The 70,236-nt window shown below is 36.2% G+C and overlaps 8 protein-coding genes and 3 pseudogenes across 10 annotated transcripts in view; 6 read left to right on the top strand and 5 right to left on the bottom strand.

Moving 5' to 3' along the window:
• The window catches only part of LOC149380743 (Tetratricopeptide repeat (TPR)-like superfamily protein), a 2,200-nt gene extending 559 nt beyond the window's left edge, over positions 1-1,641 (top strand). The window contains exon 1 of the mRNA XM_089600985.1: positions 1-1,641. This exon is cut by the window's left edge and continues 559 nt beyond it. Within this exon, the coding sequence (XP_089457111.1) occupies positions 1-1,461 (1,461 nt within the window). The 3' untranslated portion in view covers positions 1,462-1,641.
• Positions 1,642-12,690: 11,049 nt separating this feature from the next.
• Positions 12,691-13,232, bottom strand: LOC149380744 (syntaxin-112 pseudogene; annotated as a pseudogene).
• Positions 13,233-16,913: 3,681 nt separating this feature from the next.
• LOC149380745 (uncharacterized) lies at positions 16,914-20,770 on the top strand. Of its 2 annotated transcripts, XM_089601123.1 has the most exons (3): positions 16,914-17,125; positions 17,296-20,027; positions 20,133-20,770. In XM_089601123.1, the coding sequence occupies exons 2-3, from the start codon at positions 17,300-17,302 to the stop codon at positions 20,558-20,560; spliced, it is 3,156 nt and encodes a 1,051-aa protein (XP_089457249.1). In that variant the 5' UTR covers positions 16,914-17,125; positions 17,296-17,299; the 3' UTR covers positions 20,561-20,770. The 2 variants fall into 2 exon arrangements, with proteins under 2 accessions (XP_089457249.1, XP_089457250.1); XM_089601124.1 differs by lacking the exon at positions 16,914-17,125 and having other exon boundaries at positions 17,277-20,027.
• An 819-nt stretch (positions 20,771-21,589) lies between these two features.
• LOC149380746 (uncharacterized) lies at positions 21,590-25,321 on the top strand. Its single transcript, XM_089601125.1, has 3 exons — positions 21,590-23,931; positions 24,007-24,340; positions 24,608-25,321. The coding sequence occupies exons 1-3, from the start codon at positions 21,604-21,606 to the stop codon at positions 24,961-24,963; spliced, it is 3,018 nt and encodes a 1,005-aa protein (XP_089457251.1). The 5' UTR covers positions 21,590-21,603; the 3' UTR covers positions 24,964-25,321.
• Positions 25,322-36,770: 11,449 nt separating this feature from the next.
• LOC149380747 (uncharacterized) lies at positions 36,771-38,355 on the top strand. 2 transcript variants are annotated; one of them, XM_089600918.1, is made up of 6 exons: positions 36,771-36,981; positions 37,131-37,261; positions 37,403-37,541; positions 37,661-37,789; positions 37,865-37,955; positions 38,033-38,355. In XM_089600918.1, exons 2-6 carry the CDS (start codon positions 37,191-37,193, stop codon positions 38,188-38,190), a joined length of 588 nt encoding a protein of 195 aa, XP_089457044.1. In that variant the 5' UTR covers positions 36,771-36,981; positions 37,131-37,190; the 3' UTR covers positions 38,191-38,355. The 2 variants fall into 2 exon arrangements, with proteins under 2 accessions (XP_089457044.1, XP_089457045.1); XM_089600919.1 differs by having other exon boundaries at positions 36,791-36,875.
• A 370-nt stretch (positions 38,356-38,725) lies between these two features.
• On the bottom strand, positions 38,726-40,001 carry LOC149380748 (uncharacterized). The gene is made up of 2 exons (XM_089601899.1): positions 39,932-40,001; positions 38,726-39,509 (listed from the first exon to the last, which is right to left on the bottom strand). The coding sequence occupies exon 2, from the start codon at positions 39,500-39,502 to the stop codon at positions 38,735-38,737; it is 768 nt and encodes a 255-aa protein (XP_089458025.1). The 5' UTR covers positions 39,503-39,509; positions 39,932-40,001; the 3' UTR covers positions 38,726-38,734.
• A 7,417-nt stretch (positions 40,002-47,418) lies between these two features.
• LOC149380749 (DUF1995 domain protein, putative (DUF1995)) lies at positions 47,419-50,112 on the bottom strand. Its single transcript, XM_089600706.1, has 9 exons — positions 49,771-50,112; positions 49,172-49,259; positions 48,829-48,942; positions 48,527-48,609; positions 48,317-48,431; positions 48,127-48,218; positions 47,973-48,038; positions 47,730-47,823; positions 47,419-47,623 (listed from the first exon to the last, which is right to left on the bottom strand). The coding sequence occupies exons 1-9, from the start codon at positions 50,025-50,027 to the stop codon at positions 47,513-47,515; spliced, it is 1,020 nt and encodes a 339-aa protein (XP_089456832.1). The 5' UTR covers positions 50,028-50,112; the 3' UTR covers positions 47,419-47,512.
• Positions 50,113-53,545: 3,433 nt separating this feature from the next.
• Positions 53,546-57,662, top strand: LOC149380750 (P-loop containing nucleoside triphosphate hydrolases superfamily protein). The gene is made up of 12 exons (XM_089600722.1): positions 53,546-53,686; positions 53,783-53,863; positions 54,326-54,468; positions 54,556-54,652; positions 54,757-55,062; positions 55,151-55,436; positions 55,527-55,688; positions 55,763-55,978; positions 56,072-56,109; positions 56,205-56,368; positions 56,462-56,575; positions 56,668-57,662. The coding sequence occupies exons 1-12, from the start codon at positions 53,680-53,682 to the stop codon at positions 57,454-57,456; spliced, it is 2,403 nt and encodes an 800-aa protein (XP_089456848.1). The 5' UTR covers positions 53,546-53,679; the 3' UTR covers positions 57,457-57,662.
• A 2,835-nt stretch (positions 57,663-60,497) lies between these two features.
• LOC149380751 (uncharacterized) lies at positions 60,498-61,969 on the bottom strand (annotated as a pseudogene).
• A 3,787-nt stretch (positions 61,970-65,756) lies between these two features.
• LOC149380752 (uncharacterized) lies at positions 65,757-66,611 on the bottom strand (annotated as a pseudogene).
• A 1,952-nt stretch (positions 66,612-68,563) lies between these two features.
• LOC149380753 (uncharacterized) lies at positions 68,564-70,202 on the top strand. The gene is made up of 5 exons (XM_089601195.1): positions 68,564-68,747; positions 68,908-69,036; positions 69,124-69,689; positions 69,781-70,050; positions 70,152-70,202. Exons 1-5 carry the CDS (start codon positions 68,564-68,566, stop codon positions 70,200-70,202), a joined length of 1,200 nt encoding a protein of 399 aa, XP_089457321.1.
• Positions 70,203-70,236: the final 34 nt, after the last annotated feature.

The following is a 70,236-nucleotide window of genomic DNA, read 5'->3' on the forward strand; positions in this document are numbered from 1 at the left end:
AGTTTAGATAGACCAAAGTTTCTGCGCATGAACAAGATGGTACATTGTTTGGTATTCTGCAGTGGATATAGTAACGAAACCACAGTGGGAAATTCTTTGATAACGTCGTACTTCAAGTGTGGGTGCGCAAGTTCAGGAAGACTGATTTTCGACGAGATGACTGAGAAGAACGTCATAACATGGACCGCGACGATCTCGGGCCTGGCACAGAATGAGTCGTACAGGAAAAGTTTGGAGCTTTTTTCTTTAATGCGTAGAGAAACTCTATCTCCCAATTTGCTGACGTATCTTAGCTCGCTCGTGGCGTGTTCCGGTCTGAAGGCATTGAACGAAGGGCGTCAAATTCACGCACTCTTGTGGAAATTTGGGACTGAGTCAGATCTGCGAGTCGAGAGCGCGCTGATGGACATGTACTCGAAATGCGGTGGAATCGAAGATGCTCAGCAGGTTTTTGAGACTGCTGAAGATCTCGACGAGATTGCGATGACTGTGATCCTCGTTGGATTGGCACAAAACGGACTAGAGGAAGAGGCCATCAAGATCTTCAAGAAAATGGTGGACTCGGGTATCGAGATCGACCCCAACGTGGTTTCTGCGGCTCTTGGGGTTTTTGGGAACTACACTTCTCTCGGATTAGGGAAACAAATCCACGCGCTAATTGCCAAAAAGAATTTCGGTGACAATCCTTACGTGGGAAACGGGCTTATAAACATGTACTCGAAGTGCGGCGAATTGGGGGAATCAGGGAAAGTGTTCGACGAAATGCCTCAAAGAAACTTGGTCTCATGGAATTCCTTGATTTCCGCGTTTGCGCGTCATGGAGACGGGTTCGGAGCTCTACGGCTGTACGAGGACATGAAACGAGAAAGCGTAAAGCCATGCGACGTTACATTTTTGTCTCTGATACACGCTTGCAGTCACGTGGGGCTGGTCGAGAAAGGCATGGAGTTTTTGAAATCCATGGTTGAGGATTACGGGATGGCACCGAGATCCGAGCACTATGCCTCCGTGGTGGACATGTTAGGGCGGGCCGGTCTTCTCCACGAAGCTAAGTCTTTCATCGAAAGATTGGCTCAGAAACCGAGCCCGCTAGTTTGGCAATCCATGCTCGGGGCCTGTAGCTTTCACCCAGACCCTGAACTGGGAAAAGCAGCGGCCGAAGAGTTGGCCCTCGCGATGCCCGAGAATCCGGCGTCGAATGTTTTGTTGGCCAACATCTATTCCTCAAAAGGACACTGGAAAGAGCGAGCGAGGACTTTGAAGAAGATGAAGGAAATGGGAGTGGCGAAAGAGACAGGCTTTAGTTGGATCGAGATCGAGAATAAAGTGCATAGCTTCGTTGTGTCGGACAATGATCATCCCTGCGTTGAAGCCATTTATGGGGTTTTGGAGGAGCTTTACAGGCTCATGACTGATCAAGGGTATGTTCCAAATCACAGGCTCAAAAGCTCTGGTCTATAAATTCAATGAATTGAAAAATGGATTGTCACTGCTAACGAGATTGATCATATTTGAGATGGATATCTTTTTTCTTATCTGGTTTGAAACACAACACATCGGATCAATAGTTAGAAGAGTATCAAACGTTGGACTTTATAATTAAATAGTTCAACTAAAATTTTTTAACCTAAAGAGTAAGGTGATTATATACTTTACTCTTCCATATTTTTAATCATAATTATATATCTTTGAGAGAAAATGGCGACAAAAATACATCATGTTTTGAGGTGGATTCATTTTGTTACTTATTCTCTTTTTCGTTGGCAAAAATACCTAATGTTATATTTTGGTTCTGCCGTTACTACTTTGACCGTTATATTTAACGGAATTACATGTGTCACAATCATCTGATTATATTTTGGTTCTGCCGTTACTACTTTGACCGTTATATTTAATGGAATTACATGTGTCACAATCATCTGGTTTTAAATAAAAGTTTTAATAAAAAAAATTAAATAAAAATCAGAAAAGAAAAAAGCAAAAAAAAAAATAGAAAAGAAAAAAAAAATCAAAAGTAAAATGTAATGAACTGGAACGAGAGCAAGGATTTGAGATCTTCCATCGCAGAGGAGGTCTAAGCCTCGAGAATCAACTGCTCTTCCTCGATGATCATCTCGTCCTCTGCCGGAGATTCTTCTTCGTCCGTCTCCCGGGCCAGAGAGTCTCTCCTCTCTTTCCCCACAGCTTATTTATAGGTTTCGTGATTGGAGAATACTACAAATCAATTGGTGCGGCATGGTTCCGCGAGAACGAACGATGGCGGTGAAGAGGGCTTTGAAAGTCACTCGAAGGCCGGTGAGCGCGTTAACAGCATGGACCGCGGTGGCAGAGCGCGTCGCCGACATGGCAAAGAAGCCGCTGAGCATCTCCAGCGTGAAGAAGAATTCCAGCCACCATCGCCTTTATATTTTAAAACAGCAGTTTGTTCGTACAACAGATCTAAAAGCACATTTTTTTAAAAAATAAAAATTACGCCAATAACAACCATTATATAGAAAGAGCAAAATTATGTAGTTTTTGCGGGAGAAAATGGTGGCAAAAATACCCAAAGTTTGAACATATTTGCATTTTCTTACCTATTGTTTCAAACATGCGGGCAAAATACCTAAGGTTATATTTCATCAACTCCGTTACTACCTGTGGCGTTAAATTGGATGGGTATTACAGATGTCATCATCTGTGATTTAGTTGACAATTAAGTAATGAAAAACCATTGATATAACGAATAAAAAAAAGAAAAACAAATTAAATACATTTTGCCCGAATAAAAAAGCATCGCTGGTTCAAAATCTCCAAATTAATGCCCTAGGTTTTTTCTTCTTCTTCTTTTCTTCGCCATCTTCATCGAGTCTTCATCTTCATCGCCATCTCTTATCATCGAAACTCCAGCGACCTGGCGATGTCCTCATCTTCATCGTATGATGGCCATCGAGGTATGCGTAAGAGTTCGTCGGTCCAGCGCGATGGATTTCGTCGTGGACCTGAGACTTGTTATTACGGTGTTCAATGGACTGAGAAGACGTCGTGGACGGATAAAAATCCAGGTAGGAGGTTCAGAAGTTGTTACAGAGCAAAGGTAGGTGATTTAATTAAGTGTTGTGGTCGTGCTATAATTCCCGTTATTGAATTCTTCTTCATCTTGGTCTGTGAATGTGTACAGAGTGAAGGTTGTAGGTTTTTTTAATGGAAAGACCCACCGATGTGTGAGAGGTCAAAGCAAGTAATTCCGGGTTTGATAAGAAAAATAAATCTGTTGGAGTCGCAGTTTGGAGAAGGAGTGGAATTTCCAAGTAATTCCGGGTTTGGGATGAAGTTGAAGAAAGATACAGGACTGGTCAGCTTGAAATGTATTATGATAGCTGCCTTATTTGTATGTGTATTAGTGTTGTGTTTGAAATGTATCTTGGCCTGAATGGATAGACCGACTGTTTGTAATCTCGTGTTTGAATTGTATTATGATACTTGAAATGTATCTTTGAATCTGAGACCACTGGTTTGTAATATGTTGAAATGAAATGTATTTTGATAGCTGATTCTTTGAGACCAAACCAGTTTGAGACCACTGCTTTGTGTTAGTATTGAGTAGAAGAGCGAGTTGTGCTGAGGAGCGAGCTGAGGAGCGAGCGAGCCGAGGAGTTGAGGAGCGAGCGAGTTGAGGAGCGAGCTGAGGAGCGAGCGAGCTGGATTGTATCGTTGCTTACTCTTCTTCACGGTATCTTCTTCTTCATCGCTACAAAGGTTGTCCAAGTCGCTCTCGTCTCTTGCTTCATCAGAGTCGTCACTGCCCGCCTCTCTTGGCTCTCCTTCATGACAGACCTCATTGACTATGTGCCACCAAGACCTGTTCGTGTTTGCCATGTCTTCTTCGTGTTCCCCAGGATCTTTGAACTCTTCCTCCGCGAGATCAAAGTCTTCAACTCCGACAGCCTCGTCTTCAGGATTGTTCTTCGTCGCCATGTAATCTTCGTCTACGCCAGGATTCTTCGACGACTCAGGCTCGTCCATCGTTCGTTCGTTCGAACGGGAATTTGAACGGGAAATTAGGTTTATTTTGTCTCGTTATGTTTATTTGTTTTTTTCTTTCTTAATTCGTTCTTTTTTAATAAAATGTATTTAATATTTCTGAATTTCATTCTTTTAATACAACTAAATCACAGATGATGACACCTGTAATACCCATCCAATTTAACACCACAGGTAGTAACGGAGTTGATGAAATATAACCTTAGGTATTTTGCCCGCAAGTTTGAAACAATAGGTAAGAAAATGCAAATATGTTCAAACTTTGGGTATTTTTGCCACCATTTTCTCTTTTTGCGGTAACATTTTCTCCCATTTACTGTGTGTGCACGGGGCTGTATAGACCCACCAATTCTTTTGCTATTGTTTAACAATAACTTCGGGCCCACTAATTTTAAATATAAAAATAAAAATAAAAAACTTATTATCTTCTTTAACAATGTTGTGGATCCTGCAATCTTCATTTTCATTGGCTATTTCACGTTTTTTATTTTTTTTTATATGTGAATTTGTACATTAATCGTTCCCACAAAATTGAGTTAGTGTAGTAGCCTCTATTGTTTAAACGAGGGCACTCGAAGAAACAGTACTCATGTCATTTTATAATTTTCCCTGACTTTTACTCTATTTGGATTTGCGTTATATCCAAGGATTTAAATTCCGATGATTTTCGTCGATTTCCGGCGGCGGCGTCACTGCCGGTGGGTGTCCGTCCGACGAAAGTAGATTTTTTCGTTTTGTCGTCGTTTTTCGATTTTGTCGTTTTTATTTCGTTTCGTTTTGTTGTTTTACATTTTGATGTCGTTTTTTTTTTTTTTTTTTACTTATTGGAAACAAAGCAAAATAAATCGGCTATCTCATATTCGAATGCGCAACATACTGATCCTAATCCATAATGCTAACCATTTGACATATGATTTGTTTGTGTTGGTTTAGGTTTTTTTTATGAGTTTTCTAAGTAACTAGGCCACTTATAACATTAGGTTTGGGATCTACCCTATGTTTGGAGATTTTTAGGGAAATAGCCAAACGTATTAGGTGGCAAAATATTTTTTACTTTTTTGTCCTTCAACAATTAAAGTAGTTTTTTAAAATCACGTTTTTTTTCCTTTCTTTGTGCATCTTAAATTCCTATTTTGTAGAAGGTAGTTACCAAATATTTGAATCAACTTTCTCTCTCTCTTCCACGTTCTTTCTCTCTCTCTCTCTCTCTCTCTCTCTCTCTCTCTCTCTCTCTCTCTCTCTCCACTTTTTAGCGATTTAGGGTTAATGAATCGCATTTTAGGGTTTATGCGCCACCGTATCTCCTTGCTCCCAGCCTGTCCATTTGTGCCTCGTCGCTAAACCCCGACGCCGTCGCAGGGACGATCGTCATCGCCGGCCTCGGCAACAAGCTCGTCGGTAGGGGTTTTTCAATCGTCTGCTGAGCCTGGAATAGTTGGTGGTGTCGATCAGCGGCGATGTCCACGAGGCCAAGTCGCGCCGCCACCTCCACGTCGAGGACTTTCATCGAGTTTCTGCTCTCGGCGGGGCTGTTCCAGGAGGAGGCGGAGCGGCTCGCCGGAGTCCTCAACGACGACGGTTCTCATCCGTGAAAGGGAAGACGAGGCACCGGCTCTGGCTCGAGCTCTGCGATTTGCTGACGAAGCGCGCCGAAGAGATCTCGGGGCTTGACGTGGAGGCACCGGCTCTGACGAAGCTCTGCGATTCGGGATCAGGAAGTTCACCGACGAGGTACAGATGATTTATTTACAGTTATTTCCATTCAAATTACTTAAATGTGGAGAATGAGATAATTTCCAGTAATTTACGTTTATTATCTGTGTTGACAGGTTCCCAACAGTAACGTCAATCTTGGTGAGCCGTTCTAGATTAGCACGCCACGTATAACAATTTTGAAATTTTCTGTTATTTTATATTATTAATTATTGCCTATTATTTAATATAATTATATTCATTATTTCAATTTGATTAAGTAAAAGGGCAAATTAGTCTATTAATTATTGACACCTAAGCACGTTGGCTATTTCCCTAAAAGTTATGAAACATAGGCTAAAAACAAAATCTATAGTTTCAAAGTGGCTATTTTGCTACAATGCCCTTTTTTTATTATATCAATTCTATTTTAATTAAAACAAAAAAACAAAAAAATAGATTTTTAAAATGTATAAAAAAAAATGAAATAAGAAAGTTATCTACATCTATTGATAAAAAAATATATTGACCTATTTAAATTAATATATTAGGCTTTTTAAGTTAATCAAAGTCTTTTTCTTTTTTTGTGGTTATTATAGTTTATGGGTCCGAAAGAATTAAAATGAAAATAAATTTTTTTGTCTACTCATTAAAATTATACATACTATGTATTAAGTCTATAGATCGTATAAAATTTTGCAAGTTTGAAAAATTGAAAAATATATGTATGTATATAATATATATTTTAAATATATTATGCAACATTATTTCCGTTCGGTTTTCCTATCGACACGTCGATTTTCCGTCGAAAACAGAATTTCATTTACCCTTTTTCACATTTTTTCCGTTTCGGTTTTCCGTCGGCGTGTCAATTTTCCATATATAAGGAGGCTCGAAACGGCATAAAAAGGCATTTAAATCCTTGATTATGTCTAAATGTTTTGTATTATAATATATATATATATATATATATATATATATATATATGTATATATTAAATGTTGAGCTAATTCTAAAGAAATATTATTTTTTCTTTAAATCAGAGTCTGTCATGTGTTTTTCGATCCAACTTAACGGAAGAAGTAATTATGACACAACTAAAATGTATCATTAGTTATTATTGCCTACGCAAAAAAGGAATAGGTATATAAGTATCATTTTGAGTTCTTGACTATATGTTCTTTTAAGCCTAAATTAAGTGACAACATTGTCACGAAGCTGCTAAATTTTGTAGCAACATTTTCACAAAATTGTTATTTTTGTTATATTTTTTTTTAATTTTCAAAAACAAAGAATGTAAAACCGTAGAAGTAACCTTTTATATATTTAGATCATGACATCGTAACATGTTGTACTTAGGTACTACAAATGTGTCCACGGCTTAGTGGTATTAAGTTTTTTTTCAGTTTTTGTTTTCAGGTATCTACATGTTGACACCAGGTTGAAAATCACTAATTTTCTATGAACCAAGTGATTATGGACGAATTTCTCAAGAAATTCAAAAATTTGTGACAATGTCGCCAAGAAAATGATCAGGTTTGTGACTTTAATGTCATAACATTTTAGGATATCCTGACAGCATGGTCACAGAATTTCTGGATTTCCTAACAACATGGTTACGAAATCCAGATATTTTTGTTATCATGTTGTCACAAAGCATAGATAATGTCATTATGAAACATAACAAATTCTCATAGAATCATTGATTCTTTGACAAATAGTAGCTTTCAACCTAGCGTCAAGTGGAGGTTGAAATTAAAAAAAAAAAGAAAAAAAATCATGTAAGAACCATGAATGTCAACCTTACATGAGATCATGAGATAATGACTTTGTATTATTTTGTTGAAATATACTTCCTTACTAATGTTATTCTTTAAAAAAAAAGTAAGGAAAATGATATATTATATGGGACATGTAAGCAATCTATGTTAATTTTCAAAATTACATAATAAAACATGTCATAATCGCATGATCCAAATGCGTTCAAGGCTTATGTGGTCTCAAGTATTTTTATTGTTTTTTTAGGTATCCACCAGTTGACACGAGGTTGAAAAGCACTATTTTTCAATTAACCAGTGTTTATGGGCGAATTTCTCAAGAAATTCAAAAGTTCGTGACAATGCCGTCAAGAAAATATTATGTTTCATGACTTTGTGGTCATGAAATCCAGATATTTTGTGATCATGTTGTCACGAAACAGAGACCATGTCGTCACGAAACATAACAATTTTGTGACAATATGGTCACGGAATTTAAATTATTTATGACGAATTCGCCCATAATTACTTGATTCCTTGACAAATAGTGGTTTTCAACCGGGTGTCGAGTGGGGGTTGGAATTACAAAAAAATATTTAATCACGTAAGAACCATGAATCTCAAACTTACATGAGATCATGAGATAATGACTTGTATAATTCTATTGAAATATACTTTCTTACTAATGTTATTCTTTAAAAACTCAAGAAAATTATATATTATAAGAGACATATAAGCAATCTATGTTAATTTTTAAATTTACATAATAAAACATTGTCATCATCTCATGATCCATATGTGTCCATGGATTACCTGGTCTTCACTTTTTTTAGTGGGATTTTTTTTTGCTTTTTTAGGTGTCCACCAGCTGACACCAGGTTGGAAACCACTATTTTCAATTAACCAAGTGATTCTATACAATGCCTTCAAGAAAATGTTATGTTTCGTGACTTTATTGTTACCAAACTTCGGGATTTCGTGACAACAAGGTCACGAAACTTCTGGATTTCATGATAACATGGTCACAAAATCCAGATATTTTGTTATCATGTTGTCACGAAACAGTGACCATCTCGTCACGAAACATAACAATTTTGTGACAACATGGTCCTGAAATTTAAATTATTCCTGACAAATTCGTCCATAATCACTTGATTCTTTGACAAATAGTGTGATTTTCAACCTAGTGTCGAGTGGGGGTTGGAATTTAAAAAAAAAATCATGTAAGAACCATGAATGTCAACCTCACATGAGATCATCAGATAATGACTTCTATTATTTAGTTGAAATATAATTTACTAATGTTATTCTTTAAACATTCAAGAAAATGATATATTCTAATGGACATTTAAGTAATCTATGTTACTTTTAAAATTTACACAATATAACATGTCATAATCTCATGATCCAAATGTATCCACATCTTATGTGGTCTTCACTTTTTTTTTTAGTGTTTTATTGCTTTTTTTAGGTATTAACCAGTTGACACCAGGTTGGAAATCCCTATTTTTCAATGACTCAAGTGATTTTGGGTGAATTTCTCAAAAAATTCAAAATTTCGTGACACTGACGTCAAGAAAATATTTATGTTCTTTGACTTTGTTGTAACGATTGTCACGATTCCTCTTTATATATATATATATATATATATATATATATATATATATATATATATATATATATATAAATTCAGTATTTCGTGAAAATGCGTCAATTTTTATTTTCAAATTCTGACGATTCATTTTTTATATAAATTCAACGCGGTCACTATAGATGCAAATACGTTGGTCATAAAAATCTCATATTTCTTGACACTATTATCACGAATTCGCAGGTTTTTGTGACGAATTTTTTCACGAATTCTTAATTTCGTGATAACATGATCACAAATTCACAGTTTCGTGGCAACATGGTCACAAAATATAAGCTTAAAAGATAACATGCTCAAGACCGGTCTTTAAAGAAAGTAGTCTTCAAGATCTTTGCGTCGATACCAAAATTGTCACGGCAACTCCAACCCTAACACTAAGTTTTGTATTGAAATCACACTATTTTTGTGTGTTTTTAGCAAGGTTCGAAATGTCGTTTTTTATGCCGTTTCGAGCCTCATGATTTACAGAAATTCGACACGCCGACGGAAAATCGAACGAAAAAATGTGGAAAAGGGCAAATGAAATGCCGTTTTCAAATGTCGTTTTCGATGGAAAATCGACATGCCGATGAAAAACCGAACGGAAATATTGTTGTTGAATAGGTTAATATATATGCACATGATAATATATCTTTTAATTCTTAAACTTAAGATTTATGACAACTATATTTTATAATCTTCAATACGTAATTGTTTTTACACCAATCTAATATCTAATATTTCAATACCCATAACTTGTTAATTTCAATATCACATAACGATTTATACCCAATACACAAAATACATACATATATATATATATATATATATATATATATGTGAATATATCTATGTATTATTTTTATTTATATATATATATGTATATAATTTTTTAAGTCTAGAAGAGATTTTTAAGTGTTTATGTGATATATTTTTTATAATATAATTTATAATATTTTATAAATTTATTATTTTTATCATTTTTTTATATTAAGTTTATGATAGTACAATTTTTTATTTACAAATCTTTTATTAAACTTATACATATTTAAAAAAAATAAAAACGCAACAAAATGGTATATATTGGTTTTCCCAAGCAGGTGACTTGGGTTTGAATCTCAGTCTCACCTTAAATTTTTAAGCAAAAAATGACACCAATAAAAAAACGACGACATTTGATGAAAAACGACATAAACCCAAAACGACAATTTTCGACAAAAACGACATAAAACGAAAAACGACGACTTTCGGCGAAAAAATGACGATAAAACGAAAATTTTGTACTTCGTCGGCCGTTTATGCTCCGGCAGCGGCGCCGCCGCCGAATTTCGCTGAATTTCATCGGAATTTAAAACCATGGATTTTAGCACCAAATTTTTTTCAACTCCAATCACAACACTAAATTTCACACTAGAAGTACTATTCTTCATTACTATATTATTCAAATCAATTAAATAGTACAATATGGTTGGTTTGGTAGTGGAATTGGTAATCAACCAAAGCTTAAATAATATAAGGAAAAAAAAAATTCCTTTTGCCGTGTTACACAGTAACACACCAAATTTGGCGTGATACTGTACACACACTAAAATATAGTGTTGTATTTGCAGTGTGATTTGAGAAGATTTTGCACTATATTTGATGATATATCGTGTGGTGAGAATTGGCCTCAAAATCGGAGGTCGGAATTAAAAGCTATGTACTTTTAAAATTTAGATTTTTGTTCTTTCATTATTTCTCTCAATTTAGCTTAAAATGGTCATTACACAATTAAAAGTAAGGGTAAAATGAAAAAAAAAATATCCTTATTTACATTCATCGTATTGAAATTAATTGGAGAAAAATAAAGGCTAAAATGATCATTACTAAGAGTAAAATGAAGAAAAAAAAACATTCTATATCCTGCTCCAGCTAAAGATATATTCTAATTTTTTTTTTTTTTTTTTTTACTTTTTCAATAAAAATAAAAAGTGCACGTGTTGTTTTGCACAAAATAAAATTGAGCAGAATCCAAATAGTATCAGATTTGTTTTATACATCTTGTAAAATTGAGCAGATTTGTTTTCCTAAATTTCTCTACAAGTCTATTATTATTATTATTATTAAACTTCATAGTGAGAACACGGCATAATCTTAAACGATGATAATATCCTATTAATTTTTCTATTGGCATAAACTCCAAGTTTGAAAATGGTTCATAAAAGAGCATTGATGTTATGGCCCACGGCATATCCATTATCCACATTCACATTATCTTTCAAACCATAAACACGCTTCAGAAAAGAAGCAGAAAAAAAAAAAAAAAAAAACATTAGGAAACTAACTCATTTAGACTTTTGGAAATACTGTTTAGCTAATCTTTAATGAATATTAAGTAAATAGTTAATTTTTTTTTTATAAATATTAGATAAATTACAATATATAATGACCTTGGGAGCGAATTATGATGGAGTTGTTCAGTCAAATTTATGTGTTTAAATAATTGATCAATGATTATTTATCAAAAACTTACAAAAAATTAGCTATCTAATGGACTAAGAAAAACATAGTCAATGGGGGTGAATCAAGAGAAGTTAGTTTGTTGTCTTGCTCATTTGCCCTTGAAGTGAGAATGCCGACCAGGACTTGACAACCAAGTATTCAAAAAGGTATATGAAATCCCTAAATATCTATCATTCTAACTTTTTTTCTTCTAATTTTCATCTTCTCCAAAATTGTTTTTTTTTTCTTACATAATTGAGTTTTAAAAATAATAAAATATACCTCTTATAATTTGTGTGTTGATTGCTTTCATATCAAAATAGATATGGAGAAATATTTCAGAAAATAAGTATAGTTGAAGAACAAGCTCAAAGCGAAAAAAAAGAGAAATGAGGAACTAAAAAGAAATATTTTGGTGGTCAACTTAGCAGAGCTCCCTACTGTTCCGGGGATAAGAATTCCAACTATGAATGGTCATGCTATCGACCACGAAAAAGTGCAAAGACGACATATGCTAAAAGGTATTTGTCAACCACATAATCATAATTTTAACATTTTTTGGAACAAAAGCTAGACAATTCAACTTATCAATCTACTTGGTTAGAGTATTCTACTTGATATTATTTAGTCTATCAATAATTGACATTGTCATTGATAATTTGTCTGTTGCCAATGCCACTATCAAAAAAGTATTTTGTTGAATGCATCACATCCAAGTTGCGTAATCGTAAGGGAGATCAGTGGTTGAATATAACTTAGTTATCTATATTAAGATGTAAATTTTAGATTGAATTGTTAATGACGTTATTATGCAACATTTTAAGAATTTAAGAACTCATGTGAATTTGTAATATTTTGACTGAGTTTGGGGATTTTTTATATATATTTTGTATCCTTAACTTTGTTCCATTTTTTTTTTAGAATTAAAGACATTTTTGGCCTCTCGTCTTTGACCTCTTTAACAACTTGGTCCCTGATTAAAAAAACCTGCAGTCTTGGCCCATTATGACCAGCCAATTTTCATATTTGGTACTTCTGTTAATTTTTCTGTCAAAATAGCCGGATACTCATCACGTGCAAGTCACGTGTGCGAATTGTGGAGAGTAATTATGTAATCCTCTCTCCCTGGGCCTCGATAAGAACCGCCATGTCCAAGAACACCTGCCCTAGCCGGTCCAAGCTCCGGCGAAGCTCCATGACCCCCTCAGCTTCGCTCTCCCACGATCTCCCTCAGCTTCACTCTCAGGCCGTTCGTCACCGAGACCCGAGAACGGTCCAGCGAAGTCCCCGCCCCGTGGGCCCCGCGGCTCTCCGCGTTCGACCTGTCGAGGCCCTCGCTCCTTGACCGTCCGAGTCTTTCGGAGAATTGATGCCACGTCGGAGTCTGTGCGGTCCCTCAGGCCGTGGAGGATCTTCGTGCTGTGCGTCGATTTCGCCTCCTCGTTCAGCGATCGGAGGTCGGACAAGAGATTGGTTATCTTTTCGATCTCCGACCTCACCGCCTCGACTTCTCTCTGAAACTCGGAGATTTTCTCTTCTCCCTGCTGTTGCTTGCCCTTCTCGAGGTCATGGCTCGATTCGCTGTCAATCTTGGCTTGTTTCTTGAGATCGACATAACTTAGGAACGATTTCGTCATCAGATCGTTCATCTTCGCCTGAAATTGATTCGATTTGGTGAGAGCCGCTGCCATTTGCGATTCAATTCCAAGGGAAAGGAAAACAAAGCAGTTGTTTGGCTATTCTGATGCTCAATTTTTTTTAATAATTATTATCCCTAGAATGAGTCAACCAACAATTCACTTGAGTTGGCTTCAGAGGAGCAGAAGAAAGCAGACGCGAATGTGTATAGGCTTGTTGAAGAACAGAAGGTAAGCCTCTAGATACCCCTCGTAACGCTGTGTATTTACTTTATCATACTATTTATATACCTTCACTGAAGAATTCATTTTAATTTTTCAGAGGGAAAAGGAACAAGCTTTGAGTAAAATACTGAAGCTAGAAATGGAGTTGGATGCGAAGAAAAAGTTGGAGATGGAAATCGAAGAGATCAAAGGGAAGCTAGAAGTGATGAAGCATCTGGGCAACCAAGATGACGAAGCTGTTCAGGCGAAGATGAAAGAGATGAAAGAATCGTTGACTGGAGAACGATCAAAGACGACAAGATCTGAACTTCGTGTAAGAGAAACACAATGTGGGCACGTGATGAGTATTACATAATTACCCTCCACAATTCGCACGCGTGACTTGCACGTGATGAGTATCCGGCAATTTTGACAGAAAAATTAACAGAAGTACCAAATATGAAAATTGGCTGGTCATAATGGGCCAAGACTGCAGATTTTTTTAATCAGGGGCCAAAAATGTCTTTAATTCTTTTTTTTAATGTAATCCATTCTGAATTCAATTTCTGGCTATGCCGCTGTTTTGAAAGTATGAAACTTGACACATTTATTGGGTGAGTTAATAAGACAAACACATTGAGAAATATAAGATTGAAGGGTTTGGTCGCAATATGCCCATTGCACTTGTTTTCCGTAATTGCCACAAGATTTCGTTAAAATAGCTTGTCGCATGCGTTTGCCAAATATGATTTTAAATTTTCAAGACCTAGAGCTATATAAGAATTTGCTTATGGTTTAGAAGCTAATACACTAATATCATTATTCTATAGAAAAAAAAAATCTAGTTTTACAGAGACTAAAGAACGGCTTGTGCTACTTGCTCTCTTGAGTGTGTTTCAAGCAATTAGTAGGGTTTAAAATACAGATTGTGTGAGTGTGTTTAGAATTAGAGGTTAGATCCTTATTTTTATGAGAACCAAAAACGCTGTTTACATGTCTCGAGAGATATTATTTGTGGAAGCGAGAAGATCTCAGACTTAGGCAGGCCCTAAATTTCATTTGTAGAGATAGACATATGTTGGGTAGCTACGAGGGAGTAGTTGAGTGTAAAATTCTTTTATACCACATTATTTCTTGTTATACCACATCTGCGGAGACATGTTGTTAGAATTTGCGGGCTTTAGAATTTTAGCAGTCAGCACTACTAGTACTAACTGTACAAGCCAGCAACACTAGCCGAAAAATAGAAACTATTTAAACTCTTAAACCGGAGAGATATTCGACACGCCAAAGTGGCAATTTGAACCGAAGATTATAAAAACAAGAAATGAATAAATACCTATAAAATTACCGTAGACAAAAACCACGACCGAAAGAGGTTCGACTTCCCAAAGCAATGTCTCCGCAGCGGAGTAGTTATCGCCAGAGCAGAAGTAGTATTCGAGTGAGTAAAAAAAAAAAACAGAATTCCAATAAGAAATTTAAGGGTATAAAGATCAATTTACTAGACAAGACCGTACTTTTGGAATTTAAATGTTTAGACGCACTATTCAGATAACAAGTTTCAAAAAATTTCTGCGAGGAACAACTCCCACTAAAGGTAAGGAATGACGAACGAAAAAAAATACAAAAAACGTTCTCTGCTTTTTGGGGTATAGTCTCGATGAGATCCCTTAAATTAAGCCAATGGGGAGAAGATCCACAAGCTCACGATTTGATGTACCACTTATCAATTTTATTAACTAAGCCACACAAAATCAGTATATAATTTTAAGTATCTTGCAATAAATTTTCTTTCACTTATTTGAAAGGCCTTTAATCTTTAGAGCATTTCCAACCCACACCATTTTGGTGTGGGAAGTGATGTTTATAGTGTGAGTTTTGCTCTAAGTCATACTATTTTTTTGCACCAATATAGTGTACAAAATTGTGTGGTGAATAGAGTATCGCTAAATTTGATGTAACACTATTCACCTACATCATTTTGGTGCAAAAAAAATTTATTATTGCATATTCATCTAAAAAAAAAGTTTTGACCCTATTTAAATAATTTATAAAAAAAATTACTTATCAATAATTAAAATAAAGAGTAAATAAGATAACATTAATAAAATACATAGCATTAATTAAACACAATACATACCAAATAAAGTACACACCAATTATACTAATATTTTACAATCTCAATAAAAATTAAACTTACCACAAACGACATAAGAGATAAAAAAAAACATACAATGCATGCATAATCAAATAAAAATACAAATGACTTGAAATAAAACTAGATATTAAAATGGAGCCAAATGAAGGTGTAAGATTTCAACAATTTTTTGTGTTTCTTTTTTCATGTGTATGTTTCTTTTTTCTTTATTTATTTTAAGTATTTAATTTTACCTATGAAATGTAATGGTTATTTAATCTTTATTCTATAAAAGTTATGCCAAAATATGTTTTTTAAGGTGATTTTTTATATTAATTTTGTAGTATTAATACAATATTTAATATTACTATAAATTAATTTGATATTGTTGAGGTAGAAAAATAATATAATATTTAATAAGATTATTATTGATATAACAAATTAATGGAGGAGTTAATATGCAATTGATATGAACTAAGATTGAATAGTATAAAAATAGAATATATTTTTTGTGTGGGATTTAGTTTTGTGAATTGAGATGAAAAACACTGTTTGATGTGACAGTTGCACTAATTAAGTGTAAAAGTTACACTAATTTAGTGTTATATGTTGGAGATGGTCTTAATGAGGATAGAAAATAGGGATTATTCCTAAACTATGATCTCCACACTAGTTTAGGACCAAAATCCAATATGTCTAATTTAATCCAAAACTTTGACCACACTTTTTGTGCAATTATTTTTTACCATTTATCATTTTTCTTAGCTTTTTTTTCTCTTATTTCTCTTCAAAAAAACTAACCACGTTATCATAAACCTTAGGATTACCTAGCCAACGCGACGAAGAAAACGCTCACCAGGAAGATTTTTTTTTTTTTTAATCTGAAAAAACTGAAAGAAAAAAAAAATCTGCGAATTCGTTTAAAGATTTATTGACATCGATGTCAATAAAAGGTAAGAATGTCAATAAATCTTCAACGATTTTCATAAATTGTTTAAAACTTTTTCAGAATTCTAAGAATTGTTCTTGAGCATGAAGTAACTGAAAAATGTCTTCTTAGCTAAGCACAAGGGAGAGAGAGAGAGAGAGAGAGAGAGAGAGAGAGAGAGAGAGAGAGAGAGAGAGAGAGAGAGTAAATAAAATGAAAATAAAAAGAAAATAATATTTTATTGAGGGTATTTTTGTACCAAAAAATACAAGGTAGTCGTAGTTTTAGATTAAATTAGATATATTCGATTTTTGGTACTAAACTATTGTGGAAGTCATAGTTTAGGAATAATCCCTAGAAATTATGGCAAATAAAATAAGTCATATCTTGTAGGACAGATGTACCACCTTTACTATTTGCATTAACTTCAAGTTTGAAAATGGCTCTTAAATGAACATTTATGTTGTGGTCCAAGGCCTGATTCTATTCATCAACACCCTTCGGAAGAAGAAGAAAAGATTTAAAAGAAAGAGTCAAGTGGGAGCGAATCTAAAGAAGCCACATTATTGTCTTGCTCATCTCGCCATTCGAGTTAAAGTGATTACCAGGATTAGACAACCGAGAAATCTGAAGGTATGACACTTCTTAAACACAGAAACATAAAATCCTAGATTTGAACATAACATACAAGTTATTAATACATATTATCTATTCCTTTTACTTGCAGCTTAGCTATCAATCGATAGCATTTTCTGACACTATATATCAAAAGTTTAGAACTGTATTTTGCATATAACTCGCAGGAGAATGAGAGGCTCATGGACCTGTGTAAAGGCAACGACATTAATGTGGGTTTTTTTGTTTCTTGTGGCTCAATCAAGCTCTGTGCCTGTTTGCAAGGACAGCACCGATTGCCAAGCGCTTCTCAGATTCAAGAGAGGCGTTGATAGCGACCCAGACAGCCATCTCCTAGCTTGGGACGAAGTGAACCCTATGTGTAACTGGACCGGGGTTACTTGCCACCCAAGCCTCAGAAACCGGGTCAGTTCTCTTCGGCTCGAGGACACACGTATGCAAGGGATTCTGTCTCCGTTTCTGTCCAATCTATCCCTCCTCAACACTCTGTCGTTTCGCAACAACACGTTCTGTGGCGAGATTCCGGGTTCTCTAGGAGAGCTCTCGAAGTTAGAGCACTTGGATCTTAGTGAAAACCATTTTCAAGGTCAAATCCCAGGCTCGCTACAAGGCTGTCGAAGCTTGAGATTCATGGACTTAACGGGGAATAATTTATCGGGCATCATCCCAAACGAGTTTGGTACATTCGTAAATCTAACTGAGCTGTGTTTGTCTGTCAACCGGCTCACGGGTTCCATACCGTCATCTCTTTCAAACTTGACAGAGTTGAAAGTATTGGAATTGGGCGTAAATTATTTTACTGGGAAAATTCCACCGGAGCTCGGTGAGCTTAGAAAGCTAGAGATCATGTACCTCCACACAAACTACCTCGAGGGATCGATACCTTCGGCTCTAGGTAACTGTACCGCTCTGCGTGAGATTTCGATGATCGAGAACTCGTTGGACGGAGAAATTCCGTTGGAGATTGGTTCCAAGATGATAAACCTGCAAGCAATATACGTGTGGAACAACAAATTGACTGGGAAAATCCCAGCGAATCTATCCAATCTTTCTCGGCTGATTCTGTTCGATGCGAGCATGAACAATCTCGAGGGCGTAATTCCCGAGGAGTTCGGGAGGCTTAAGAACCTCGAGAATCTTCAGCTTCACTCAAACAACCTTGTGAGCACCTACGATAACTCTTTCTTGACGGCTCTCACCAACTGTACTAGTTTGAAGAAGCTTCACTTGGGCTCGTGTCTGTTATCGGGAAAGCTTCCTGATTCGGTCGGTCGTCTTTCGAAACAGTTAGCTTACTTCAACCTCTTGAACAACCGCATGACGGGAAACATACCTGAGAGTATCGGAAACTTGACCGGTCTAGTGACTCTGCTCTGGTGGGACAACCTTTTGGACGGAAAAATCCCAGCTTCGATTGGGAAGCTCGGTCAGTTACAGAGGCTAGACTTGAAAAGAAACAGACTCACTGGGATGATTCCAGCAGAATTCGGTCAGATGCGCAGTCTTGGATTTCTTGATCTGTCAAATAATTCTATTGGAGAGACAATTCCACGTTCGCTTTGTGACACGGGTCAATTGAGGTATTTACACTTGTCTCGTAACAGATTATCGGGGAGCCTACCATCCGATCTTGCCCGGTGTTCTAATCTGATGTCGCTTGATCTGTCTTATAACCGATTCCGAGGGCTCGTTCCAATCGAGATCGGACTGTTTCCAAACTTAGCTCTCTCTCTCAACCTGTCCAACAACAATTTCGAAGGAAAGATACCCGAAACCATTGGAAAGCTAACGTATCTAGTGGAGATTGATTTTTCTAACAACAACTTTTCTGGGATCATACCGAGCTCCATCGGGCTTTGCGTTTCTCTGCAGTACCTGAACTTCTCAAACAACATGCTCGAAGGCTCTATTCCCGAGTCGCTGAGAATGATCACGTATCTCGGGACTCTAGACTTGAGTCGTAACTGTTTGATTGGCATTGTCCCGGATTGGATTGGAGACAATAACAAGATTAAGCTTCTCAACCTTTCATACAACAGATTATCCGGAGAAGTTTCAAGAAAGAGAAGCTTTGGAAACTTTAGCCGGACTTCGTTTCTCGGGAATGATGGGTTGTGTGGAGGCTCACCGCAAATGGGACTTCCACAATGTGAAAATCAGCACGGAAGAGAAAAAAGTACTGGGAAAAAAGTGCTATATGTGATATTATTAATTTTACCAAGCACAGTGCTTCTTCTGATTTTGCCTTTTGTTATTCGCTACTTTTTCTTCAAGAGAAGAGAGAGGAAGAAACGGGACTCTTCTATGGGTGTGATTTTCGAACCCTTGAGCGTTCAACAGACTCGAAGCTACAGTGAGAGGGAACTCGAGGTTGCGACGAACGGGTTCAGTGAGAATAACCTTCTCGGGGCCGGGAGCTTTGGATCGGTCTACAGGGCGGTCTTGGACGAGGGAAGGACCGTTGTGGCCGTGAAAGTCTTTCATTTACAGTCTGGTGAGAGTGTCAAGAGCCTAAAGAGGGAGTGCGAGATACTGTCCGAAATCAAGCACCGAAACCTGCTCAGAATCGTGGGCGCGAGCTGGAATTTTCAGTTCAAGGCTCTCGTTCTCGAGTACATACCCAACGGCAATCTAGAACATCAGCTCTACTCTTGTAATCTGACACTGAAAGAGAGACTTTCCATAGCCATCGATATCGCCCACGGCTTGGAGTATCTTCAAGAAGGTTGTCCAACTCAAGTGATTCACTGCGATCTGAAGCCACAAAATGTCCTCATTGACTACGATTTGGTGGCTCACATAGCAGATTTCGGAATAGGGAAGTTGCTTTTGGAGAAACCGAATGAGCAGACTAGCACGACTGGCTTTTTAAGAGGATCCATTGGTTATATCCCTCCAGGTATGATATCAATCCATGTCACTGAAAAGTTATCATTAACTAGGCAATTCTCTAGTTCCTGTGTTTACTTATTAGCAGTTTTCTGAGCCACTACTTGTATAACAGAATACGCTCAGGGGTTGAATGTATCGACGAAAGGGGATATATACAGCTTTGGCATAATATTGCTCGAGATGATGACCCGAAAAAGACCCACGAGTGATTTTTTCTCAGACGGGCTCAATCTCAGGAAATGGGTGCTTTCTTCTTTCCCAAGCAACGTTCTGAGTGTTGTCGATACAGCTCTGAAGAACAATAGTATTTTTGGAGACTCGTTCGAGCGATGTTGTGTTCGGTTGTTGAATGTGGCGTTGATGTGCACAGAACACAACCCGCACGACCGACCCCTAATGTCTTCGGTTGTGCCAATGTTGCTGACTGTTGCAAAAGACGTAAAGCTACTCGAAGAACAGTATGACATAGAAGTGTCCACCAAAGAACTGAAAAAGGTTAGAGGAGTAGAAGAAGAGAGAAGTATATTACACGACTTCTGATAGAAAATGAATTTATAGGTTTTTTTTTTCTTTCTTATTAAGCTAGTAAAAGTGTGATATAAAAATTTATAGTTCAATATTTAAGAGTATGTATAGGCAGTGATTGGTTGTATATTTTTCTAAAATGGGATCTAGTTGTTTGTTAAAAACCTGGATTTATGTGCTTCATTTGGGTCAGAAAGGACTTGCTGGACTTGCATTATCCTCAAACCAACGTGATTCGGAAAATTAGTGATTTCTTGCAACATTGCAGTGAAAAGGAAAGCAAGCAATCAAGCAGAAGTTTAGCTGGGAATTTAGAAAGGTCTTTGAATGTGTGACCTTTTGAGAATCTCTCTTCTTGAAGTATGTCACGTCTAAGTTACATTCTCCAAAACCGAATACAAAATAAAAGTTCTATGAACATATATGCAATAGTCTACCTTTTCTTTTTATCAGAATTGCATTATATATTTTGATTTTCTGTTAACTCAATCCAGATACCAGAAAACTAAAGGGTGAGCCATTATGGAGTTCTTCAAACATGAGTTTTGCCAAATCATAGTTTGAATTGGCTACTTCATACCATTTTTCCTTTTTTTAATATGCTAAGAATTAACTTGAGTTAATGGACATAGCAGAGGAGCCAAGACTTTAATGAAGTGGACCCAAGAGATAAGGTAGTCATTTCCCAACGACGATGACATATCTTTGATTCTGTTGTTCAGATCCTTCAACGCTTGACATCAAATCTTGTCTCTATATATTAAATATTGTTGTAGTTGGATACACTTCATAGGAAACGGTTATTTATTTATTTTCCTTACGTACCAATTAACCCAAAGGTATTTACATCAATGAACTTAATGCCAGTGCTTATCTGCAATCCATTATTATATTATTTTTCATGCTAAATCGCCACTTTGCCTTAACTTTTGTGTTAAATATTGTACAACTACTCAATATTGATTAATTCGTATATAGCCTCTACCATTATTGTTGGAAAATGTAAATGTTTCATAAACTCATAATAATTATAACTCTCAATCTTAAGTGCGTGTATTATGGGAAAGATGTTGTCTTTATGCTTTGCTTTTCTTGCTGTGCAATATTTTTATTCTGTGCTTTTCTGTGAGGGCTACAAAGATTACAACACGCTTCTCGAGTTCAAGAAAGGTGTGACTAGCGATCCTAAAGGGCATCTTCGATCTTGGGACGAGGCCAACCCTCTCTGCAATTGGACCGGAGTGACTTGTCACGACCACCTCCAGAATCGAATTGTGGCTCTCCGCCTCGAAGACAAGCTTCTGCAAGGAACCCTGTCCCCTTTCTTGTCCAACCTCTCTCTCCTAAGCACTCTCTCGCTCCACGCGAACTCGTTCCACGGAGAAATTCCGAGCTCGCTGGGACGGCTTTCGCATCTGGTTCGCTTGAATCTCAGCAGCAACGATCTTCAGGGTCCAATTCCGGGTTCGTTGGAGGGTTGTCGGATCTTGAAGTTCTTGGATTTATCGGAGAACAATCTGACCGGGGCCATCCCCGAGGAGCTCGGGAAGATGGAGAGTCTGACCCACTTGAATCTCGCTGCGAACCGCCTCAATGGATCGGTACCCTCGTCGCTCTCGAACTTGACCGAGTTGACGATCCTCGAGCTAAGCGCGAACTACTTCACTGGAAGAATCCCTCCGGAGCTCGGAGCGCTGAGAAAGCTGGAGATCCTTTATCTTCTCGTAAACTACCTTGAAGGATCGATACCTTCGGCGCTAAGTAACTGCACCGCGCTACGAGAGCTCGCGTTGATTGAGAATCGTTTGATCGGAGAAATCCCCTCGGAACTCGGTTCAAAGCTGAGGAACTTGGAGAAGTTCTACGCGGCGATAAACGGGCTCTCGGGGAAGATTCCCTTGACCCTGTCAAACCTTTCCCGGCTTGAATTGCTCGACCTGAGCATGAACAAACTAGTCGGCGAAGTCCCTCTAGAGTTCGGGCGGCTCCGGAGGCTCGAGATTCTCTATCTCCACTCCAATCTCTTAGATTATTCGTCTCTTGGATTCTTAACGCCTCTAACGAATTGCTCTCGCCTGCAGAAACTCCATTTGGCTTCGTGTTTCTTTGCCGGCAAGATTCCCGATTCAGTCGGCGCTCTCTCTCAAGAGCTCTACTATTTCAACCTCCTGAACAATAAGATAACGGGGAACATACCGGAGAGCATCGGAAACTTGAGCGGTCTTGTTACCTTGACCCTCTATTACAACTTCCTCAGTGGGAAAATCCCGGCACAGCTCGGAAAGCTGAACCGATTGCAGATATTAAACTTGGCGTGGAACGAAATCAGTGGTCCTATCCCCGACAATCTTTCGGCAATGCATAGTCTCGGATCATTGGATCTCTCGAACAATTCAATCTCAGGCTCGATCCCGAAGTCTCTCTGCAAAGCCCCACAGCTGAGATACATCTACTTGTCGCACAACAAGCTATCGGGGATGTTGTCTCCGATGGAGATTGCTCGGTGTTCTCTCTTGCTATCGCTCGACCTGTCTCACAACCGCTTTCGAGGCCCTATTCCCTCACAGATCGGCAGTCTTCAGAGCTTGGCCTTCGCGCTTAATCTCTCAAACAACAATCTCGAAGGGGACATACCGAAGAGTATCGGGAAACTGATCTCTGTGGAGGTGATCGATCTCTCCATGAACAGCCTCTCCGGTCTCATTCCGGGCTCTATCGGAAGCTGCATTGCTCTGGAATATCTGAACTTGTCTCACAACACTCTCCGAGGCCCTATTCCCAATTCTCTCAGGGAGATCAGGAGTCTTCGAGCTCTTGACTTGGCTCATAACGCATTGAACGGCTCAGTCCCGGCGTGGCTATCAAGCAAAACCGCGCTCAAGACAATAGATCTTTCGCACAACAAACTCTGCGGCGGCTCTTCGAAACTGCCTCTCCCTCCGTGCGAAGCTCAGCCCGGAAAGAAAGGGCAGAGGAACAAGAAGCTTGTGTTCTACGCGGTCTCGGGAGTTGTTTTCACCTGCCTCCTCTTTCTAGTCCTCGCCTCCGTCGTATGGTTTGTCTTTCTGAGAGGGAAGGGCGAGAAGGACAGAGTTCTCCTTCTCGGAGAGCCTCCGAACATTCTGGGCCGTCGGATCTTCACTCAGAGGGAGCTCGAGGTCGCAACGGGCGGCTTCGACAAATCCAACCTTCTCGGCAGCGGAAGCTTCGGGTCGGTGTATAAGGGAACGATGGAGGGATCCGCGTTCTTCGCGGTGAAGGTCTTCCACCGGAACGATATCGGGCGGAGCAAGAAAAGCTTGAAGAGAGAGTTCAAGATATTGTCTGAAATCAGGCACAGAAATCTGGTGGGACTGATCGGATCGGCTTGGAACCCGGAGTTCAAGGTATCAAAAAGTTGTTTTTCAGACTATCAAAGTTTGCATCCATTAATCCAAGGCGTTTGTGTTTGTGTTTGTCAGGCTCTGGTGGTGGAGTACGTGGCGAACGGGAACTTGGAGGAGCATTTGTATCCGAACGGGTCGGAGGAAGAGAGTTGCGAGCTGACGATGAGGGAAAGGCTTTCCATGGCGGTGGATATGGCCAACGGCTTGGAGTATCTTCATGAGGGCTGTCCCAGCCGCGTGGTCCACTGCGACGTCAAGCCCCGGAATGTGCTTCTCGATCACGACATGGTCGCTCACATTGCAGATTTCGGAATCGGAAAGCTCTTCTTCGAAGCTCACAATCAACTCTCCTCATCCTCTTCTACTACGGCTAGCCATGTCAGAGGATCTGTTGGTTATATTCCCCCGGGTACTACGTTTACACTTTTCTTTTTTCTTCTTCTGATAAAACAAATTAGTATTTGGAACCCTTTTAAAACCCTTCTCAAATTTCTGTCCCTCGAGTTAGTAATTTTTTTTTAGGAGTTCTCAAATTGGAATTTGGCCTTCTGATATTGTTTTCAATACATTTTGACATCTGTTAAACGGTACTTTCGATTTTTAACCCTTGAAATCATATTTTAACACTTGGCTCCCTCTGAGTTGAATTTTTTGGGTACAAATTCGATATGAACAGAGTATGGAGAAGGGAGAGAAGTGTCGGTGAAAGGAGACACGTACAGCTTCGGAATCGTGTTGATGGAATTGGTGACAAGGAAGAGACCGACGAGCGGGATATTCGGTGACGGTGTTGATATCAGGAAATGGGTGGTTGCTTCACTCCCAAGCAACGTCTTGAGCGTGGTTGACTTGACGCTGAAGAATCAGGCCAGCTTGGGAGGTTCGGTTGGGACTCTGGAGAGGCTTGAGAGCTGTTGCGTTGGACTCATCCACGTGGCTTTGGCTTGCACTCAACTCAACCCGCACGACAGACCGCAAATGTCTTCTGTTCTTTCTATGTTGTTGGATGTTTGGAAAGACATGGGGTTTTGACTCTTTAAATATATATATATATATATATATATATATATATATATATATATATATATATATATATATATCCTTACTATACATATATGCATGGATAGTAGGCCGGAGACGTCGACATTATTGCATGCTAGCCACCTCCTACTTTTAATACGTGTCTTGCATGCTAGTCACCTCCTACTTGATGAACAACAGAGTCTTACACTTTACAAGTTTAAATACTTAATCATAAATAATACCGACATATGTTGGTACTCGTGTAATTACATAAAATCAACATCAGCCAAATGAGCACAATTACATTTTGCATAAAATAGTTTTGTCGTTTATCAGTTAGCATGTTAAGGACTTCTTTTATATATTGTCTTCCTTTATATATTATCGTTTATTGTTATAAATCAACCAACTTCTTTAACGTAATTTATTTAAGGCGGTGTTAAGCAGGCATGTTATTTAACATCTGCACAGTGGTGATAAGCAACAAGCTCATGGACCACACAACTTACAAACCGCAATCAACAATGAAAAAATAAATGCCCTTACTCAAAACGATAAAATGCATCTATTTTTTATTTTTTAGCGAAAAAAAAAACTTTATGTATATCGGTAGAAATAAACAAAATAAAATGCAATAGTCACACAAATACACGTGTACATGAAGTATTACCGTCAGCAAAATTTTATAATTAAGCTAATCATTATCCAAATACTCTCTCTCACACTTGGTTCTTTCTTAAAGAAAAAAATATATAGTTAAAAACAAAGACATTGTAAAAATGCCAAATGTTAAGAGTTGTGAGAGACACAAACATTTGCATATAAAACACGTGTTTGCTTGCATGCCATGCCACATACTTGCTTCTCTTTCTCACGGCTTTTATACCTGAACCAAAAATGTATATTACTACAAAGACTATATAGCCACTGCCCACGTATGAGGACAACACAGAAGAAAAAGAAGATTGTTTTCACTGACACATATGGATCCAGCGCCATGGCTAGATCATCGGGATGGCCATGGCCAGTGACTGAGCCAGTATAGGCCCAGCAGGGGCTTAAGCCCCCCCTCAAAAAAAAAATTTGCACTTTTTGCCCATTTTTTAAAAAAATTACATTTTTTCCCTTGAAAATTTATACTTTTGGCCCAATTTTTTACAATCAAGCCCCCCCTGAAAAAAAATTTCAAATTAGCCCCCCCTGATGGGCTTTTCTGGCTCCGTCACTGGCCATGGCCGAGAGGACCACGAATGGAGGCAGCGAGACGAGGCCCAGAGCCACGGCAAAGTAGTAGACGATGGCGAGGCCGGTGTGCAGGCGCCGATCGATGGAGACGAAGCAGGGCCACCCGAAGGCGAGCGCCGGGACGATCTTCTCGAGATAGTTGACGCACATCACCGGGAACGCAAGTGCAGGTTTTGTTGATCCTGTTTATTTTCCCTTTCTTTGATCAATAAAAAGTCGTTCTAATTTTCCATGGATAACAAGCAATGACTCGGACCACTACCTTGGTGGGAGCTCTGACCACCATGTCGGTGTGAGTTATGTATAATAATGTCATTATTCTATATATTATTTTTTTCTAAACAAATTGAATATTATAAACAAACAAGCAATGACTATTCATAATAACTCGATCCAACCAGATTTAGATTTAGTTTCTTGATATCCAAAAGAAAAAAAAAAACATAACAAAGATTTTCATACTTACCAGGAGCAAATGTATACCAATCATAATGTGTTGACACTACTGTAGACGAAGATTCATTGTCGCTCTTTGTTATGTCATATAAGTAAGCATTTATTTGTTTTATATTGTTTTCCGAGTCTATCGTTCTCTTCGTATGGCTGACAGTTGCCACATAAATTTATTCATCTTTTTTCACCTCATGTCAGTAATAGGAACACTCAATTTATCTTGTCACCAGCCCATGGGTAGTAGATGTTCGTTCTATATCTCCACATCCTGAATTACACGTTCCTCGAATGCATTTTCGACATCTATTATTATGTACCTTCATTTCAAGTTCTCAACATTTGAGTTAACAAACCCACACAAAAGCTCTCTCTCTCTCTCTCTCTCTCTCTCTCTCTCTCTCTCTCTCTCTCTCTCTCTCGTTTAAAGCAATTTTATAATATTTGTGACCTCTCTGTCCTTGATTCTCACAGCTTCTAATTCCATTCTCGATGTCGTCGAAGGTAGGTCATCTGTCTTGGCCTTTTTGTTCTTTCATGTTTTCAGATTTGTGAATGTTTCAATGACTAAGCAATATAAGTTGTTTCTTTACTCATTTTTATTTGCGTCTGATTCTTTGCATCTACATGATAATGAATGCTATTTTCTAATTTCATTTTTTTTATAACATTTTTGTCTTTCATACTAAGATATCAACATTCTAGATTATATAAATATGTTTAGCGTTACTTTCTTTGTCTCAATGATATATATATACACACACACACACTAGCTAGGTTTCTATACTAACTAGCTAAAGCTTTGAGAATTAAATATTATGCAGTGACCAAAATGAGAGTGCTAGGATATTGGGATTCAACAAAACTCATAACGACGCCATTCTCCAACAACATCGATGAACCCAACTTCGTTACATTTGATTGAAGAGTCTCTTTGACTACTCGGAGAATATCTCGTCGGAGACTCACCCCAACGAAGATCTCATGTTTTCCGTATCTTTGTTTAATGGTAGGAAATTTTATATAATGGAAATAAATGTACTTTCCTTTCAAATGGGTATTTTGTTTTCCTTATTTGCTTGGAATTCTTCCACTGATTTCATAGGTGCATAACAATATTGATTATTTCAGTTCTTTAGATTAGGTTTTGAAGTCCTTGGTGTGAGTTGATATAGACGGTTGTGTGAGTATATGAGGTACACCACTTAATGTACCATATATAAGTTTGAATTAATATTTGCTTACTGTGTTCAATGATAAAAATCAATTTCGTTCGTTCGTTCCATTTAATCTTATTTTAAAATACACTGCAAAAACTACCACGTGAGTAGCACGCGGGTCACTCTCTAGTGTGTGTATATATATATATATATATATATATATATATATATTGAGATCTCACGCATTGCCGGAGAGTTTTTATTCTATTATAAGATAAATAATTTGTTACTTTATTGTGAGAAGTAATTTCTTATTTTTTTTATTTTAGCAATATGTTTTACAAGTAAGTCGGACTGATGAGTTTCAACAAAGTTCACCCTACTGTTACCGTTATTATCGGGACTTCAATTTTGGGGGTAAACCGCTAATCGGAGGGGAAACCGAAGGGTATTCAGACAAAAAAAAAATCGGTACCGGTAAGAAACCACTTACTGTAGAGGAAACCGACAAAAAATTTAGGAAACCGAATGGTATTCAGACAAATATTTTGCAAAAATAAACATATTTTTCATAGTTCAAACTTCATAGTTCATTCAATGAATACATGATATCAATTCATCATCACAAATCATCACATATATCATCAAATCATCATATTCAACTCAAGAACATCATTAAACATCATAATCATCATATTCATTTCAAGAACATCCACTCAAGAACATCATATTCATCATCAAATCATCAGTTACAACATAACAAATAATAATAATAAAAAAAACAAACTCATATTCGGATTAAAAATCAACATTTTAATTCGGATTAAACCTAAAAATACATAGAAAACCATACAAAACAACCAATAAACATATTCATTGCTCAAACCCTTGAAATCATAGATTAAAGTAAAAAATGATTAAAAAAATAAAAAAAAAACCCAAAATTTGAGAAACCTCGGAAACTTACCTACCGAAAATCAAGGAAAGTTGACAAAAAAACTTGCGACAAACGAAAACCCCCGAAAAGCACCGGAAAGTGCCGGAAACCATCGGAAAGCACCGGTAAAGTAGAACGAAAACGGTAAATAATGAACTGATAGCGATACTCTCCGGTAAGGCGGTTTCCGATCGGTTTTCGCTCGGTTTCCCCGAAAAGTCAATCGACCTACAAATGAGATCAATCAGCAGTTTGACCGCCTTAATTACCCAGACCGCTTTGAAGAAAGAAAGAAAAAATACAACATAGTTAATTGGATGCCGCTCTTAGGACAATAAGAGAAGTCACGAGAGGCAAATAATGTTTCATTGTAATTTGTTGTGATTTTGTTTTTAATAATTACAGTTATTGTAACACTTGGATTGCACTGAGATAAAATTAATTGGTTGATCTTAGGAGCCGTAAACCTTCATTTCCGATAGATTGAGCTTGTGGGTGATGATTCAGCAAATCAACCGAAAACCCCCAAACTAACCTGAATATTGGGGGACTTGGGTTGCTCTTTTTCCTCGGCGTCAGACGTGCCATGCATAAGCTTCACTTTCCTACGCCGAGGCTTCTTTGCCGAACTCTTCACCGGTTTGGGTGAAGTTGTGGTTTTTCTTTTCCGGGACAGTTTGGGTGAAGACGGTTTGGGTGAAGACAACGACTCTTCCGGCGCCTTCAGCTTTGTCCGAGGACTCCGTCTAACAACTTCATTTTGTTTTTTTCCGGGTTTTTTGGGTGATTGAAATTGTTATTTTCCATTTCTGGGATGGTTTAGGGTTAGGATTTGGGGGTTGAGTGAGAGAGGGAGATCGCGACAGAGGAGGGAGAGCGCGAGAATGAGAGAGAGAGTGCGAGGATGAGAAAAGAGGGAGAGAGAACGCGACAAAGGAGGGGGGAGGGAGAGTGGAGATGACGATGGGGAGACGGGAAATGAGGATAAGTGGGCGGTTTAGGAGAGAAGAATGACGGTTTGAGGAGAGAGAAATGTGAGGAGAAAACGAGGGAGTGATAATGAGCGAGAATGATAGGTGAGGATAGTGAAAATTATGAATAAAAAAAGGGTTGGTGTGGGTTGTAAGAAAAAATTAAGTGGAGGATAAAAGGGTAGTTGTACATTTGAGTTAGTGGCATTTTGGGCCAAATTATGGCTTTAGTGGGAAATTGGAAAAAAGTTAGTAGTTTGGTAGTAGATATGACAATTTCCCTTAAAATTATACATACTATGTATTAAGTCTATATATCGTATAACATTTTGCAAGTTTAAAAAATTGAAAAATAGATGTATGTATATAGTATATATTTTAAATATATTATGCAACATTATTTCCGTTCGATTTTCTATCGGCACGTCGGTTTTCCATTGAATACGGCATTCAATTTGCCGTTTTTCACATTTTTTCTGTTCAGTTTTTCGTCGGCGTGTCGATTTTCCGTAAATAAGGAGGCTCGAAACGGCATCAAAAACGGCATTTAAATCCTTGGTTATATCTAAATATTTTGTATTTAAATATATATATATATATATATATATATATCTAATGTTGAGTTAATTCTAAAGAAATATTATCTTTTCTTTAAATCAGAGTTTGTCATGTGTTTTTCGATCAAACTTAACGGAATAAGTACTTATGGCACAACTAAAATGTATCATTAGTTATTATTGTCAGCTCAAAAAAGGAATAAGTATATAAGTATCATTTTGAGTTCTTGACTATGTGTTCTTTTAAGCCTAACATTGTCACAAAATTGTTATTTTTGTTAAATATTTTTTTTAATTTTCAAAGAATGTAAAACCGTAGAAGTAACCTTTTATATATTTAGATCATGACGTCGTAACATGTTGTACTTAGGTAATACAAATGTGTCCACGGCTTAGTGGTTTTAAGTTTTTTTTTTCAATGTGTTGTTATTGTTTTTAGGTATCTACATGTTGACACCAGGTTGAAAATCACTAATTTTCTATGAACCAAGTGATTATGGACGAATTTCTCAAGAATTCAAAATTTCGTGACAATGTCGTCAAGAAAATGATCAGGTTTATGACTTTAATGTCAGATGATTTTAGGATATCCTGATAGCATGGTGTCGAGTGGAGGTTGAAATTAAAAAAAATAATAATAATCGTGTAAGTACCATGAATATCAACCTTATATGAGATCATGAGATAATGACTTTGTATTATTTTTTTGAAATATACTTCCTTACTAATGTTATTCTTAAAAAAAAAAAAATTAAGGAAAATGATAGATTATATGGGACATGTAAGCAATCTATGTTAATTTTCAAATTTACATAATAAAACATGTCATCATCGCATGATCCAAATGCGTTCAAGGCTTATGTGGTCTCAAGTATTTTTAGTGTTTTTTTTAGGTATATCCACCAGTTGACACGAGGTTGAAAAGCACTATTTTCAATTAACCAAGTGTTTATGGGCGAATTTCTTAAGAAATTCAAAAATCGTCACAATGCCATCAAGAAAATGTTATGTTTCATGACTTTGTGGTCACGAAATCCAGATATTTCGTGATCATGTTGTCACGAAACAGAGACCATGTCGTCACGAAACATAACAATTCTGTGACAATATGGTCATGAAATTTAAATTATTTATGACGAATTCGTCCATAATTACTTGATTCTTTCACAAATAGTGGTTTTCAATCGGGTGTCGAGTGAGGGTTGGAATTTCAAAAAATATTTAATCACGTAGGAACCATGAATCTCAAACTTACATGAGATCATGAGATAATGACTTGTATTATTCTATTGAAATATACTTTCTTAATGTTATTCTTTAAAAATTCAAGAAAATGATATATTCTAAGAGACATGTAAGCAATCTATGTTAATTTTTAAATTTACATAATAAAACATGTCATCATCTCATGATCCATATGTGTCCACGGATTATGTGGTCTTCACTTTTTTCAGTGGGTTTTTTTTTTTTTTTGCAATTTAGGTGTCCACCAGCTGACACCTGGTTGGAAACCACTAATTTCAATGAATCAAGTGATTCTAGACAATGCCTTCAAGAAAATGTTGTGTTTCGTGACTTTATTGTTACCAAATATCGGGATTTCGTGACAACAAGATCACGAAACTTCTAGATTTCATGATAACATGGTCACAAAATCCATATATTTCGTTATCATGTTGTCACAAAACAGTGACCATGTTGTCACGAACATAATAATTTTGTGACAACATGGACACGCAACTTGATTTTCGGACAAATAGTTATTTTCAACCTGGTGTTGAATGGGGGTTGGAATTAAAATAAAAATAATGTAAAACCACGAATGTCAGCTTTACATGAAATCATTGAGATAATAACTTGTATTATGATGTTGAAATATACTTCCTTACTAATGTTATTCTTTAAAAAAAAATGACTTACATGATATATTCTATGGGACATGTAAGCAATCTATGTTAATTTTCAAATTTAAATAATTAAAATCATCATCTCATGATCCAAATGTGTCCACGGCATATGTGGTCTTAACTTTTCTTAGTGGTTTTTTTTTTAGGTATCTACCAGTTGACACCAGGTTGAGAAGCACTATTTTTCAATTAAGTGTTTATGAGCGAATTTCTCAAGAAATTCAAAACTTCGTGACAATGACATCAAGAAAATGTTATGTTTCATGACTTTTTTTGTCACAAAATTTTGGGATTTTGAGGCAACAAGGTCACGAAATTTTGGATTTCGTGACAACATGGTCATGAAAACCAGATATTATGTGATCATGTCGTCACAAAATAGAGACCTTGTCGTCACGAAACATAACAATTTTGTGACAACATGGTCATGCAATTTAAATTATTCCTGACAAATTCGTCCATAATCACTTGATTCTTTGACAAATAGTGATTTTCAACCTAGTGTCGAGTGGGGTTTGGAATTTAAAAAAAAAAAAATCATGTAAGAACCATAAATGTCAACCTCACATGAGATCATCAGATAATGACTTGTATTATTAGATAAAATATAATTTACTAATGTTGTTCTTTATACATTCAAGAAAATGATACATTCTAATGAACATGTAAGAAATCTATGTTAATTTTAAAGTATACATAATAGAACATGTCACAATTTCATGATCCAAATGTATCCACAGCTTATGTGATCTTCACTTTTTTTTTAGTGTTTTATTGTTTTTTTTTAGGTATCCACCAGTTGACACCAGGTTGGAAATCCCTATTTTTCAATGAATGAAGTGATTTTGGGTGAATTTCTCAAGAAATTCAAAATTGCGTGACAATGCCGTCAAGAAAATGTTTATGTTCTTTGATTTTGTTGTAACGATTGTCACGATTCCTTTATATATATATATATATATATATATATATATATATATATATATATATAAATTCAATATTCCGTGACAATGTCGTCAATTTTTTTTTTCAAATTGTGACGATTCCTTTTTAAAATAAATTCAACGCGGTCACTATAGATGCAAATACATTGGTCTTAAAAATCTCATATTTCTTGACACTATTGTCACGAATTCTCAGGTTTTTGTGACGAATTTATTACGAATTCGCAGGTTTGCGATCTCATGATCACAGATTCACAGTTTCGTGACAACATGGTCATGAAATTTAAGCTTAAAAGATAACATGGTCAACACCGGTCTTAAAAGAAAGTGGTCTTCGAGATCTTTGCATGGATACCAAAATTGTCAGGGCAACTCCAACCCCTAACACTAAGTTTTGTATTGAAATCACACTATTGATGAGAGAAGGAAAAAAATTAAAGATCGGAAGAAAAAATAAAGGATAATATATGTTATTGATATAATATAATATAGTATTAGTAATTATGATTATAATATACATAAAAAAATTATACAAAATATATTGATGTTTGGAAGAGAAAAAAAGATCAAAATTGGAAGGAAAAAAAATTGGAAGGAAAAAAATCAAAATCGGAAGGAAAAATAAATAAATAAAAAATGGCCGCCACATGTCGCCGCCTGGCGGCGCCACGCGGCGGCACCAGGGTTAAAGTTGAAGAGGCAGTGTCTCTTATTAACTATGTTATGGATAAAGTAAATAAATAATATATCAAATCATGAGTAAAGGCAACCGACCTACAAATGAGATCAATCAACAGCTTGACCGCCTTACCCAGATCGCCTTGAAGAAAGAAAAAAATACAACAAAATTGATTAGATGCCGCTCTTAGGACAATAAGAGATGTCAAGTGAGACAAATAATGTTTCATTGTGTTGTAAGTAATTGGTACGCTCAAAGTCAAAAATATAGAGTACTATAGAGTAAATCAAAGTAAAAAATAGGGGTAATTGATATTAATAATACCAAATGAATGTGATTTATTAAATGTAGCTCAAAACTCAAAAATTGACAAAAATAGTACTAGAAGTAGGTGAGAGAATTTATTTTTTCGTCAACTACCCTCAAAACCCATTAATGAATAAACCAATCAGTTTTTGCGTTTTTTTCTTCATTTTCCAGCCTTCATTTAGACTTCGACCATGTGAAAAAAACACTCCCTCCTTCTCCGTTTGTGGGTCGCCGGAGGTTTCTTCACGAGCGTCGCCGGAGTCCTTCTTCACGTGGGTCGCCGGAATCTTGCTCGCCGAAATCCAAATGACGGTTTTTTTTCCTGCAAATCCAATGTTTGAATCCTAAACCCATTTTGCAATAATACTAAACCTTTTTTTTTTCTGCAAATCCAAAGGACGGTTTTTTTCCTGCAAATCCAAGGTTTGAATCCTCGTTGCTGAGGAGGTTTCCTGCAAATCCAATATCCAAAAATTCTTCAAACATATTTTGGTAAATTCCACAAATAAGAACAAGTTTAATTGATTTGATTCATTTTGAAATAGGTTGCAATGCATTTGTGAGTGATTAGTTTGCCAAAAATGGAGTTTTTTTTTGTTGTGTTCGCGACTTTTCCAGGTGTCACGAAGTGGATGCACTTCGTGACACATGTGGTACGAAGCGGATGTACTTCGTGACAAATGTGTCACTAATTGGATGCACTTCGTGACACTTGTGTCACGAACTGAATGTATTTCGATGTTAACAACCTTGTTTTAATTCTTATATGTTTATATGCTAAGCATAGTGGGAAATGGTACAATTAGACGTATACCAAGATGGTGGTACTCTTACGCTTTTACTTCCTACCAACTTGAATTACCCAAGTTTGATGCAAACATTATACGCTCGGTTGAACGTGACCCCTGCAACACATTCAATCATCGTCAGACACGAAGCTGACGGGCTCATACCGCCAACCATAGAGCTACGTGTCGCAACCCAATTCCACCAAAAATGAGAGCTCCAAGAATGGTTCATTGGTTTGGTTTGTAATTTGACACATATCTTGTTTTATGTTTTCTTGTTTATCCTTGAATGTTTAGAACTTCCTTTGTGTTTTGATATGTATTCCATTTTCAATGTTTTGAACTTTATTGGTGTTGAGTTTATTGTTAAGAATGGTTTATAAAGCAACAAATGTGTCACCTCATTTCATGAAAAATGTGTCACGAAATCACCTTATTTCGTGACAGATGTGTCACAGACTCAGATCATTTTCATGATACATCTGTCACGGACTGAGATCACTTTGTGACAGATGTGTCACGAAGTGCATCCACTTCGTGACACATGCGTCACGAAGTGATGTGATTTCGTGACAAATCATTTGATTTCGATACAATACACACGTACAACACATGGGGAATGAAATCAAGTACTTTAAGTAGCACAAATGTTTACAATTCTACACACATACATATAGTTCTAAACACATACGTACAATCATACACACATACATACAGTTATAAACACATACGTATAGTCATACAAACATAATTTTAAGTAGCATCAACATTGGCATTTTCACGTGTGTGTAGTTTAAGTGCTCCGTGTCGGTAGAGTTCGATGGTCATCTTCTGCATGTACATGCACATGTCCTCTTGTTTCAAATCTGACAATGGAAGGTCGTGTGCCAAAAACTCGGCAGTCTTGATAAAAAACATGTCACAATCATTTCTAAAGGAAAAAAAATATGCGTAAATTAAAATGTGTTATTAAGTATGTGAAATTAATAATTAAAATATTTACCCATTGTCTTGTTGTGGCATTTGATCGTAGTGGACGACCTTGAATATTTCATCTTTGGAGAGTAGAACGTCGGCAACATGTAGAACAAAGAATAAATTGGTGGCCACGTTTCTGATTTCCGTGTCCACAAGCGTCTGATGTCTAGAGGTGGAACTCATGGAGTCATACACCTCGAACGTACGTTGACAACAAGGAGATACCAGTGCGCCTAGTCTATGATAGGGATGAAGACATCATCTACGTCATTCCATGGATCCACCAGTTGCTCCGATCGAGACTCTCCGATCATACATAGTTAAATTTGATTGAATTTATAAGTTTATGCTAATGTCTATGTCTAGGATGATATTAGGCGTACTCGTATTCGAAAGTTTATGTGACATTTATTTATTATTTGATGTATGAAACTAACTTAATCCAAGTTTGAAGGTAACTAGATTAGTTTAGCAACATTCGAGGAAATAGATTGAGTTGTATATTTTTTTTAAGGACAACTTTGCTGTTAGTGGGATTGAACTCACAATTTTCACTTTATAAGTGGTGTGAAATTATCAATTATATTATGCTAAGTACCGTATAGATTCGGTTGTTACATGTAACTATTTTAATTTACATCATGAAATAATAAAATATTCAAATATATATCTAATAGAAATACAAAAATATAAATTAAAGGGATTATGCGTATAAAATAAACGTAGAGGGCTAGAGTATAAATCCTAACTAGTTGAAGGTCAAATATTAAAAGATATTAGTTTAGGCTTTTCTGTTAAGGGATGGGTTCAAGAGAGCAATGTAGTGCTACCTAATATAATTTAGTCGGTAATTACACGACTTTTCAAAAGAGGATTGTGAAGTGAATCAACATTTAAAAAAAAAAAAAAAAAAAAAAAAAAAAAAAAAAAAATGACCTCTAAGCTCGGTCGGGTGTGAAATCACCGGTCGCAAACGGAACTCGCCCGAAACAGCAGGTTCTTCTCCAATTCCCATTTTTGGGTTTATTATTAATTATTCTCTCTCTGGGAAGCATGCGGTTGAGCCCGATTGACTCTCCCTCCAATTAACACCCTGTTCATGGTGAACCCTCCGATCCCGATTATGATCTGTTTTTCTGAACACTGAAATTAGATTAATTAAAATTTACAAAAATAAGGTTTTCTTAAAGAATATTTTTATAATAAATTTCCTACATTTCATTTATTTAGCTGAGGTTTGCGTTTCTGCAGAATAAGTGAGAGTGTCCGAGACTTTCGCCGAATTTTGAAGGCCGCTATCACTCTTTCAAAATGCATTTCCTCCTCACTCGCTATGCCTTCTACGCTCTATTCGCTTCCCAAATTTGCAGCGCCATGAACACGTTACTATGCTCTCTCTCTCTCTCTCTCTCTCTCTCTCTCTCTCTCTCTCTCAAGTTAGTTTCTTTCAGTGTCAACTTACCCATTTTTGCTTATCCTGGATCTGACTTGTAACTTGGTTTCTGCTCGTTTATGGTATTTAGGATGGATAGTAAAGTGTTGAATGTTGGGAAAGAACTGTGGAACGAGACACTGCCACTTCAAGGTGGTTCTCGCCTCTACCAGCTTCAGGGGTTTAAACGGCTTACTTGGTACGAAGTAAAGATATCATATCCAGCTTCTGTATGTACTTCGCGTCTACATATTTACTCCTTCCATTTTTATTTAATTTAGTATTCGCTTTAACAAAAAAAAAAAGAAAAAAGAAATCCCTTTTAAAGCAAGGATTGAATTTTTGACAGATACCCGCTAGCTTTTCCTTGGAACTGAAGAGGGGCGTGTTTGATAAGAGTCTACGCATGAACCGAAGATTGCTCAACACCGAGAAAATCATTATCAAGACCGATGGTGGAATGAACCAAACCAACCAGGTCCCGAATTCGCTATTGAAACTCACTTTCCTATCGTCTTTCTTTATAATTCTATTTTTTTTTCCTTTTCTTTAGGATGAAATGTATGTTTTGGTGAGTGTGGAGCCCGAGGGATTTGTCGCTATACCCAATGCTAGAGAGCAAGAGGTTGTCCTATACAACATAGGTATGGTTACATAGCAACTCTTACGGGTTTTGTGTTTTGCAGTTGTTTAGTGTGTTTTCTGGTTTCCATGGTGACAGTTTGCGATGAATTGCTGTTGGGGATTCCACACAAAGCTTGGTCGGTCGTGATTTTGGCAATTCTTTGTCTTGCTCTCTCGTTCCTTGCCCCATCGTTTCTTCCTCCCTATTTGCTGCACAAGGGTAAAAACCTTGCAAATCTTTCCAAGGATTCTTAAAGGCCCACATTATTGGGTTTAGGTGTTTTAGTTGCTACCATGATATTTATGTTAATGTAAAATAGTTGTTTTTTAACGCAAATTTTAAGAAATTATGGATGTATCAGATATTTTACATGAGCAACTACATTTGGGCATTAACAAGTTAGATTTGTAATTTGAATACCTGTTGTGGCCTATAAACATAGTAATTTTCATTGAGGCGTCACTAAATATTAGCAGAGTACTTTCGATTATCTAATCTTGGAATTAATATTTCAAATCCAAGTGACGACTTACATGAGCAGTTTTTTTTTAAACAGACTACAATAGTTTCATACCACGTCTCTTTCTAATACATTATGTTTAGTTAATATACCAAAAAAAAAAACTATAAAAGGCAATTCAAGCACTGTGTGTGTGTATATGTATATATTAGATCAAGCAATGCATTCTATTTCTAACTACTATCGGAAGAAGCTTTAGGAAAGATAGACGCATCTGAATAAAAAGTAAAAAAAAAAAAAATTATTCACTTCTTAGCATATCTTTCATAATCAATGTATCAAAATTTCCTGTTCTCCTTTCCTTCTCTGAGTTCGGCAAGATATAATAAGCAGTTCCTCTTCCAATGACCGTCTCCACCGCAGTGGAAACACTGGTTTTTTAGGTCCTCTTTCTCATCTTTTTTATTCAAACTACAATCCAATTCATATTTTCCACCAATTTTCCTCTTTTGCCCAACAATCGACGCACCACCACGAATACGCGACTCAAAGGCCTCCAACTCGCACAGGAGCTCGGTCATACTATAGAGCTTCTTGTTTGAGACGTAATCGACCCTAAACGAGACGAAAGCCGGGGAAAGAGTCTCGAGTACCATCCTCACTTGCGTAGCTTGGTCCATGACCACGCCGTTTCTCTCGGCCACGCCAATGTGTCCCATCATGCTGAGAACGTGGGCCCGGACCGAAGTTCCCGGTCTCATCCTCGTGTTGACCACGGCCTTGACCGCCTCGAGACAAGACCCAAAGTGAGTTTGGCTATACATCTTCTCTAGGGACTCCATGATCTCGTGCGCAGTCTCTAGCCCCTCGTGCTTGGCCCTAAGCGGTCTGGACATGTTTGCGAGCAGATAACATCGGACGATTCGGTTGCCTTTGATCCAACGGACACGAGCTTCCGAGGTGCTCTCGGAAGGGCATTCCTCGGTGAGCACGAATTGGTAGTCGAAGCAAGTTAAGACGAGGTTTGTGTTGGTTTTCCATTCCACGTAGTTGTCTCCGGTGAGGACTTTGTTTGAGAGAAGTGTAGTTATCATATGAAGTGACATGGTGGTACTGAAATATGAATAACACAAATTCAATACTGATTGCTATTTGAATAGAAACAAACAAAGTCGATAAATATCAGTACAAATACTTTGAATCTTCACTCTACTATTTGTTTGGTCAATATTAGCATGAAAACCAAAAATTAAAAAAAAATTAAAAAATTAATTAAATTAAGAACATGTCAAGACGGGTCACACTGACAAAATTTGGTTCAAACCGAATGCAGGGCAGCTAATAAACAAAACGAAAAAAGATGGAAAATCTTATAATCTACAAGTCTTTGTTTCTAATCGCTTTGTAAAGAGTTTGCGATTCTTCTTAAATTGTTTTGCCAAAAGAATAGTAATTCTTGGAGTTTAAACATCAATTATCAGTACAGAGTATGTAAATTCAATTCCATACAAGAAGATATGGTCATGGAAGTTAACCTTCTCGTAATGCTTTCTTCTGAAACCTTAAACGCCCTTTAGCTTTGGTTGCAGCGCACTAATTTATGTACTGATGTGAATGTGATGAGAAATAGGGTTTAAGTCTCTCGCTTAAATACGTTATTCAGAATAAGAGTAAACACGGTGGAGGAGGATAAAAAAGTAAATTACTATTATTATAAAATTATAAACAGTATTGATATTTTAAAAATAGATTAATGCTGATTAAATTTCGGAAATCGGGGTTTATAAATAAATCTGTGGACACATATATCAATATATTATTTTAATCAATTGTTGGGAACCACATATGTTAGTCAAATAACAAACACGATTATAAAAGGGACTTGTGATCAATTGATATTTCAAAGAATGGTCAATTAAAATATCAGCCCAAAAAATTCTAATAATCATCTTCCAAATATGCTGTTATACAATTATCTGTCCTTTTCTGCGAATACGATAGTCATAGTCGGACGAGCCCCTCCCCAAGCAAGGGCGGAGCCAATAACAAAAGTTAAGAACTATTTTAACTAATAACGTCAAAAGTAAAAAATTTAAAGAAAAATTAGATTAAATAACTATTTGAATTTGATTGATTGGAAAATAGAAAAAAGTATTAAGCTTGAACTAAAATGACTAATCCTTTCAAATTTTATGAAAAATATTCAAGATTTGACATTATACATAAAATATTAGTATTGTACATAAAATTTGAAAGCATTAGTTATTTTAGTCCAATTTTATGAAAAATATTCAAGATTTGACATTGTACATAAAATATTGGTATTGTACATAAAATATATACTAATATATAAAAACTTATATACATAGGTAGGTAAAATATTTACCTTGAATATAATTTATTGCGCCTTTTATTTTCATACTGCTTTGGAATTCTAATAAATTTTGACTTTTTGCTAATTTGATGTAAATTTTTACTATTTTATAACTTTATTAATTTCTAGTGGCTACTTAGATAGAAAACTCAAATTTAAATTTACAAAAACTTAAAATAACTATTTAGAATATATTTATATTATAATTTGTAGCTTTAACAGGATAATAATGGATCATTGTTTTTCAGTAGAAAATTGGTTCCCTTATACATATAGGTGGATTTTTTAGATCTTCAAAAAGAGTATTACGTAAGTAAATTTTACGTATAATAATTTCAAAAATTAAATAAAATTTAATTTTAAATTAAGGGCGTTTTATCAAAGATGTTCATTTATACGTTTTTAATATATTAATATGAAAAAGTAGTTGGATAATAAAATACGAAAAAATGTTGTGATAGGAAACACTCAATTTTTCGTGCTCTTGCTACGGATAAGCGATCTTCTTCAGATAATTCGTCCAACCCAAAGATAGCTATAATGCCTTGAAGTTTTTTGTAACGTTGTAAAGTTTATTTAACTATTTGCGCTGTTTCATAATGTTTCTCACCACAAGAGAAATTTCATAAAGTGAACCTCAAAATAGAAAAATACCAAAGGTAGATCTACTAGTTGTAAAATATCTTAAACTAGACATTTTGTCGCAAATTCGGACACAAATACTCTTTAAGCTAAATAAACATTTTTTTTTTTCGTTTTCACTCTCTTTCCTCTCACTCACCCAATTTCATGAAGATTTTCGACGGATTTGACATGAATTTGACGTTCTCGCATGGATTTGAGCTCGTCCCCTTTAAAATACCGAAAAATGTATGAATTTCTTGTTTATTTCGTGTTCTATTGCTTATAGAAGATTCAGAATTATTTGAATTGAATTCGGTAAAGTTAGGATTTTGAATTCTGAAAAAATTGCAATGATGTACGATTTCGTACGATAGTATACGATGAAATTCGTATAGATTTACACTGGCCCCATTCGGCATAGCTTTGTTTTAAAAAAAAAAATGCTTTTAAATTCAGTTTTTGAAAAGAAAAAAAAAACTATTTTTTTTCAAAAATTGACATGTGTTTAGTAAACTGTTTATAAAACAGTTGTTCCTGATAACAAAAGTTGATTTAGCCTTTGGTAAAATAAATATATTATAGTAAAAAGACTAAAATAGACATGTTCTTAAAAGTTAAATAATAATTATTAATATGTTTATTTATATGCATATATATGAATAATATTTTTTCTAAAAAAAAATCAAAGAGAAAAAAAAAGATAACGTAACAAGACAAACTACTATTGGACTCCAATGGTCAACGACATTCCAATAAAATGCACAAATCATTTTTGACCAAGTTTCACTCTTAGATAGAAAAAAAAGATGAGACAAGAGAGAAAAATTATGTATTATAGTATAAAAATAAAAAAATAAAAAAAAGTATAAAAGTTGTCACAATTTACGAAGGGAGATAGAATTTAAAATATCATACAGATGACTTAGAAACACTTTGTACGAGGATATTACAGTAATTTGTATAGCAAACTTAAAAACACTTTTTCCAAAGGCTAAGAATCATAGTTTTTCCATCTTATGTACAAAATCTAAAATCGCTTTTGAAGTTTTTTGTAAAAATTGTTTTGTCAAACACCAAGTAGTTTAGTTTTTTCTAAAAAAAAAACATGGCATTTTAATCTCAACCAAACGCAGCTAATATTGTACGATGGTATATGATGATATACGATGGTATATGATGATATACGATGGTATACAATGTTGTACGATGAGATTCATACATAATAGAGAAAATGAGGAAATATGATAGATTTACAATAACGATAATATCCCCCACTATATTGTATTCCTCTGTACAGTTTTACATATCATTATACGGGTTTCAATATAGATTATCTAGCTTGAGTATACAATTTGCAATATACATGCAATCAATATAAACTAAAGCAGTTAGTTTATATCTATAAAACATCAAAATACTTTAGTACGTAAAACATAAGCATGGGCATAAACACATAGATGTTATGAGAGTGTAAACATTTATAGTATTGTATACAAAAATCAAATTGATAACAATGACATAGTATATAAATTATTAAAGGGTGATTTAGCTAAATAGCTAATTTAAACTATTGGATTTGCAAAATAATCAAAGTTTAACTAAAATAAGTGAAAAAGCCTAAATAAACAACAATCATGTTTAAAAAAAAATGACCCTAAGACTATTTTTTTTTAAATAATAAATTGCTTATAATAATCGTCAAAATTTTTAATTTAGCGTAAAAGAAATTGATAACATAATTTTAGCTATTTTGCTGAAAAATTAAAACTTTGGTTATTTTACTAATCAATTAGTTTCAAATGGCTATTTTATATAATTTTTCCATTATTAAATGAGGGTAAAATTGATACTTCATTGGACACACTAGCTATTTTCGATATCAAACGATTATACATGCTATTTTTGTGATAACTTAATCTGGACGAAGAGAACACTCTCTAAGAAACGCGAGCACTGAAGTAGAGCAAGATTTGGGGAACTAGGATTTGGAAAAACGCAACTACTTGGACAAGAGCTTCAATTGGAAGGGTTGGACCATTTCAGAAATGAAGAATGATGCCCGAACACTGTTGATGTGGATCTCGCCAAGATCAACTATCACGAAAATTATTATGAATAATATTTGATTGATTGTTTTGACGTGCGCTAAACCTTCTTAATCGGGAAGACGAACTTTCTGTTTTCAAGCGATGAATAGGAGTTTCTAAAGATTTGTTTGTAAAAAGAGCAAGTTGCAAATTTGGTTGTCTTGGATAATTGCCTTGAGATACATGTGTCTCTTTTGGACTTGATCTTATACTTTTATACCAACGTTAATCTTATTTAATGAGATTCGTACGTTAATAACCCCATAATAAAACAAAACTAATGACAAATCTAATTTAATACATTGGTTTCATAATTCGATATAAACTTCATCGAGCTGGCTGTCACTTCCCCATATTTCTCTCATTCTTCGAGCTCATTGAATCGCATCATATCCGATTCGCTAACGGGCCGGGCTCGAGTCCCCTTTCTACAAACGAATCTAAGTTTGTTGGGCCTAATGTATTGGCCTTCGTTGTGAACGATGTCTAGTACCAACAGTCAGACCCCCCAGTTCAGCAAATATTCATTACTCGTCGAACAAAATGCGGCCTTTGATTCTCGCGCTGATTTACCTACCTGCCTTATATTTGGTTCAATTATTACTTACTTCCCGTGAGTCTCTCTGAATAATTCATGCGTTCTCACACGTAATCTCCACGTGTCTGTTTGCTATAGATGCGTTAAAAAACTGAATCGTTACCATATATGGTAATTATTTACTGTCCTTCCTTTCAAATCAGGCAATGTCAAATGTCGCGTAGCTTCGTCTGCCCTCATGTGATTTCAGCGATCCACGAAGGCTATTCCACTCGAACAGCCGCAGTATAAAATCAATTTTTTTTCCTTCTATTCTTTTAATCGAATCGCTCGCTCCACTTTGCCATTTACTAAGCTAAATCTCTCTCTCCTTCACTATAATTTTTCTCGGCTTCTCTCTTTGTTTTCCTTGTGCAATTCATCTTTTCTTCTCAGACTTCTTCAAATCATCGTTATGGCTTCTAGAAGTTCTTCTACTTAGCGCCGCTCCGCCGAGATTGAGCATTTCCGATTCGGGTGTGAGATTATGACCACCATCAAAATCGAGCCTCGTTCATCCTGCAAATTTGAGTGGATTATGAAAGAGGGATTTCCTTAGTTTACGGAGTATTTTTCACCAAATGCTTTATGTGATTCTCACTCCCATAACCACTTCTAGAATTCCTAGGTCTCCTAGGAATCACAATTCCCCATATGAACTCCAATTTCTTAAGAGTAGTGAACACTATTCTAATATTAGGGGCCGAGATGGGTTTTGAGATCACGACAGATGACCTCATCCTACTTTTGATTGTCAAGAAACGTACCCAACATTTCAGGTCGTACTACGCATCTCCGCGACTCGGGAGAAACGTGATCACAAAAATTCCCAATCAAGATCATAATTGGAACAAAAAAAAATTCTATTTTAAAATTGACGAATAATCTGTCAAAACTTTCCACAATAGGTTTTTAACAGATTGGGGAATAGGCCTGGGTAATTTCCTTATCTCGTTTGTCATTTTGAAAGTGATGACGTTTAAGTTGTGTATTTAATTTTTTTTTGTTCGCGTCGAAATTCTCGCGATTGACAATCAGTTCAAAGATCTCCTTACAGCGCTACGAGCTCGAGATACCAACTGAGACTCGTTCACTGAGTCCAGGTGGAACCGTTCAGGTTTCTAGGACGAGGCCTTTATTTTGCAGGAAGAAGGTAACAATTTTTTTATTCATTGTTTCTGTTAGTGTAAAAATTAAGGCTTGGGGATTCAAATATTTCATTTTATCGGCTCGCCGTCAAGGTCCGGTTCCTGATATGACTCTTTGTGCTATGCGTTGAGCTGAAATGGAAGAAGCAAGGATCAGGATGAACCAAAAACTCGAGGCTTCAGGTGCAATGAATCTTACCCCACCTCCGCATCATCATCTACAATAGTCTCCGCTGGCCCACCAATAGCGAGAACTCACACGATCGTTGACCTAGATGTTGAGCTCTCTACCGTTGATCCTCATACTGGGAATAATGAGAGAGCTCGCATCGTAGAAAACTCTCTTGGAACAGTGACTCTTCCTACCGAACCCCCGAGACCGTCATCTCATAAGAGGAAGGCTCCAGCTCGTTCTACAAGAGCCGATTCTCATAAGATGAGGGCTTAGCGAGACGAAAGAGGCAAGAGCACCGCCGAGGCCGCGGAAAGAAGACCGAGTTCACAAGAAGGAAAACTAGTGAAAGATTGATTTTGGGAGGCATGGGCCTCTCTCTAACCCCCCTGCTGACAGTAGAAGTGACAGTTCTTTTGATGAATTTTCTCGAGATTGCTCCAAGGGCCCTTCAACGAAGAAGTACCTGAACGTCCTGTCTTATGAAAGTGACGTTGCTCCGTTGATCGACAATCTGAAGGCCAGCGGTATGTTTCTTTGTCAGCTGACCAACCACGGTCATTATCTTTCGAATGCCCAGACCATGCATGATCTAGGTCAATATAGAAGACATGTGAGTTCGATGTTCAAGGTATGATTCTGTTTTGTAAATTGTTTGTTCTCATATATTTGTGTATACTTCTGCATTCTCTTTCTTGTCTCCTCCATTACTCATATTTTCATTCAAGGCTTGTGCGGAGTTCAATGACTAGATCATCAGTTACGAGGTGGCTCTGATTAACGAGCGTAAAGTGAAAATGGTTGTTGAGGATTCAGTTGTGCACCTTCATGTTTTCGAAGGGGATATCAAATCCCTTATAACTCAATTGAAAAACACAAAAGATGCTTACGACCGAAAGGTACGCGAACTGAAGAAAAACCTGGGAGAGTTCGACAGTACAAAAACTAAGAAAAAAAAACTTGAAGAAAACCAGCGCCATGCTCTTCGATCAAGCTCAAGCCGCAGCGAGCAAAGTCTCTGAGATGGCCCATGAGAATGAACGTCTACGTCATGAGATGGAATTCGAAAAACTTGTTCATCGGACCGTCATAGATGATGTTGCCAGGGTAAGGGATTAACTCAACGAGCTCAAGGCTTTGATGGGCCCAGCCACGGCAAAAAAAGTTCAAGAGGGAAGAAAGACAGTTGCAACACATTATCGAGCTTTTATCAAGAAGGTCAAACTAAAGTTCAACGCCAGAGATCTCATTTTTCCGAAAGAGCTAATTCCTGCTCAATGCCAAGCCAATGGCCAGCTGCTTGACAATATAATTTTTGGCGAGGTTCCTAGTGTCGAAGTTGAACTGGAGTCTTGTCAGGCTATAGAGATCAAACTTAAGTCCGACCTGGAGGCAACTCGAGTTTCTTCGATTAACTTCGGGGAACTATTGTACACTCTTTATCTCGAGGCAGTTATGATTGACCTCGATTCTCCTTTAGTGATTCTTTCTACAAGTCTCCATATTGACGAGTTCGGTTCGAGCCAAGGGATTGTCAGTGAGATTGCATTGGAACTTGGTGTCCAGGTGCCTCGCACTTTGCATGTACCATATGATCAAACTTCTCGTTACCTGGAAGGCCTAGCTATTCAAGTGGCGAAGGAAGAGCCGGAGCGAATTATCCTAGCTAATCCAAAACAAGCCAGCCAGGAGCAAGGCATCCCAGTAGAGATTACACACGAGCGAGCCGAGGCAGCGGAAGTCAAACAAGATGAAGTCAACCCAATCAACCAAGAAAAGATCGAGCCCAAGTCATTCATCTAACCAAGTCAATCTCTCTGATATGATGAGGTCGGCTTGATTTCAAACGAAAAATTCTTGATGAGGTCGGCTTGATTTCAAACGAAAATATGTATCCCGAACTTAATCTGCATCGATCATTCATCTAACCAAGTCAATCTCTCTGATATGATGTACCACTAAAATATATATAGATCCATGGATGCCTATCATGCCTAAAATAAAATCAGAAGTGTTCAACTAATTTGCAAGTTTAGGAGATTGGATCCATGGATGCACCTTTGATGATATAATTGCGAAGCACTTGTGATATGTCAATACATGACAAAAGAAAATAAAATAAAATAAAAAGGACTTATTTTGAAATAATTTTCATGAATCGATTCAGTGACGAAAAAATCCCAGCTGCTTTATCAAACAAAGATGCACCCTGCTCAGAATTTTCTTTTACATCTCCAAATATAACCTGCACATTAAATATTAATAAACAAAACAAATCAATATCACACAGACATAGTGAAATACAACTACTTCAGTTGAAACACCTAATTTTATATTTTAAGAAAAATAACCTCGAGTTCATCAGCCACGGGACGCTGGATCATCTCTTTTGCAAGAAGATATCTGTTTGGTCTGTCCTTGTCATCATAAAACACCTTCCACAATCTGAAAAATGGTTGAGGGTTCAAAGCTAAATATAAACGTTATAATGCTAATAATATAAAGTAGCGTTGTTGATCTTGCTACTTTTCCATAAACCACCTTTATTTCATTAAACATAAACCACTAGGAAGTGGTTATTATAATATAATTACCCTGGATAACATCTGAACACAGCTCCGGTTGCCAAAGGCCTCATTGAGTAGACTGTAGTGAATGAACTGTAGACATAGAATCCGTTAAAATGGTTTTGTTTTGTCTAACTAATCAAAATACAAATCAAGGACAAAATAAATAAATAGATAATACCTGAGAAAGTATCGGCGTAGTTTCCGAACATTATAGCCAACTCCAACGTCTTCGCTCACCAGACGCGGATTCCACATGATCAGAGGCCTCGGCTGCCAATAATAACAAATCCCGAGTTATTTTTATTTAACCATTTCTATTATTTCCAAGATTATTACTTAATAGAGCTGAGTATTCTATCGATCAATACCGGATCATCCAAGAGCTCGGACGCAATTTTTTCAACGTATCCCAACATTTGATAATCAGGAACTACCATGACTATGATTTCGTCTTCTTTCGCAACGGGCTTTCGGTCACTTAAGCTGGTCACGACAAGGAAGAAAAACAAGCAGAGAAAAAAAAATAAAGATCATCCATATATGATTATATAGGGACAAGTGGATGGTAAAACATTTACCTGGAAAATCCAAACACCGCATCTTTCCACCGATACTGTAGAAGGGCCGAGGCACCGGCATCGGGGAAAACGGCTTTGACTTTCTACAACTCAAAATTTTTAAGAATTTATGGCATGAAAAAAATTGCTTTGGAAAAGCATCTATTTTACTAAAGCCACCATCTCTTATCTTAGTTTTGATTGAAAATTATAATTCCAAAAGACAAAGAATAAAATATTACATGGCTGAAAGAAAGATTCATTGGGTTTTTTTTTTTTTTTTTATCATCATCAACATTATATTTTAGGTTTGTTAAACTGACCTGACATTCGGATTCTGCAATAAGTGTATCGATGAAAACTCTGGAAAGATCCCAAAGCTCAGCTTGTGCACCTTCGTCATCAAGAAATTGGAGCTGTGGGATTAAGAGCTCAACCTGAAACAGTCGAACACAGATTAACTACTGAAACTTGAAACCGAGAATGGAGAATAAATGAATAACTGAATTTCTTTGAAAAAAAAAAAGTCTTGAATAAGGAGGGCAAGAAGACCATCGACCCGGCTCAACTTAAAAATTGTTTAGATATCAAAGCAGAACAGCAATAAATCTATTTCAAATTTAAGATAAATAAATAATTAGAATTACATTTTATTTTGAAACGTACTATAGCTCTTGTTCCTCCAGAAGAAACAAATACTGCGCTTGCTTCACCTGATTGACGCACCGCTCCCTCCAAATCCGGCGGCAAGCAGCTGAAAATAATACCAAAAAAATCAACACATTGCTTTATTATTTTATCAAGAAAAACAATAGCTATAACCTTAGGGTCCTTGATTCTTTAAAATTAAAATAAAAAATAAAAAATAAAAAGCTCATACAATAAGTCTGAAGAATGTATATAACTAAGACATTAAGTTCTTTACAATGTCTATATAGATATCTTAAATGTTCAAAGAATGCATAGACAAATTTATCAACTTTAATCACAGAGAGAGGCATTGCTCAGACCATAACCAGCTAACAAATGCATAATAGATCATAAAGTAATCTTAAAGTAACACATGGATTCTTGAACCAAAGACCTCAAATGTACAAAACAATAACTTAATATACTTGGTCACTGAAATTAAGGACAATTGCAAAGATAAATCATGAAATTTTATAAAGCAACACCTAAAATTGGTACCAAAAAAAAAAAAAAAACTGAAATTAATAATTAAGAGAAAACAAAATCGTGAAACTCAAAAATGAAGCAAAGTGTACCTATCGTCTTCATTATCTTGTACTTCCTGGGCGGTGAGTTCTTCAAGGCCGTCCTGGGAAGACTCGCTTTGGAATTTCTCGAACTTGGCTCGAAGAAGCCAAGCCTTGTCCTTGTCTTTGGTGTGGATTAGGGAATGAGCAGAGAAAACAGAGCGAGAAATGGACGAGGTTGAGAAGCGAGAGGTGGTTGAGTTTGGTGATGATGAACAACACGAACCACAATAGATGAAGCAACTTGGGGATGCCCAAGAAGCCATTGACGAGGTTTTGCGTTGCTATTATTATTTACGAGACTGATCTTGTCTTCACAGTGAAGAAGAGCCTCATACATTTTCTTTTTGTTTCTTTTTCGGCTTTTTCATTCTGGCTTTATTATTAACGGCTCGGATTGATTGGTCATTTATTTATTTTGGGTATAAGTGAGACATTGTCGACTTTTTTTTTTTTTTATGTGACCTTGCTTCCAACAAAAACAAAAACAAGTGCTTATCATTCACGAAGTTCGGTCTATGATTTGAACGTTTTTAAAACAATTAATTAGCAAAATAACCAAATCAAACCTTTAAAATTGCTAAATAGCCAAGGTTTTGTAAATACTAAGTAAATAACCACTGCATTTTAATTACAAGCGCAATTTTACCAAAATACCCATAATTTTCATTCCCGCCCATTACAAAAAAAAAACCTAATCAATCAGTAAATTAAGATTGCGTAAATCAAGGACATTTACTGAACAAATCCATTATCCCACGTATAACCAATTCGACCTCATTTCATTTCAAAGAAAAAAAAAACAAGAAAACGATCGTCCTCGCCCCGTTCATCAAGCGCCCCTCTCCGTAGTGACGATCTCCAGTGCCTCCTCTCTTGCACGAGGCTTCCTCGACGCAAAGGACGGACTTGGCGGTCACTTTTTCCGAGCGACGAACCAGTCCGGTGACAGCCATTTTTTCCGACGAGCCAACTTTTGTCTCCGATCTGCGTAGCAAGTCTTTGCGTCTTAAAGATCCATACCTCTTCCTTCGGACCTGGGGTTCCGTCGTGACAATCTCCAGTGTCGCTTCTCTTGCAAGAGGCTTCCTCGACGCGAAGGACAGACTCGGCGGCCACTTTTTCTGAGCGTCGAACTAGCCTGGTGGCATAGCCAACCTTCATCTCCGATCTGTGCGCAGCAAGTCTTTGCGTCTTCCAAATCTGGTCAATTCGTGCTCCTCGTCTGTAAATAATTGTAAATAGTTATACATAATAATGTAAATATTTGTTCATTTAGCAATAAAAATCAATATATCGTAAATAAGATAACAACCAATTGGAAACTTTCAAAATTTGAAAATATTTTCACCGTAATTTAGTTCAGATTTACTCATATGTACTCAATATTATATGTTTATTTACGTGTATTTTACACAAAATATTAATAGAAAAATATGTAAATATTTGAGACTACCAAAGAAAAAAAACACAAAAAAACATCGAACGTCTATATTGCGCAAAAAAATTGAAAAGGAATATTTAGAATAACCACCGTATAAAATAATAACAATTATAAGATACTTTTTAATTTTGAAAATCAATTAATCGTGATTTCGAAATCAGTTGCTATAAAATAGGGATTTAATTGACAACCGATTATATGTTTAAAATTTGAAAGAAACTGTGAAAAAAAAAATGAAATTTAAACTAAATTCGGAAATAAAATGAGGGAGACAAAGCTGGTAAATAGATTTATTCATATGTACTCAATATTATATGTTTATTTACTTGTATTTACACAAAACGTTAATAGAAAAATATGTAAATATTTGCGACTACCAAAGAAAAAAAACGGAAAAAAATCGAACCTCTATATTGCGCCAAAAATTTGAAAAATAATATTTAGAATAGCCACCATATAAAATAATAACAATTAAAAGATACTTTCAAAATTTGAAAATCAATTAATCATGATTTCCAAATCAGTTGCTATAAAAAAGGGGATTTGATTGGCAACAGATTTTATGGTTAAAATTTGAAAGAAACTGTAAAGAAAATTCAAATTTAATACTAAATTCGGAAATAAAATGGGGGGGACAAAGCTGGAAAGTACAAAATTTCTGATTGGACCACGTCATCCGAGTGGCTATTTACTTAGTATTTACAAAACCTTGGCTATTTAGCAATTTTAAAGGTTTGATTTGGCTATTTTGCTAATTTACCCTTTTTAAAATCGGTTTTTTTTTAACCGGACTAAAAATTTAATCGAAAAAAGTGATTAATGTATAGTATTCGTTAATCGGCTTCTGTTAAATTTTTTTAAAAAAGTAAATAAATAAATCAACCTTTATACCGGTTTGTCCATCTATGTCGAGCAATTTGTTTTTGTTTCCAAGGCGACTCTTAGCTAGCCTATGTTGTTGTATAAAGTGATTGGTTAGTACGCTTCTATTTGTGGTATTTAATATTCTCTCTTGTTCTACACGTGTTTCATCAATTTTGTCAGTCATATATCATTTTGAGACGTAAGTTTTTGGATTCGAGAAACTTGTAAGTTCTTTTATTTTTTTTCTCATTACCTTCAACGAAGTTTACTCTCGAGTGCATCACGAATTTATCAAGTCGTTGCAAATGTGTTTAACCATGTAAAAAAAAAAAAAAAAATACTCGAATAAGGTTTTCTCACGGCGATTAGTTTTCTCATTTTTTTTTTCAATTGAAATCTACAATTTTATCACTTCTAAGTTCTTTTGTATTATATATCTCTCTCTCTTGTCAATGTACTCCACTCTCTAACACTCTTATCATAAGGCATTGACCATAAAATCTCGACAAAGACAAAGAAGTGGGGATTGTAGATGAGGATGGCAGTAAAGGAGTGTGATAATGGTGGTGATATCGTTGTGGCTGACAAAAGTTGACATCATGTGAAGAAGAAGAAAATGAAGCTTTAATCTATTGTGAACAAATTTATCATACACAATTTTAATAGCCAACCAGCAGCAGCCACGTCATCAATCAAGCTGACCGAGCTCTCAACCAATGAGCACGGAGAGAGTACGTGACACGTTGGCACAGTTGAGAGTCGGTTTAGTGAGCTGTAGATGAGCTGGAGTTCTATTACATCAGTTAGGCTGTTGGACGTCAGTTAGAGATCAGAAAGGTGTATGTATTCAGATACATGTACACATTCATAACTTAATGAAAAATTGACGAGGAGAGTATTTTCTCTCGATCAACAAATTCCTCTTTCATTCATCTTCTTCAAACTTTTCTAATTTGCACTTAAAAAGCTAATAATAGATAAACCCTTAGATTGTTGTCATCGAATCCTTAAGCTCAAATTCACGTGTTTCAAAATAAGATTGTACCAAAGTTTTTATGCCCTATTTTTTTTTTTATAAAAGAAAATCTTAAATAATAAATATAGTTTTTTGCTATAAATTCATCCATTTATTAACTTGATAATTACTCCCCCAAGATTATTATCATGTAAGGGCAGATGGATTATAAATTTTGGGTGTGAAGTGAAACAAAACTTGGGATTGATAGAAATGCCCGAAGAAAAAAAAATTTAATTAAAAATATAAGTATCAGTTAAACGACCGCGTGTTATACATATACATTACATGGAATGTCATAACGACGTTACGATACAAATGACGCTCTACAGAGCTTTTTCAAATATAGCCGTTAGAGATGAAACTCGACTGGGGTTTAATCCGACGGCTAAAAACATTCAATTCAAACTTGAACTAAATCGAGCCCTAACATCCTCAACTCTTAAAATCATTCCCAACGGTTCTCTATCGCTCTCTTTCTCTCTACCTCTTCCCATCTCTCTCTCACTCTCTCCTAGAAATCTCCGATTCTTCATCATCGAAACTCTCTTCTCTGCGAAATTGTGAATCTTGCTCTCGCCTCCCTTTCTAATCTATGGAAGGTAGTTTTAACACCGTCTTCTGATTCATTTCTTGTTCCATGTTTGATAGTTTTTGTAATCCATTTCTTTAATTTGAATTCGGACCTCTCGTTTCAGATCAAATGGCGGAAATGCTATCTGAAAACGGTGACGTTGCTTCGAATCAAGATTCGAAGAATTCCATCATTCTTGAAGCAGGTATGGTTGTTTTTCCTCATCCTGGTCGGTTTTTTCTATAATATGTCCCCCTATCCATAAATTTTGATATCAGGATTTCGGACTGTGTTTATATCTTGGTTTGATCCCTCACAGCCCTAGAGATTCCGTTTTACTCCTCAATTTTTCGACTTGTGTGATTCGTGCTGTTTTTCGAATTAAACCCTAGACAGTGTAATCTATTACCAAAATGTCAGTTCTATTCTTTCTCAAATTTCAATTCAGACTACTGAGCTAGGTTTCGTTGCATAATAGACAGTTCTTTGTTTCAGGCTGTATCTTAGGGTTTGAGCTTTGTTATTCGATGTATTGGATATTTCGTTCAGGATTGATACGTTTTCTGTTTGTGCTCTTGTTGCACCTTCTTTTGCTAACTGTGTAGAAATTTCTTAATGTAAATTAATTAATCGGTAGTATGATGATTATTTCACTTAGTTACTCCAGGTATTGCTCTCGACAATTTTGAGGGAGACTCTGAAATGACAAACGACACATCAACATCAAACGAAATTCAAGATACCTCTTTGCATCAAGGGCAGACCCTTCCAATTTTGCAGAAAGTCATTGATTTGAGCACCAAAATTCAGGTAGGAATTTCTATGTAGTGCACCAAGTATGTTTAGTAAAGTTACTTCTTCCACGCATATGATAATCGTTTGGCCATTATATTTCAGGAGTTGAAGGAGGAACATTCTGCTCTATCTGATGCATTTAAGCACAGCACAAGTTCATTTCCAGATCCTGAAGTTTTGAATACTCTTCAGATTCTAAGTAGGTTTTTTTTCTATTAATAAGCTGACCTTAGACATTAATTTTTGGATCCTATTACTCTTGCCTATATCAGATCTCTTACAATTTTTTTTTATTACTTTTAGGTACTGAGCATGAACTTCTTAAAAACAAGTACATGAAGGAGTCCTCTGAACGTGAAGTTTTGCAGAAGAAGTACATGAAAGAAGCATGTGAGCGGAAGCAATATTATAACGAATTGATTGAGATCAAAGGGAACATCCGTGTCTTTTGCAGATGTAGACCGATAAATGAAAAAGAAATTTCGAATGGAAATCACTCCATTGTAGAGTACGACTCATCCACAGAAAATGAGCTTCAGGTCGTATGTTCCGATTCTTCCAAAAAGCAGTTTAAGTTTGACCATGTGTTTAGACCCGAGGACAATCAAGGTATACTTTAGTAGTGACGTTTGACCACGTCTTCACTTTCAGTTAAAGAGATTTAAACTAAAGCTTTATCCATGTGAAAATTTTGCAGAAGCTGTTTTCGCACAAACAAAGCCAATCGTGACTTCGGTATTGGATGGATACAACGTTTGCATATTTGCTTATGGACAAACTGGTACTGGAAAGACATTTACAATGGAAGGGATACCCGAAAATAGGGGAGTCAATTACAGGACCGTAGAGGAGCTGTTTCGAATTTCAGAAGAAAGAGGCGGTGTCATGAGATATGAGTTGTTAGTCAGCATGTTGGAGGTCTATAACGAGAAGATAAGAGACCTCTTGGTGGTGGATACCAGCAATAACCAACAGGCTAAGAAGTGGGTTTATTGTGATTACAGAAACATGTACTACTATATTTGAGGTTCACAGAGAGAGAATAATGTTCCTTTTCTTTTTTCGATTTCTAGGTTGGAAATAAAGCAAGCTGCCGATGGAACCCAAGAAGTCCCAGGGCTCATTGAGGCTCGCGTGTTTGGCATCGAGGATGTGTGGGAGCTTCTGAAATCTGGTAGTCGAGTCAGATCAGTAGGATCCACCAGTGCCAATGAAATGAGCAGTCGTTCTCACTGGTAAGATAATTTCTTATAATAACTTTGTTCTTGAGTAGCTTTGTGGTCTGAGACACTTGTTTTGTTATGTATAGCTTGTTGAGAGTGACAGTTAAGGGCGAGAATCTGATAAACGGGCAAAAGACTAGGAGTCATCTTTGGCTGGTCGATTTAGCCGGTAGCGAGCGAGTTGGGAAGATTGAAGTCGAAGGTGAGAGATTGAAGGAATCGCAGTTTATAAATAAATCTCTCTCGGCCCTTGGTGATGTAATCGCGGCCCTTGCATCAAAGACAGCTCATGTTCCGTATAGGTACTGTCTTCCCCGAAATTTTTGTTCATACACATTCTCCTTGTGCCTCCTGGCTTCATCTTCTGATGTCTATTTTTTAAAATTCAAAACCAGGAACTCGAAGCTCACTCACATGCTGCAGAGTTCTCTAGGTGAGCCTTTGCTTTCAGAATGGTTTCGCCCCTCTATAATTTCGCTGTTTTGACAATGCAATTATAAATGGTCTCATTGAGATTGTATTTTGCAGGTGGAGATTGCAAAACTCTGATGTTTGTGCAGATCAGCCCAAGTTCATCGGATCAAGGTGAAACACTATGCTCACTAAATTTTGCTAGTCGAGTTAGGGGGATCGAGAGCGGCCCTGCTCGCAAACAGGGCGACGTTGCTGAGCTTTTCAAGTACAAGCAATTGGTATGTCCTAAATTGTTTCAAGTACTCCCAACCACGTTAAAGTTAACTTAGGTTTCTAATTACTGAGATGTCCTAAATTGTTTCAACCGACAGGTAGAGAAGTGTAAGAGCGACGAGAAGGAAACAAGAAAGTTGCAAGATGGTATGCAATCGCTGCAGATGAGGCTTGCTGCCCGAGAACAAATCTGCCGAAACCTTCAAGAAAAGGCAAGCTCCCTTGTCACACACTAAGTGTACTTCAAAGTATTTAGCTAGTTTTTGAGAGATTTCTCATGATTGAAATTCAAATAATAAACCAGATTCGAGACCTGGAGGGACAGCTGGCAGAGGAAAGGAAGACGAGACTGAAACAGGAAAGTAGAGCCCTCGCTGCTGTCTCTGCTCCTCCACTAGTGTCAACGGCGGTACCAAAAGCAGGTCCGATGGAGAAGAAGCCTCCGTTGGCTCCGACCTCCAAACTGAGAATGCCGCTTCGAAGGATAAGCAACATGTTCCCTCCTCAGGAAAATCACTCCCTGACTTGTTCGCAACCACGCGGCAAAGAAAACCTCGCCTCCAAATCTGCAGCCATGGGGTCGAACACAAAACCTCTTTTCAGGCCGCGAAGGACCTCCATTGCTGCGCCGATTTCTTCTTCTTCCACCACCACCACAACGATGTCGCAGCAGCAGAGTTTCAAGCCCCGGAGACGGGTCTCCATCGCGACTCTCCGGCCCGAGTCGAGCTCTTCTTCTTACGTGAGATCGTCGCCGCACCAGAGCTCTGGGAGGATGTCAATGGCAGCGAGGGACCCACGAAAGGCCCGGTACTCGAGGCTGTGGACTCCAATGCCGGATATCGGGGAGATGACTCCATTGCCGACCAGGAGCGGTGGTGGCACTAGGTTCATGGGGAGCCCCCCGGGGAACACGGCGAGGACACACCAGATTTACGGTGCGCCGGCAGCAGCGGGAGCGCCGATAGCGTTGCAGAGGAAACCGCTGGTTTGGAGTCCGCTCAACTTGAGAGGGTTGAAACAGCAGTTCAACAGGAGACCGTCCATGACTATGTTGCCTAGACGATCATCTTCTTTCGCCGACTCTCATTGACGTGTCGTCTCTTTTGGTGCTTCTTCTGTTTATATTCTCTCTCTGTCACAACAAACAGTAGTAAAAAAAAAACAAGTACAATTTGTTTCCCTGATATGTTAAAGATGTATGATTTTTTTTTTTTTTTGATAAACTGAAAGTAAGATTGTAACCTTCGCAATGTTACTTCAGGATTTTATGGTTGATGGAACTCATTTGTTACCTTAGATATTCGTCTTCTCAGTTTCTTCTTCTCAAAATATAGGCACTCTCTTAAAATGTTTCTGTTGGAGGTTGTTTTTCAACTTGAGAGATTGCCAGACATGACTCTCCATAAATATATCCCTTGCTTTAATACTAACGAGTTAATTTACCTGCGCGTTGCCACGGGTAAGTTATGAGTTTCAACTATTTTTGTAAAAATATATGACTATGGTTTTACAATAATCGTTAGTGAAATTTCATGCCAACAAAAAGACAACATATGTTTTTACTTAGAGAAAATGGCGGCATAAATACCGTATGTTTACGGGTTTTTGTGGATATATATACCCAAAGTTTAAAAGTTGCGGTAAAAATACATAATGTCAAATATTTGTCTTTCCGTCACTACCAGAGGCTGTTAAGTTGGATGTATTATAATGAACGCTAATGATACATAAATGGGTAACAAAACGACATTTTACTCTTATTCGTGCAGAGAAAAAAAAAAAACCCCAATTCGAAAGCCCTAAAATCTCCATTGCTCATCTTCTTCGTCTGAGAACTTCAAAATGTCAGGAAATGACGACGCGAGCTCGAGTGTGGTAAGGAGTAGCAAAAAAACGAATCGACGATGGCGTCAGTCTCAGGCTATGGTTCCTCACTGTTTATGTGGCGTCGAAAGGGTTCAGAGGACGGCATGGACTGATCTGAATCCCGGGAGGAGGTTTGTTTGTTGCTACCGGAGAAATGTAAGTATTGAAATTATATTGGAAGTAGGTTATTCATTTTCTGGTTTGTTTGTTGCTTCTTGAATCTCCAGCGTGTATGATTTGTTCTGTTTGTTTTTAGGACGAAGGTGGATGCAGTTATTAGGAGTGGATAGACCCTGAAATCTGCGAAAGATCAAAGTAAGTGATACCGGGACTGCTTAGAAGAATAAATGGATTGGAGTTTGAGATTGGAAAATTACAGTGTGAGATTGGAAAATTGGAGGCCGAGCTTGAAAAGGTGGAGTCTGAGCTTGGAAAAGTAGAGTCTGAGGTTGGTCAGGCAGGTGAAGAATGTGTGAAAAGAATCAGTGAATGTCATAGCTTCCATTGGAGATCTGTTTTGGCGGTTTATTGGCTTGCGATGATAATTGTACTGGTTGTGTTATTGGTCTGCTTGTTTTGATCAATGAAATAGGTTTTAGTGAATGTCTAAGTCTAGTTTTGGAAATCAGTGTAGTAGTTTTGGAAATGTTTTAGTGAATGTTGAAATAGGTTTTGATCAAGAAGCAGTGTAGCAATTTTGATGTATTGTAAATCAGTAAATGTTTGTATGCTGCTTGTTTTGATCAATAAAAATCAATGAAGGTAAATTAGTGACATGTTTTGATGTAAATCAGTAAATGTTTCTCATGAACTGTTTGTTTGTTTTGTAAGCTCAGAAAATTAGTGATATGTTTGTTAAAGAAAATCAAAGAAACGGACATGGTAAACTAAAATCAAAATCAAAATCAGTATGGAACATAAAACGGACATAATAAAGTCATCAAAGAGGTTCTTTATATGATGGACATATTAGTATGGAACACAAAAAACAAGCCATCAAACCGTAGCTTTACATCAGAATATGCTAGTCTAATTCTAATTTCTTTGGCTAATGGTTTTTGTACCCAAAAAAAGCCATCAAACAGTAGCTTTATATGAACTCTGTTACACATGTTTGCTTTACAAAAAAATGGCTATTTCACTTAGACTAAACATCAAAACAAGCTGCAGTCCTTTCTTGCTGCTTCCTCCTTCTTTCATTTCTTTTCACCGTCTCAGGAGTTGGATTAGCTGTGGCCTTCCTCTCTTTTTTGGGACCGAAACCTACAATAAAAAGAGATAAAAAAACATACAATATATCAACGTGGTATTTCACATAATGTACAATTTCACATATCAAACTATCAAAGTACCTGTACAACAACTTGATTTGAACATGATCTTTTTGAGTGTCCAACTTGTTTACAGATGCTACACTTGTTGATCTGGCCTTTTCTACTCTGTTTTGTGACTTGAGGCTCAAATCCCGGAGGTATTTTGTCATTGCTCTTGTTTCTTTTCTTTTTTGGACGTCCGGGCAGAGTTTGTTCGAGTGGTGGAAGGATAGGGTTCAAACCAGCATTTGGCCATTTGTCAGGACTTGTCATTGGTTCAATTATACCAGCGTATGAAACCATATATGCCTCCTGCTTATACCAGTCTATAATGTAGTCCATCGGGTCCAAACCAGAGGTCAAAATAGTTGTCAACGCATGTGGACAAGGAATTCCTGTCAGTTGATAGAGTCGACATGTACAGACCTTGGATCTCAAGTCGACAACAAAGCTTTCAGAGCCCGTAAAAATAAACAGTTACGAAAAAATAGCTTTACAAAAACAGTTTGATGTCTAAATAAACAGTTATGAAAAAATAGCTTTACAAAAACATTAACCAAGATTAATGTCTAAATAAAAAATAGCTTTACAAAAACATTAACCAAGATTGATGTCTAAATAAAAATAGCTTTACAGAAACATTAACCAAGATTGATGTCTAAATAAAAATAGCTTTACATGTGCATACCTGGAATTTTGCATTGCCGGCTGAAGTGGACTGACAATGCCGTGCAATACTCTTGTGAATTTCCAAGATTTTCACAATCCTAGGACCAACCACGTATTTCCATTTCTGAATTTCATGTCTTTTGGTTTCAAAACGACACATTAACCAATATCTTATCTTCTCGAGTAGGGTCACAATTGGCTTATCCCGAGCTGGCACTATAGCTGCATTGAAGCTCTCACACAAGTTATTCAGCAACATGTCACAACTCGGACTCAATCTGAACTAAGACTTGGACCACTGAGATGGTGGTTTTTGCAACAACCACTCATGAGCCTTCTCATCTTCATCTTTAAGTAGCTTCATTTTATGAGCAAATTCTGTCTCCGTTGTAGCGCGTGCACAATCCCATAACATCTGCTTCAAAAGTAATCCACTATGCTGCTTCTTGAAATTGGCATGAAGATGCCTAACACAAAACCTAGACTCCGCTCCTGGAAACACATCTGCCAATGCTTTCTCCAGTCCTTTTTGTCTGTCACTCATCATTGTGAAGCCTGTGGTGTTCTGGACATTCAGATCTTCATGAAGCAGCATAAGAAACCATGTCCAGTTGTTTGTATTCTCTTTCTCCACTACTGCAAAAGCTGCAGGAAACTGAGAGTTGTTGGCATCGATACCGATAGCAGCAAGTAACATACCTTTGGTATATCCTTTCAGAAAACATCCATCAAAGCCAAGCAAAGGCCTGCATCCCTTATTGAACCCGTCTTTACAGGCTTTCAAGCATATGTAAACTCTTTCAAAAACTCTCTTACCATCAATTAGAGACGTCTTTAGTAGAGTTGTGGTACCTGTCATATTAATTGGGAAACAAGATCATACATTTAAGGCCTAATTAATGCATATAACATGTTGTAAAAAACAACAAATTGAACAAGATCATACAAATTACTCATTCAAGTGATACCGAGTGCAATACCTGGATCAGTAGTTTTCAAATGTCGACAATAATCTTCAAGAATAGCAAATTGGTCACTCACAGATCCCTCGAGCTTCTCTCTAGCGTACTTCCTTGATCTGTAGAAAACATCTCGAGAGACGTTGCTGAACTTAGTTGCTGCAACCATCTCCTTGAAGCAACTGTACTCCATACTTGGATTCAATCTAAATTGGTCAAAAAATTTCTCCGATAGCCATGTACATGTGACAAGTTTGTTGTCAAAAACTATGCCACAATCATGAGTATCTACCAAGGTGTTTACTCTCACTGTCTTGTTGTCTGAACCCACAACCCTCGCATACAAAACCCATCAACAACCACGACCCTTGCATACAGCTCTAAGTCTGGTCTTGTCATTAAACACATATTTAAATTCTCTATCGATCTTTATAAACTCTTCTTTGAGTACTTCTCTTAACTGCTCAATGGTTGGAAAAATCATACCCAGTTTGAAGCTAAAATCGGACTGCTTTCTGCGTGGGTTGTACTCTCGCTTGCTCTTCCTCTTGGTTTGCTCTTCTTCGTCACTACAAAGACTCTCCAGATCACTTTCAGACCTAACCCCATCAGAGCTGCCATCGCCGACCTGATCGCAAACGTCATTCACGAAAGACCACCATTGTTGTGGAAGAGTTTTCTCTATGTTCTCTCCGTCCTCTGTGTATTCCTCTTCGCGAAGCTCAAATCCAGCCACCTCCGCTTCTTCTTCTTCTTCTTCAGACATCTGCTCTTTTGTTTCAATTTCTGTTTCCATCGCTTGCGAATTTAGGGGTTTGAAATTGGATTTGGGATTAGGGATTTTAGAAGAACAACCAAAGCAGAGTTTGTTGTTTATTTTTCATACGATTGTCGTTTTGTTACCCATTTATGTATCATCAGCGTTCATTATAATACATCCAACTTAACAGCCTCTGGTAGTGACGGAAAGACAAATATTTGACATTAGGTATTTTTACCGCAACTTTTAAACTTTGGGTACACAAAAACCCGTAAACATATGATATTTATGCCGCCATTTTCTCTTTTACTTACAATTAATATTTACATATATTTATACATGTATTACGATATATTAAAAAACAAACGTATCTGTCACATTTGCAAAGTAGCTACTCAATTTAATACTTTATATTAGTGTCGTGAGGTTTTCGAAGTCCTGCAAATAAATAACATCAGATAAATAGAAAATCATATTTAAGAAGTGACATAAGCTAATAATTAACTGAAATATGAAAAATAAATAGAATCATAAAATGAGAAATCAAGTAATTAAACTTAGATTGTAATTAAAATATTAATTTTTATTAGATAAAGGTTCGAAACTAATTTTTTTAATCTGGTTTTCATTTTCAATTAAATAAAGCATATATTAGAAATATTTTTGGAATGCTACCGAACATCAAGAGTTGTGAGTATATATATATATATATATATATATATATATATATATAGATATATATATATATATAGAGATATATATATATATATAGAGATATATATATATATATATAGAGATATATATATATATATATATATATATATATATCTATGTATAAATATGTTGTGTGTGTGCGTGTGAATATTTAAAATGAAGTAAGAAAATACCTTATTTGTCGTAGACGATATGCAATTATGCATATATATGTTTATATACCATTGTCTATCCGAAAAGAGCATGATACATATGCTAAAATATCGCTTCACATTCTTTTGATCATCTTCTTCTTCTTCTTCTTCTTCTTCTTCTTCTTCTTCTTCTTCTTCTTCTTTACTGCACGTATATATATTAGAATGAATCAAGTATAAACCAATAATGTAGAATTTTATTCATAAAAGGGAACACTAAGAGGTAATCATCAAGATTTTATCTTCTTTTTTTTATTATTAGAAAACTCCATGTCATAAGGTCACCAGCCAGATGTAAAAAATTTACTAAGAAAGTTCATTGAAATTCATTCAATCAAGCCCTAAAAATATTCCAGTGGACAACATCGTATGATTAAGGAGGAAAAAATAAACGAAATGAACAAATTCTAAACTTACAGTAGATCAATGAATTCTATTTGTTTACCTGAAAAGTTTTCGTTTTAGAGACGTTGATGTTGCTGCTTTCTCGACAGTGTAGTAGAAAAATAATGAATTACATCACTGATTTATAATATCATGGTATATAGGGTGCCCCAATGTAATTTTTTAATAATTATATTTATTTATTAGATAAAGTATGTGTATTTAGTAGTTAGTTATGTGGAGAATGATAAATAGAACAGCCTAATCTAAGACATTAGTATTAGGATATAATTTCGAATTAATAAACACATGAATACAAATAAAAGACTTACGTGAATGATGCATGATTTATTGAAGTAATCAGCACTCTACCGACGACCACACTAAAGACCACTAATGGAAAAATAAATAATAACAAAAAGAAACAGCGATGATATATGTGTAACTTAGCACATAATAAATCAAAAGAAAAAAAAAAACAAATCCTCACGCAAATAATAAAATCAAAATGATTGTCTATAATTTTGGGCTATTAAACAACGGGAAAGACGTACGTGATTTGTTGAAGAAATCGGCACTGTAGGACAGACTAAGACCGACGATCAAACTAAAAGTCTCTGAAAGAAAGAAGCACTGATGATATATATACAGCTCTGTTGAGAACTAATTATATGATCCACAGATATTGCTCAATACCAATATAGTGACATTGTTAAATCTACAAAAACCAATCTTCACGCAAATAACGAAGGAAAATAAATATATAAAATTTTAGGATATTAAATAATTGGAAAACTACTTACGTCAATAATGCGTGATTATTTGTTGAAGAAATAAACACTGTAAGACTGACGGGTAGACTAAAAGTGACTATATAAAAAAAAAATAATAACACAAATAAGCACTCATGATATATATTTAATTCATATTGATAATTCTCAAATGACATGATCAACGAATGGGTCGTTACCCAGTATAGATATATAGCGACTTTATTAAATCAACGGCAAGAAAACCAAATTTCATTAGAAGTAAACATCAATAAGCTATACGTGTATATACGTACATATGTACTCAATACTTCATATGTGAGGACGTTTTTTTTTATAATTTGAGTGAAAAAATTACGATTTGATTTTATAAAAGTAAATTCTTTTATAAGATTGAAACATCAATGTTTAAAAAATTTGTCAATACTTTGACAGTCGTCCACCAAAAATAAGATAAGAATATTACTTTACCAAGTGACGACTACCGTCTTATTATTATGAGATACATATTTTCGTGGTTAGCATAAAATATATATGCTTAAATATTCCCCAACGGATAAAAAGAAAAGTTGATAAATTAAATATATATTATTAAGAACCGAAGATATTTAATTCAACGGATAGGAATCGTGTTAAACATGATAACAGTATAACAATAATACAAAGCTTACATTTACGAAGTGTGCGTTTGTATCGCAGGAGAAAAGAATGAAGTAGCTGATAGCTATATAGGTGACACGTATTAATTCGTGAAACACGTACATATATACAAAATCATGAAATATGTCATAAAAACTCACATCGTGCAAAGGAAATAAGCACCAAAATATAGCATCATATTAATCTATGGTCTAAAATAAATTAAAAGCCAAAATTCATAATTAGCAAGTTTTTTATGGGAAAAAACATAAAGTATACTAACTTTGATAATCGGAGCGAAGTTGAAATGATTATTGAAGAAACTTGATCATAAGCTTTTTTGGTTGACGAAGTTTTAATAGTTGGAAGTTTTTCCCTCAAAAGGTTTTTTTTTCTTTTTGGTGTGTGTGGTTGTAATAGGAGGATGATTTATAATAGAGAGAGAGAAGGATGGACTAAAGAAAAGGGTGGACTGTAGATAGGTGTGTACGTCACACCATGACTCACTATTCTGTTTTGTACGGTTGCTTTTTTTTTCTCTTGTTGCAACAACATGTACACCAGTTTTAATAAAATATATAAAATAGAACAATGTGGCTAAGCTTTTCTCTCTTTTTTTATTTGTATATAATAATTTGATTGGATGCTAAGGTTGCTACAGTGTTAGCGTATCTCTCTTTAGGCTATCTCCAGTGGAGCGCTATGCGCTGCCTATTTTGGCGCAAGCGCTCCACTTGAGCTTCATTCCCCACGCTATAATAGCGTGAGATGTATTTTGACAACAGTGCAGCGCTATTTGTAGCGCTGCACTGTTAAGTGCTTTTTTTGTTTTTTAAGTTTTAAAATTTGCCCAAATGCCCAAATTTCATATAATTATTTAATATTTATCCCTAAAATTATTTAATTTATATAAAATTTATTATTTTGCATAATTTGAAAGACAACAATATTTTAAAATACAACAATGATATTTGCACATTGCAAGAAAATTATAATATTAAAACGGTCATAATAAACTAATATCAAACACAATTACATTAGCAATTTGGAAGACAATCAACAAGAAAACTCAAAAGACATTAAAAAAACACAATACAACAAAATAAAATTACAATAGATAAACTAATATTCTGGAAGATTGGTGCCGGATCCCTTGAGACCGGTAAAATATTGAGAATATGAATCAGAAGTCGGAGGTGGTGCATGGGATTGTTGTTGTTCAAGCCTCTTTTGCATAATTTTCGCTTGTTCGGCTTGAACATATGCCCGAAACTGTGGATCTGGTATTGAACTTAAATCTCGGAACAATATTTTATTTTCTTCCTTGATTTCTTTCAATTCCAAGTGGCGTTGCCTGATAACACTTGTCTTCTTCAATTGCTCAAGAAGTTCTTTATTTCCTTCCTCAATACCACTAATTCTAGACATTATTCCATCATCCAATTTTTTTTTTTTAATTTGGCTTTCTTCACCCCAATCGGCCGCTCAGAAGGAGATGGATGTCTAGTAGATTCAGAAGTTGGATTTTCTGACTGTTGTGGGCAAGATGAACCTCGAGATGTTTGTCTTGCACTTGAGGCTCCATCTAGGAATTTTCAAAATTCTTAATAATGTTCCACACATGATCAAACTTCCAACCTTTCTTGAATTTTTCATCTTGTGAAAGCAATACTTTAGCTTAATCCATCTGAAAGTTGATAAAACAATGGTTAAGTAAAAATCTAATCGTGAGAAAACAATAAACTATAACACTCACAATATCTTCAGTTGAAGCACCACTTGAGTGTCTATTCTCAATTTGTCGAATGCATGCATGCATCTTCCTTGTAGCTTTCTCAATCACTTGAATACGGCACTGGATTGATCGCGTGGAACGCATCTCTGACTTTTGCCGCTGTTGTAAGCTTCCGCAACACGAGTCCAAAACTGATCGGATGATTGGTATATAACGATGATTGGGTCTTGCGAAATCTCCATGTAAACCCTACAAATGAGTTTGTCTTCATCTCGATAGTAATTAGAAGCTCTAGACATTTTTTTTAGTAAGGTGAGTGATGTGGTGAAATTACGGCTTATGAAGGCAATATTTATAACAAGATTCTCACGTTTCTCAACTCGTTCTGATTCGATTTGACTAGTCACTTACAAGATTTTCATGTTTCTCAACTCGTTCTGACGCGATTTGACTACTCACTTACAAGATTCTCACGTTTCTCAACTCGTTTTGACGCGATTTGACTAGTCAATTACAAGATTCTCACGTTTCTCAACTCGTTCTGACACGATTTGACTACTCACTTACAAGATTCTCACGTTTCTCAACTCGTTCTGATTCGAATTGACTACTCACTTACAAGATTTTCACGTTTCTCAACTCGTTCTGACGCGATTTGACTACTCACTTACAAGATTCTCACGTTTCTCAACTCGTTCTGACGCGAATTGACTACTCACTTACAAAATTCTCACGTTTCTCAACTCGTTCTGACGCGATTTGACTACTCACTTACAAGATTCTCACGTTTCTCAACTCCTTCTGACGCGATTTGACTACTCACTTATAAGATTCTCACGTTTCCCAACTTCTTCTGACGCAATTTGACTACTCATTTACAAGATTCCCTCTATCATTAACTTTTTCTCTATAAAATACCAATTCTATCATGAGTTTTAATACACACACTCATTCTATTCTGAATATAATACACATTCTCTCATTTTATCTCCCAAAATGAATACTAATTCGTCCTCGTCTCATTTTATAATGAGTTTTATAAGAAACTAAGCCACTTAAAACGTTTGATTTGGGTTATAGCCTATGTTTGGTGTTTTTTAGGGAAATAGCCAACCACATTAGGTGGCAGTAATTGTTTTACTTTTTTATCCTCCAATATTTTAAGTCAGTTTGTTTAAGTATTAATTTTTTTTCGTATACGTGTGTTAATGAGGTTTATGAGTGTTTTTTTTTCCCATTGCGTGTGTTTTCTTTCACTGCGTGTGACACGTTCTGCTTTTTTTCCGTAGGTGTTGGTTTTTTTTTTAGCGTTAGTGGTTTAATGTTTATTAGGTCAATTAACTTCTATAATTAAGGGGTGTATTACACGTTTTATTTTTCTTGTTTATGCGCTTGTTTTTTCATTGCGTGATATTTTTTTTTAAACACTCTAACTTGTTGCTATTATTCAGGGAGCAGTTATATTTTAAATTTTGGAACGTTTGAATTTTTGAAACACAAGCATTCTCACGTATTTTTTTTGTTCCAGCTGGTTTTTTATAGCAGACGAAATTTTTTTGAAACACAAGCATTCTCACGTATTTTTTTGTTCCAGCTGGTTCTTTTTAGCAGAAGAAAAAAAAATAGCGGCTGGAAGAAACCATTTGTTTCTGATGGATTCTGCGTCTTGGTCGTTGGTGGAGTCTGGTAGGTTTTCGTGTCTTTTTGTTTTTAAAACGTTAACTTGTTTAGATCTGGTCCGACTCTCATATTTTTTTTTTATTTAACAGTTAAAATTTTTGAACGTCAGTCCTTGGAAAAATGTGATTCTTTGAGCTCGGTTGAAAAGTTTCCAGATTGTGGAACTGTTTTTGACGAGACGCAGTTGAAAAATTGCCCGATGAATGTTCAAGTTGATGTCGATAACATTTTTATGAGTAAAGAGACAATGATTTCAGCGTTGACTATTATTGCGTTGAGAAACAATTTCGAATTCCGGGTGAAAAGGTCTAGCAAGACGCGATATTGTATTGTTTGTTTGAATTCTGATTGCTCGTGGAAATTGAATGCTAGTGTATGTTCTGTTTCCAAATTTTGGGTGATTAGGTCTTTCAACAAAGATCATAATTGCTTTGGAAAGAACCTTATACATCGTCATAAACAAGTGTCATCTTCATTGATTAGCAAAGTTGTTAACAATGATTTTCGAAGCTCAATGGCTGACAAATATACACCAAAAGCAGTTGTGGAGATCATGCGTTTGCGTTTCAAAGTTGATATTAGCTATTATAAAGCGTGGATGGCTCGTTCCAAGGTTTTACAAGATATTCGCGGTGATTATGACAAATCATATTCTCATCTCCCCATTGTAGGCGATATGATAAAAGAGAAGAATCCAGGTAATTTTGTATCCTTGATAGTTTCCTGTTTTTTTTTTATTCTATACATACAGCAGTTTATAGGTGCTTACACGAACATGTTATTTATTTACAGTTATTTCCATTTAATTCCCTTACGAGATTATTTCCAATAATTAACGATTATCATCTGTGTTGGCAGGTACTTACACAGTAACAGAAACTGATGCACAGGGAAATTTCCAATATTTTTTCCTGGCAATGGGGGCTTCTGTGCATGGTTGGAAGTTTTGCCGTCCTGTCATTTCAGTGGACGGGACTTTTCTCAAAGGTAAATCACACGGGACATTACTATTGGCCACGGCTCAAGATGGTGATAATCATCTTTTTCCCTTGGCTTTTAGTATTGTTGATTCAGAAAACGACAAATCTTGGCATTGGTTCATGACTCATCTCAGGGTAGTTTATGGTGTTAGAGATGGTTTGGTTATTGTCTCAGATCGAAATACATCTATTCCAAAAGCTATCCATGCAGTTTTTCCTGAGGCTAATTATGCAGTGTGTATGCAACATCTTTGGGCGAATGTGAAGGCAAAGTTTGAAAAAGCTTATTATGGGCCTCTTTTTTACAATTGTGCAAAGGCATATACTAAAAAAGATTTTGACTATTGGCTTGCAAAGATGACCGAGTCTAAGCCTAGCATGAAACAATACTTACTGGATGCGAAGCCTGAATTGTGGTCGCGAAGTCAGTTTATGGGAAAGAGGTATAATGTAATGACGACAAATATTTCCGAATGCTTGAATTCTGTGATGAACGAAGCGCGTGGCTGGCCAGTTGCTTGTTTGGTTTTGAGTTATCGGAGTTTGCTGCAAAGGTGGTTTAATGAGAAGAGACAACTTATTCCACGAATGCTATCTGGTCTTACTGAGCATGCTTTCGGTATTCTGTTTAACTCTGAAGATGATGCTCGGACGATGGAGGTATGTTTCAGGACAAATATTATGGTTAATATGTGGAAATTAGTGTTAATTATCGTTTTTTAATAATTTGCTTTATTATTTTGCTCTTTAGGTTAACATCATCAATGACCAACAGCTTGAGGTTATTGATGGTGCTGTTCACCGAATTGTCGACATTGCTGAAAAGACATGTACATGTCGCGTTTGGCAACTGGATGATTTTCCTTGTTCTCATGCGGCTGCGGCGTTATACCGTAGGAAGTTGAAACCATTCGACTTTGTTCCCTCATATTACACTAGTCGAAATTATGCTGCCATCTACGCTCAAGATATTGTCCCTATTGAAGACTTAGGCGAGTGGGATTTGCCTGAAGATGCTCATGTAATTAATCCACCAGTTTACAAAAGACAAGCTGGAAGGCCAAAAATGAAGAGGTATCGATCAAAGTCTGAGTTATTTCACCCATACCGTCAACGTTGCAGCAAATGTGGAAACCAGGGCCACAACAAGAGGGGATGCAAGTCTTCAAATGATTAATGATCAATGTTTTTCCCCTGTTTGCACTTT

Source organism: Urtica dioica, chromosome 11 (genome assembly GCF_054948205.1).
Source record: "Urtica dioica subsp. dioica isolate 48M chromosome 11, U.dioica_male_clone48M_v1_H2, whole genome shotgun sequence".
In the NCBI taxonomy this organism is placed as follows: Eukaryota; Viridiplantae; Streptophyta; class Magnoliopsida; order Rosales; family Urticaceae; genus Urtica; species Urtica dioica.

Coding starts and splice junctions, on each gene's coding strand:
- LOC149380745 (XM_089601123.1), top strand. CDS start 17,300: ATGAGAGGCTCATGGACCTGTGTAAAGGCAACGACATTAATGTGGGTT. Junction 20,028..20,132: donor CATTGGTTATATCCCTCCAG/GTATGATATCAA, acceptor CTTGTATAACAG/AATACGCTCAGGGGTTGAAT.
- LOC149380746 (XM_089601125.1), top strand. CDS start 21,604: ATGGGAAAGATGTTGTCTTTATGCTTTGCTTTTCTTGCTGTGCAATAT. Junction 23,932..24,006: donor CTTGGAACCCGGAGTTCAAG/GTATCAAAAAGT, acceptor TGTGTTTGTCAG/GCTCTGGTGGTGGAGTACGT. Junction 24,341..24,607: donor TGTTGGTTATATTCCCCCGG/GTACTACGTTTA, acceptor CGATATGAACAG/AGTATGGAGAAGGGAGAGAA.
- LOC149380747 (XM_089600918.1), top strand. CDS start 37,191: ATGCATTTCCTCCTCACTCGCTATGCCTTCTACGCTCTATTCGCTTCC. Junction 37,262..37,402: donor ATTTGCAGCGCCATGAACAC/GTTACTATGCTC, acceptor TATGGTATTTAG/GATGGATAGTAAAGTGTTGA. Junction 37,790..37,864: donor GAATGAACCAAACCAACCAG/GTCCCGAATTCG, acceptor CCTTTTCTTTAG/GATGAAATGTATGTTTTGGT.
- LOC149380748 (XM_089601899.1), bottom strand. CDS start 39,502: ATGTCACTTCATATGATAACTACACTTCTCTCAAACAAAGTCCTCACC.
- LOC149380749 (XM_089600706.1), bottom strand. CDS start 50,027: ATGGCTTCTTGGGCATCCCCAAGTTGCTTCATCTATTGTGGTTCGTGT. Junction 48,219..48,316: donor CCGAGCTCTTGGATGATCCG/GTATTGATCGAT, acceptor TATTATTGGCAG/CCGAGGCCTCTGATCATGTG. Junction 48,039..48,126: donor CTACGCCGATACTTTCTCAG/GTATTATCTATT, acceptor CTATGTCTACAG/TTCATTCACTACAGTCTACT.
- LOC149380750 (XM_089600722.1), top strand. Junction 53,864..54,325: donor TTCCATCATTCTTGAAGCAG/GTATGGTTGTTT, acceptor TAGTTACTCCAG/GTATTGCTCTCGACAATTTT. Junction 55,689..55,762: donor ATGAGCAGTCGTTCTCACTG/GTAAGATAATTT, acceptor TGTTATGTATAG/CTTGTTGAGAGTGACAGTTA.
- LOC149380753 (XM_089601195.1), top strand. CDS start 68,564: ATGGCTGACAAATATACACCAAAAGCAGTTGTGGAGATCATGCGTTTG. Junction 68,748..68,907: donor GATAAAAGAGAAGAATCCAG/GTAATTTTGTAT, acceptor CTGTGTTGGCAG/GTACTTACACAGTAACAGAA. Junction 70,051..70,151: donor ATTTGCCTGAAGATGCTCAT/GTAATTAATCCA, acceptor TCAACGTTGCAG/CAAATGTGGAAACCAGGGCC.